Source organism: Saccostrea echinata, unplaced genomic scaffold (genome assembly GCF_033153115.1).
Source record: "Saccostrea echinata isolate AGI-Se365-2 ecotype Australia unplaced genomic scaffold, CSIRO_AGI_Sech_v1 ptg000054l, whole genome shotgun sequence".
Lineage (NCBI taxonomy): Eukaryota > Metazoa > Mollusca > Bivalvia > Ostreida > Ostreidae > Saccostrea > Saccostrea echinata.
In genome coordinates this window covers 5,739,032-5,811,120 of record NW_026889803.1, presented here as the reverse complement: position 1 = coordinate 5,811,120, position 72,089 = coordinate 5,739,032, and the positions used below count along the sequence as shown (strand labels likewise).

Genomic DNA, 72,089 nt, shown 5'->3' with positions numbered 1-72,089 from the left:
GAAATCAAAATCTGATAAAGAGAATTATGTATCTTAGTGTAGTCTACTTATGTGCCAAGTTATATTAAAATCAGACCAAAACTGTAGGAGGAGTAGCGTTTTGAAAAATTGTTGACAGACGGACGGACAGACAGACAATAGACGAACGTACCACAGACACCTTACTATTGCATAAGGTCTTCTGGTCTCTGACCAGTACAGCTAAAAATGATAAAGATGGGGTTTGATTCATCAGTATTTTTACATTTCAGATATTGGATTTTTTTTTTTGAATTTGTCTAAATAAATTAAATAAACAGAATAGCTCAAGACAGTAAAAATATTTCAATAAATATGGAAGATAATAACATGCAAAAATTGTCTGCTGTACATAATTACCGGTACATGTTCATATACATGTATTTTTGATTGAAAAACTTTTTTGCTGACCTAATTTCCTGGATCAAATTTTGGACAGTGGCACTGGAGAAGAGTCCAGAGATTTGAAAATGAGAGCAGTGACCTAGCCTGGTAGGACCAGAGTAGTCAGACAGAGGGTTGTATGCCTCATCAGATTCACTGGGCCTGGGAAAAAATCATTAAACATTGAAGAAACAAGATGTGTTTGTGAAACACTATGCCCCCGATGGTATTCAATTCTGGAGTGGGACGTAGACTACAGTGCAATAGTTATGGCCAATGTTAAAGTTTTTCAAATGTAGGTCAAAGGTCACAGTTGAGGTCACATGATCAAAAATTTCTGTACCAATGGAAAGGTCTTGTCATAATGAGCACTCAGGTCAAATATGAAAGCCTTAAGGCCGGTTTACACGGTAAAGCAAGCTGTATAAACCTTGTTGTATAAAGCAAAATGTTACCGTGTGTACGGCGCTATTACACGGAATTTAAACCTCCCCGGAGTCATATATTTCACGCATTCGAATAGAACGTGTCTCTATTCTGTACAGCAAGTCGTATGGGACTTTCTTTCTCTAGCCAATCAGTGGCCTGGGATTTGGGTGTTATATTTATGCTTCACTAACCACTTCATTTTTTTTAAAAGAATACCTCAACCTTTTTATACGTGTACATTTACATGAATTATGGCTTGTTCAAATTTAAAATGTAGAACAATATTTTTACTTTTTCGCTGAAAAAATTAAACAAAATCGTATAAAATAATTAAGAGCAAATATCAGTCTTTCAATGCTGAAACCCTACTTTATAGTGGATGTCTTAAAGATCCATCAAATAAATTTTTGGTTTAACATTCCTCCTTAAATGTATTTCAAATAGACGGTTTATTTTATATTACCGGTGGCCAAAAACGCACTGTAAGAGCAAATCGTTCTGCTTGTGAAATTGAATTTCTCATTAATATGTCCCTCTTCTCTATAAAAGAGGATACTTCGTCCAGAAGATCATCAAAATCTGCCATATCTATTCACAGAAACTTTCTAGAAAATTTAATTAAAAACAGTGCTTAGTTCTTTAATATGAACATGATATGCATGTAACAACGCACTTTGAAATTTTTTTTTTCAAAGTGGGTTAAAAACACACTTTGAAAAAAGTGCACGGCTTGGTCAATATATAAATAATTGGTTGGATAACTTTTCGGTGATGATGTCACTTTAGGATCTGATATATAGAAGTTTTAAAGATTTTTCCAAAGGTTCTCGTAAATGATATAAAAGGAAAATGAGTCTTTAAGAAATAATGGAGGAATGATTGTTTAATGGCAAAATTTCGTTTGTTCTTTTTTTTTTAATCTAGACTGTAATACGTTCGGTAGATGTAGGGGGTCGATAAGTGACTTAAAGCATTGCATTTTTCTTAGGGAAATAATTGCTCCATACCATGAAAACTCTCTCTCTCTCTCTCTCTCTCTCTCTCAATCTACCATATTCATCTATATATAGTGAACATAGATGAAACAATGGTTGACTCAATTATTTGATAGTAAGAAAAATAAACCTTAGCCAAAATAATTTTCCGGCACTATATGATGGTCTTTCATAATTATTTGATTAGTATTACTGTACATTCCTAAATATAAGCAAAGAATTAATTATCGGATAATTTCGCGAGAAGCTCCACTCGCGAAATAAATTTACTTGCTTTTATTTGTATGATACTGATATCCCTATGAAAATTCTTGATCAACCGTCCATTCTATTGTTCTCGCGATTTGAGGTCAAAGATCCATTTCGCGAGAAATAAGGAATCTACAGTAAGAGGCACGAAAAAAATATTTATGCATTTTATACCTTTTTTTTTTATTTGTATTGTAATTTATTTTGTAAAGCTACTTTGGCCAAAGTATAGTAAGTTAGCTATTGTTTCTTAGGTCAGCGATATGGCCCCTGGGCCTCTCTTCTTTAACATAATAGGATGCGTTATTTTATATTACTTTTTTTTTTTTAGGAAAGCTTATCTCAATATTTTTTTATCTATTTTATGTTATCTCAAATTATACCAATGTCATACCAGTTATATTAATACATATATTTGGGTAGGAAAGATAAACTGAGAAAGAACGCTGAGGGACTTTCTACCTGTCTTCTCCTCGTTTTCGATGAGAGTTGATCAATTCATCAGTTTTTCGAAAGAAATATAACAAAATAATGCTGTCTATTACTTGAATCTAAGTCCAGAATTTTTGTTTGATACATATTTTTCAAAGTGCGTTAAGTGTCTCCATGGTAAAAAAATGTTAATGTACACTCTTAACGCACTTTGAAAAAAAATTTCAAAGTGCATTGATTTTGTCCCAATTTTAACGCACTTTGAAGAAATTTATCAAAGTGCGTAATTTTTGTAGTGCGTTGCCACATATGCACCATAGTAGTCTCTCCTCCCGATCCACTGTCTAACCGTCCTCTAGATTTCCTTTGCTGGTACAAATAAATGCAGTGCAAATGAAATTATCAAAATGTACATTAAAATAACTGTCTTCCTCTTCCTGTGCTTCCATGTTGACAAAATAAAAAAAAAAAACGTACTTCTTTAAAGGGGCGTTTCGTTTGTTTAAATAACAATAGAGTGGAATGTAAATCTGTTTGACCATGTAGACAAGTGAGGAATATATTACAAAAGTTGTATACGACAAGTTGTATACGACATGTATTACCGTGTAAACCGGCCTTTAGCCTTGACAGCGCAATAGTTATGGGCTAGGTTAAAGTTGACAACAGACAAACAGACAGACAGGACAAAAACAATATATCCCCAGGATCTTTCGATCCGGGGCATAAAAATCTGCATCAATATTCACTGAAAAAACAAAATCTGCATAATGTTTTAAATGTCTGATGAAAACTTTTGAACATAACCAGAGGCCCATGGGCCACAGTGCTCACTTGAGTCACTATAGCCCTGCTGTTCTTCATCAGCTGATTTTTTTCCCCTATATATTCCTATGTTAAATTTTGATTGTCCACTGTGGCCCCGACCTTCCTCAGGGTTTATGATTTGAACAAACTTGAATCTACACTACCTGAGGATACTTCCATATCAGTATGTCTAATGTTCATGCATATACAGTAAAACATACTTATAACAAAGAGCCATAATTCATTATATCCATTAAGTTTATGGTATATTTTAAAGCCAAGGGGAATGAAAATCACAACTCTGTAAGCATCAATTCATTATAATTGTGTTTTACTGTATTTTTTTGTATATTAAGATTACATACATCAAAAACCAGAATTTGTGAAAATTTTGTCTCACTTATAAAAAACCTTATAACTTTCTTGCGATGACAAGGTGTTGCGAAAATTTGGTCATCTACATAAGTTTCAACTCTATTGGAAAAGTGGTTCTTGAGAATTAGATTTTGAAAGATTTTTTCCTGTATATTCCTATATAAAACTTAAAATTACTTTGATCACCTATTGTGGCCCCATCCTGACCTAGTGATTCTTGAAAAGAAGCTAAAAATGTGAAAAGTTTACAGAGGGATGGACAGATGAATGACAGAAAAAATGTGATCAGAAAAGCTCACTTGAGCTTTAAGCTCAGGTGAGCTAAAAATGTGACTTACAGTGAAATTTGATTGGCTACACCTCCAAGCCAATCATATAGCTCTTCTTGAGTATGATTATCTACATCCTGATGCTGCAGATCAGGTATATCAACATCTGTGTATTTGTGAGTTTTTGATGAAACAGGCAAATGGACACAATTAAAATCTTTTATCCTGAAATACTTGTGAATGGAACTGGCACACAAATTTTCATCTGAAATTTTGCAAATGATAGTTAAATGTACATAAGGAAAGTTTTCTTTAACTTTTCAAATCTACATACTAGTAATCCAGTTTGATATACTAAAGATCTATGAGAAAACTATATCTCATTTAACATGTTTAAAGTCAATGTTCCCAAAAATTATTTTGCTCTTTAATAATGCTGTAAATTCCTAAATATGTGAGAAATTCATTATGTCACAATTTTGCGAGAAGCACCACGCTCAAAACAAGAGGCCCATGGGCCTTAACGGTCACCTGAGTATAATACAACAATTTAGAAGTTAAATACACTGATAGTTGAAGCTTTGTTGCCCTAAAGCAAGAGAAGTAGGAAGATCAGGATCAACAAAATAATTAGTCTAGTATTCAGTGTCAACTCATAAATTAAGTTCTAATCTGTCCCCCACTTAACATTATCACCATGCAGACTATTAACAAACTATTAGTGCTTCTGTACTATTTTTAAACCCATATTAAGACCTCTAGCATTGACCTCTCTTACGGTCTTTGAAGAACTTTTAATAAGATAAGTTATTTTTGTCTCATTTTTATTTATCTATTACTTACAGGTCTACCTGATTATTAAAACTAAGAAAATACTTTTTGAATTATATGATAAACATTCTTGCATAACTATCTTATTCTATTAACCTTTCAAATACATTATTTACAGTGATTAATTATCAAAGGTGAACGGAAAAGGGGAATAACTTCTCTCAGTAGAATACAAATTAATAGAGCCCTGCCCAGGACTAGAATGCTTAGACAAATTGTCCAGATGTTCAAAAATCTGGTAGAAATACGCTTACTTATATCATTTAAACTTTTACTCTGTTTTCTTCCGATATGCCCAGAAGCAGAGAAGAATTTCACAGGTACAATGCATTTTCACTACAGATTCAACAAAGCCTTACCCTAACACCAGAACCCAAGACCAAGGGTCAAGAAATTTACAAATTTGGAAGAGTTACCCTCATCATCATAACTATGGACTTCGAAGTATTAACACTTTTCCACTATATTATCAAAAGCCCCCCCCCCCCCATTATGCCAGAACTCCTGACCCTAGGACCACAAGATTTAAAAATTCTGTTCGGAGCTCCCATTTTCATCATAGCTAAGCAATTTATTTATCAGCTCAATGCTAAGGAGCAGACAGGATTAATTACTGATTAATTAATAGTATTAATGCTTTTTCACTGTATAATCAATAGAGCCCCCTCTCCCCTTCCTCAAGAACCCCAAAAACTGAGGCCATATATTTAAAAATTTTGGAAGAGGCATCCTTGCCTATCATAATCATGCACTTAGTTTGTTTAAATAATCTCCAGTAGCAGAGAAGAAGATTTTCAAAGAATCAATGCATTTTCACTACATAATCAATAGAGCCCACCCTAACACCAGAACCCCTGACCCTGGGACCATGAAATTCACAATTTTTGAAAAGGCAACCTTATGCATCATAACCATGCTCTTTGTTTGTTTAAATAATACCCAGGAGCAGAGAAGAAGATTTTCAGAGAATTAATGCATTTTCACTATATAATCAATAGAGCCCCGCCCTAACATCAGAATCCCTGACCCAGGGGCGATGGCTTTCACAATTCTGGAAGAGGCCCACCTCCTCATCATAACTATGTACTTAGTTTATCACCTTAATGCCCAGGAGCAGAGGAGAAGATTTTCAGAGAATTAATGCATTTTCATTATATAATCAATAGAGCCCTGCCCTTACACCAGAACCCCTGACCCTGGGGCCATGAATTTTACATTTTTGGAAGAGGCACTCTTGCTCATCATAACTATGTACTTAGTTACTTTATTTAATACCCAGGAGCAGAGAAGAAGATTTTCAAAGAAATAATGCACTTTCACTATATGATGTATATAGCCCCACCTTGGGGCCAGAACCCCTGACCCTGGGGCCATGAATTTCACAATTTTGGTAGAGGGCTCAATGTTTGTTACAAAGATGCCAACAGTTTGACTGCTTGATGTCCTGGAGTAAAGAAGAAGATTTTTAAAGATTGCATTATTTTTGGTGGTTTTAGCCCCACCCCTCAGGCCCCAGGGGGGCAGGGACCATGAAATTCAAAATTTTTGTTCCCCTTCACCCATAGATGCTATTTGCCGAATTTGGTTGAAATTGGTTGAGCGGTTTCAGAGAAGAAGCTAAAAATGTTCAAATGTTAACACACGACGCACGCCGACGGACGAGAACGGATAGCAATAGGTCACCTGAGTGACTCAGGTGACCTAATAAAAACCCTTACTTTTATTTTTTTTTTTTTTTTTTTGCTAAAATACATGTAAAATGTCTTCATATACAATCCATTTGCCAATTCATTTTCTCTTGATTTGACAATTACAAGTCTTTTTAGTGTTATTCAGTATATAACTTAGACAGTTTCATCTTAACTGTTAGTTACTCATCTAGATTCTGTAAATCACATTTTATTCATGAAAACTTTAGTTTTGTTTTATTTTTCATAATAACAAAGCCCTTGTATAATATATGGGAAGTACATTGTATATGTACAGTGCAATTTATCTAATCCTGTATTATAAAATGGATACCTAAAAATTATATTGTAAGCTCCATACTATATTAGTAATTATATGTATTTGAGGATTATTTTGGTCCAGGAGGTTAAATGTGATGCCCAAAGTGATTTCAATTTTATGGGAAAGAGGGGTACTATTTTAATAAGTTCTTATTAGAATAAGCTAATAATACTAATTAATTAATTCTGGTTGTAATGCACTATTTGATTGGATAAAAAATTACAGTCAAACCTTGTTATCTCAAACTCGATGGGACAGAGAAAAAACTTCGAGATATCCGAGGATTTGAGATATCAGGGTAAAATACATAAAGAATAAGTGTTTGGGACTTCCAGATCAGTTCAACATATCCATGTTATTCAAGATATCAGTGTTTGAGATGCAGAAGTTTAACTGTAGTATATATCATAAAACTTGCATTGCTATATCACAATATGACATGCATCAAAAACATATAAATCCAGCTGATTATCTTTATCATTATCTTTAAATTCGCTTATAAATGCCATTTTTGAAGACAAACTGTCTTTTCACTTAATGTTAGAAAATTAATAAGGAATGAATCTAAAAGTTCCCCAAATTATACTCCAATAACCTGGGTTATGCTTTTTTATACACCAATTCCCAGTTTATAAAGTGTAATCTGCCCCAACCCAGGTTATACTTGTAAAACTGGATAATTTTTAAATTCATTCTTTACATATGTCAGTGTATTTGTAATGCAGGTATGGCACCCTACACTGCAGTGTAATATTTTAGCAGGATTCATATTTTTGCCCCTTTTCATGATTTTTTTGTATAAGAGTAATACTTATTTTACCTATTCATGCTTTCCCCAAACAATAGAGTAACATGACCTTCCTATGAATGTGTTCAATTTTAGTTATGCTAAAATCATCACATCTACATACATGTATATCATAAATGTATACCTTGTGGTGTCCATGTCACCAAGAAATCACACTGCATATTGACACGCAACAGACATTGCCGGACCTTTTCATAATTTTTCTTTCCTGGTGTAAAAACTGTTGATCCAACATCAATTTCTACCACTGAAAATATAAGAACACAATTGACCCACTGTATGAAGAAAAATATAGCAAAAGATTATTGTATATGTTTTGCAATGATTCAAAGAAATAACAGAGCTGTGTAGCCATAAAAACTTCTTTTTCAAAGCTTGAAATGTTTATTGTTTCAAAAACTAAACTTTCTCTTGTTAGACATGGAAAACTAATATCTCTGCATTTTACAAGTATTTATACTACATCCAGGAAAAAAATTGTTCAATTTTCTGGATACAATAATTACCATATTTTTCTCCTCCATATTTGTTATATTGAGATGGCTTTCCTTCTAGACCTAGTCTTGTGTATAAATCTTTTCTGAGGTGAAGAATTAAATGCCCTACAAAATTTGAGAAAAAAGGAATATAAGGAGATGGGTGAACATGACGAGCGATAAGCCTATAGTGTGACAAACATGAAGATGAAAAATTAAATTTCTATTATATCAAAATTTTCCTTGATATTTCGTCTAACATTAAAATATACTTTATGTAAAATCTCTACAATTTGCAAAAATCCCTCAAAGTTTGAAATTATTTGCCTGTGAAATATTAGACACACACCAAAGTGGGCAAAAAGAGTCATTTTCGCATACTATAACACTATTTTTCGATATGAGTGGGTCTTCGCTCCACCGTTTTGAAAGTTAATCCTCAAAGTTTGCATAAAAATATACATTTTTTGCTTACCAAAAATATGGAGCAATGACCCACTATACCTTAAAAATATACTTTTATGACATAACTTTCGCATCTTTTCGAGAAATACTTGAAGTCCATTAAGTCAAGGGTCATATCACAAACATGATTTAAATGACACTGTTTGTCAGGACTTGTGTAGTCTAGTGGTTAGCGTGCTAGTCTCGAAAGAAAATGATTCTCAGGATTTTTATTGCTAGGGTTCGAACCCCACGAATATCACATTAATTTTTTTAATAAAAGAATAAATTTTGCCGAGAAAATTTTCCTCAGAAAAGTTTTGTTTATCACAGTTACATAAATTTCAATAATGAGAACTTTACTCTAAATATTAAATTCACAAATTGAACATGATTTTTATATTTCTGAAGCTATAGGCTTTCTGCACGCTATGTTCGCCCATCTCCTTTAAGAATAATCATACATAATCATACATATACAAGTGAGAAAATTTCAATCTTACCATGAAACAAATAAAAGTATTAAAAGTAAACAGATACATGACATACTGTCATATATATAGCTATATGACATACCTATCTGTATAAATATATGACATAGCTGTCTGTATAAATATATGACATACATGTCTATATAGATACTAGTATATGACATACCTGTCTATGTAAATATATGACATACCTGTCTGTATAATGTCTGCATAATTATATGACATAGCTGTTTATATAAATATATCACATACCTGTTTATATAAATATATGACATACCTGTCTATATAAATATATGACATACCTGTCTATATAAATATATGACATACCTGTTCATATAAATATATGACATACCTGTCTATATAAATATATGACATACCTGTCTGTATAATGTCTGTATAATTATATGACATACCTGTCTATATAAATATATGACATACCTGTCTATATAAATTAAAGTATATGACATACCTGTAGGTAAAAATGCCACACAGTCATTAACCTCTAGTCTGGTGCCAAAAGACAGCATACACAGAGACCCTGTAATATTTAACAGATGTCAAAACTCGTTACATTATCTTGCATGATTTTCAAACACATGACCAGCTAGTTTTTATATTCAAAATCACATTGCAAGAGAGTAAACTATTCACAAAGTATGCTACACAAAGTATGTCTATGTATGCATGTTTATATTTAGTACAAAAAGTCTCATAAAAAATCATATTACCGGGTAACCAGGATAATATATACAAAAAAAAATTTAAAAAATAAAAAGACCCCACAAAGCATGCCTTTTTCATACACAGACAACCTAGATGTGTTATAAATATCTAGTTGGTATATTCAGATACCTTTCTGCTGGAAAGCTCCAAGAAGATCAGGATTGATAAGTTCATGCACTGGGAGATTGTAAACAATATAAGATAACTCATCCTCACAAATTTCTATGATGTTTGATGGAAATGTCTCCAGGTGTGTGATGGTAACACCAATCTGTAATGCCATTATGCCAAAAAAATAAAACAAAATAAATAAATAACACTTAATTGTAAGACAATATGCTTATATCAGTATAAGTAAACTTTGGTATCTGAATCCTCATGGGGGGGGGGGGGGGGGGGGGCTAAAATTCAAAATTTTTCTTCCCCTTCACTTACAGGTGCAATATGCCAGAACTGGTTGAAATTGGTTCAGCAGTTCCCTTCACTTACAGGTGCAATATGCCAGAACTGGTTGAAATTGGTTCAGCAGTTCCAGAGAAGAAGCTGAAAATGCTCAGATGTTAAGGCACAATGGACAACGATGGACAAAAACAGACGGCAATAGGTCACCTGATTGGCTCAGGTGACCTAATGAGACAAAAATACCTTATTTTTGGATTTTACTGAATACAGGGTTATTTTCCCCTGTTTTATTTTTGCCATTTCACTCTTGCCCCATTTTAAATTAGCCAAGTCATCACTTTTCAGTTTAAGAAATTATAAAGTCTTCTTTGAATTCTACCATCTTAAATTCACCCACTTGTGTCAAGGGCGAAAAAGGGGCGAAAATAAAACAGAAGCGAAATTTTCCCTGTATACAGTAATTGTTCTTGAAAGATGAACAAAAGAGAGGCTTATGTAATGTGCTCAAGCAATATTATTTTGTTTAAGTCTGTATATATGGTGATACTAACAAATGGGAGTGTATTAGCACTGGCAAGTACAGGCAATTAAATAGATCTACTTAAAGAACCCTCTCTTAACTGCACACTAAAGAGCTCTGATTCTGTGGTATTTTTATGCAGTTGGAGTAATCTGCCCCAAGAACTAAAATAAAGGAAATTGAAATCTGCATTGTTTTACTCAATTTGTAATCAATTCAAGCATTTTTAACATTTTAACCAGCCAAAATAAATTTTAAATTGAACACTTTATAAATATGTATTAAATTTACGTACCTCATCTGCTCATATAAGTGAACAGTCGTGATTTCTGTTCATCAGTACTTCATTATCTTAAAATACATTTCCTATTGTAAATGCAAGGTACCTTATGTTGAAAATGAGATGGATAGGCTCAATGATTACACCTTTGTACAATATCATTTTCTAAATGTTTAAAAAACTATTTTGTTGATCGATCCCTGTTCATCGTATTTCTATTGCTCTTGGGCAATATATCTTCATCTAACAGTTTGGGCGTTTACCATATTTACTGGAAGTTCTTTTCTCGTGCACAGTATATTGGGGATTCTGGTTTAGGTGCGCCACAGAGTTTAGTGCAAGGTGATCTGCATTAGTCCGAAATATCTGACGTTTTCCAGGCTTTTTTCACGATTTTGATATTTTATGTGCCAGGAAAACGTCAGAACCGGCGCCATTACGAAAACTGGAAATTCGCCGCCTCCAACTGGAGGCGGCATTCTCGGGTTGATTTTCGACTTGCGAACCGAATTAAATGCTGAATTCACAACTCATTAAGAGTACAATACCTTTAGTACTCACCACCATCGTTTTTATGGTTTGTTTATGAAATATACAGTCTGGTGAAAACATTTTATCAGACGGTCGAGTTTTCTTTTCATTTCTTGCATTTTAAAATCTTGCAAAACCTGTATCGAAATGTTGGGTGTATTTTCTTTTCATCGATATTGGTGAGTACTAGAAGCATTGTGCTACTAATAAATTGTAAGTTCGGCATTTAATTCAGTTCGCAAGTATCGAAAATCAGCTCCGGTTGGAGAGGGTGAAATTTCCAGCACAATGCTTCTAGTACTCACCAATATCGATGAAAAAAAAATACACCCAACATTTCGATACAGGTTCTGCAAGATTTTAAAAAGCAAGAAATGAAAAGAAAACTCGACCGTGTGATAAAATGTTTTCACCAGACTGTATATTTCATAAACAAACCATAAAAACGATGGTGGTGAGTACTAAAGGTATTGTACTCTTAATGAGTTGTGAATTCAGCATTTAATTCGGTTCGCAAGTATCGAAAATCAACCCGAGAATGCCGCCTCCAGTTGGAGGCGGCGAATTTCCAGTTTTCGTAATGGCGCCGGTTCTGACGTTTTCCTGGCACGTAAAATATCAAAATCGTGAAAAAAGCCTGGAAAACGTCAGATATTTCGGACTAGATCTGCATGTGCAAGCAAGCCTTCCATGGGATATTATAAATATGATTACCGTTATCTGGTAGAAGTTTTCAAGCTACTCACGGAATGTTTCATATAACTGAGACCTGATATCCATTTTATTTTTTCTTCATTGTCGATGTTAAAAGTGTTTATTTTCAGATTTTCTTTCAGTGTGGACTTTTTGATGGACGCAGCCATCTTGCATAGGGAGATGTCAATGTGTGTCGACAAAAATTGAAATAAAAAGTAATTATCATATTCATCATTGAGTATAAGCAGGAGAATAAATGTTCTTAATTAAATTTATAACTGCTTGAATTTTGCCTGTATGACTCTTTTGACTCCGTATGGCATCTCACTATGGGTTATTTTTTCTTAAAAATATAATAACTTCTCCAGTGTCTCTGGCTCGATCATTCGTGCGTTTTGAAATAGCAGTTGGTAAAGATGGCATAGGGAGTAAACACTAGAAACTGCAGTGGAGGACAAAGGTGATAAAGCTGCGTTTTGTATCTTGTTCTTAAGTTTGTTTACATGTTAACTTAAGCATGATAGTATTTTGTTGTGCTATTCATACTTCAATAGAGACAGATAAATCGGCAAAGCATTGAACAGTTTAATTTTCATATACTGCAGTGAATCCTGATTCCTTGCAAACTAAGTTATAGTTACACTATAGATATTAATTGGTTAGCTGTAAATACACTCACAGTTTTTCATTCACGAGGGGCGGAGCCCCGAGTGAATAAAAACTCTGAGTGTATTTACAGCTAACCAATTAATATCTATTGTGTAAGTTACTTGTAGCAGAGGACCAATGAGAGAAAAGCGAGTTGATAAATAGCACCGCCTACTATGAGGTGTCAAGACACGGTCCGGAGTCTGTGTAAATAGCTGTCTCCATCTGCAAGGATCATACTTTACTGCGGTACTGCTACTACAAGTTGTTGATAAAAAAATCGGAATTGGTACGTGTGAAGATATTGTACCTTTGAAATGTTGAAGATGCAGAAAACATGATTTTTGTCAGGTACAGGTATAGGGGTAGCGATTGTAGGCTTTTATGTTCAAGCCGTCAACTCTGAAAGAAAAGTTATCTTTCTAGATCCTTTTTTTTTTTAAAAAGGGGGTATGGATATGGGAAACATCGGCATAGAACTTTTTCTTGATGGCAATCGGCGTACAGAAAAAAATGAAATGATTTGTGACATTTTAATGAAAGTTTGAAATGGTATTGGAAGTAAAAAAAATGCGGGGACTTCTGATGTGAAATTGCTATATGTATTTGGAGACGGGAAAGAAAATGACGAGAATTCGAGATAGGACGTATCATTTACTGATTAAGGATACGCGGAGAAAACATACAGAACCATTTATGAAGCGGACACCGACAAGCTAAATAATGTTAGTTTTTGAAATTTAAAATGTTGACTTAATTCATTCATCAGCCATTGCCTTGGTCTTGAAATTGACATCATTCATTCATTCATTAGTCAAGGTCTTGACACAGTATGGCTTGATGCCAAAAGGTGGGCGTGACTTAAAAAAAACTGTGATTCTTCTGGCAAATACACCACAGCAACATGAAAGCAAAATCTAAATTTACCGCCAGTCCTATGGTATAATAGGATATATGCGTACATGTATGAAAATGAAGTCCTGTGGTTCGTCATTCAGTATCTTAGAAGAGAATATTTACAGATCCTACAAATATAAATCCTGTGTTTTTGTTTAGCTTGTAATAGTTAATTGTTCAAAAGACATTGCAAGTCTGTTGTGTGATCTCTTTATTTTATTAATTTGGGTCCATCCATCCATCTCTCTCTCTGTCTGTCTGTCATTCTGACTGTACATGTATGTTACACTTTCATTTTGTTACTGTAAACCCATTATTATTCGCGAATCTTTTATTTCGCAATTTTCTAGTTTGGATTCCATCTGCGAGTACTAATTATCGCAATCAGGACAACATTCTACATATTTTAAAATATTTAGCTGAATGATTGGTTTGCAACAAGAAATATTCGCAAGCCAAAGAAGGTCTCAAATATTTCTTGCTCGCAAATAAATGTTGGTTTACAGTATCTTGAAATTGGGATGCTTTTTTAATAGATCATAATTCAAATATGAGTAGTCAAATACTTTCTAATATTTCTCTATTTATGAAAAAACATATTTGTGAATATAGATACTTTTACCTACATACAGCGCTATGACAAAAGTGTTCAAGATTTTTACACAATGGTGATGTTTCTGCTATGGGCCTAGTTTTTAAAAGGGAAGTAACTGTTCAAGGTATCCTAGAAAACTTTGGCAGAGTTATCTTCTGGTAGAAAGTGACATATTGATTTATCAATTTCTGTCATCATTATTCTGATTGGATAGTAAACAAGCAAGTCATTCATAATGGGCCAAACATTCAAAGAAATAATGAACAATTTATAGAAATGTTGCATTGTACGTTTCTGGACAATATCTCAAGAAGCCTTTGAGCTTTTGTAATGAAATTTAATACCACAACTCCCTATGGTCTAAAGTAGACTTCTATTGATTTTGAGGTCAAAAGGTCAAAGTTCAAGGTAATAAATTCTTATATTCTGTTTGTGTGTAACACGGCCCAAGTATACTATACGTTTAAGTAGTTCCGGGGAACATGGCGCATTTATTTAAAAATGTGACGTTAATTTGTATTCATTTTTTAAATTATTTGAATAATAATTTGTATTAACTAAAACAATAAATTAAATCAATGTGAAAGAGATAAGCAGTAACTGTTATTGAAAGTTTAAAATACAGGTCGAGGGAATTGCAGGCAAGCTAATGAATTTGTGTACAGTAGACAGGTCAGTAGGTCGACAGGTCAGTAGGTCGACAGGTCAGCAGGTCGACAGGTCAGCAGGTTAGCAAATAAACATGTACAGGTTGACAGATTGATAGATAAGCAAGTTAGCAAATGAGCATGTGTACAGGTCGACAGGTAAGCAGGTCGACAGGTAAGCAGGTTAGTGAATAAATGTGCACAGGTCAACAAGTCAGCGGGTCGACAGGTCAGCAGGTCGACAGGTCAGCAAGTCGACAGGTAAGCAGGTTAGTGAATAAATGTGCACAGGTCAACAAGTCAGCGGGTCGACAGGTCAGCAGGTCGACAGGTCAGCAAGTCGACAGGTTAGCAGCTCGACAGGTCAGCAGGTCTACAGGTAAGCATATTAGCTAATAAACATGTGTACAGGTCGACAGGTAAGCAGGTGAACATGTAAGCAGGTCGACAAATCAGCAGGTCAATGTAATTTTATTAGGCAGACACGGGAATAGCCAGCAAGTATGCAAATGAAACAGTGGTATTTTGGTAAAAATATATTTAAACTTTCAGTTGTATATTAATATATCAACTTAAGGATACACCAAAGGTTTCCAAATGCCAGAATTTAATTTGCATGTAATTCTTTCATTATCAAAGATAACATAATAAAAGTATATATCATTTGAAAGCTTGTTAAATTCACTATTTAATTATCCTAATTAAAACTTTAATTAATAAATTATTTAAAAATTATTTAAATATTAATGTAAATTTTAGTGCATAAATATTTTATAAATCAACTTTTTTGTATTTAACCCCTCAAAGTGGTCATTTTGCCTCAAGATAGATTAAAGATTGAACTTAAAAACCGTATCTCAGATTTTTGATAGATCTTCTAATTCAAAAGTTACAGCCATTTGCACTTCAATGTTACCAATTTATTGGCCTAATTTAACATTTCCCTCAATAATTCCAAAACTAAGCTAGATATCAAAAATCTGAGATACGGTTTTGTGAACACACATTTGAGAAGCAACCCATCCAATTTTCAGAGAAATTGGTCAATAAATAAGGGAGCTGAATCCTTTGAAATAATACCACAAACTGTATGATCTTACTTTACAGTAGAGGGCAAAAACCCATTACACAACAAAATCTGCCAAAGCTAGGAATATATGACACCTTGGAGATTCAGCTTTGGATACCTGTCACTTAGCCATATTTCCTATGCATATTCACAAGAATGGGAGGTTCTTTTCTGTATTTTGATGCTTTCAATTAAGTAAAATAGGTTAAATTCTGAATCTGAAAGATTTCCCGGCAAAATGGCAAGAGCTAAGCTCCACCTCCTATTTTATGGTCATCAGTGATCTGTTAGATCTCTTTCTCTAAATCTAGAGTCCCTGTAGTTTAATTACTGATAACCTCTGTGTGGCTAGTGAAGAATTCCCCAAGTGGCCACAGTGATTTATTGCGTCTTTCATGAGCAGGCAGTCACAGATCAAATCAGAAGCTTCAATAACGGAATATTCCCATGTGGTAGTGTTTATGTTTCATTATTGTTAAATAATTAGAAAACCATTTCATAATTACCAAGAATTTTACATGCATTATAAAGCAGTGATTAACTTCTTTTTCTTAGCCAAAAATCTCAAAATTGTTGAAAATCTTGAAAAAAGCCTTTGGTGTATCCTTAAATTAATTTGATTTATGATATGCGATATCCTTAAATCTAAATAACTTTGATACCATAGTAAGAATTTAAATAACGAAATTTAACAAGTTTGAACGGGTCAAGTTTAATTGAATATTTGTGGTGAATATCTATACATGTCGACCTGCTGACCTGTTGACCTGCTTACCTGTCGACCTGTTTCCCCATATTTATTGTTAATTCAAAATTTAATGAATATGTATATTATGTAAATGTTATGAATAAATATGTAACTACAATAAATATTCATTACTTTAATAGGGTAGATATGAGGACTATTTACTCATTTTGTTAAAACTGAAAATCCGCAGGAACTACAATACCGTATACTGCACTTGACCCTGTAACACTTATGTTTCTAGACAATATCTCAAGATGCCTTTGAGCTTTTGCAATGAAATTTTATACAACAACTCCTTATGGCCTAAAAAAGATCCACTTGATTTTGAGGTTGAAAGGTCAAAGATCAAGGTAATAAATTAATACATTCTGCTTGTGTGTAACACTTTCATTTCCGGATAATATCTCAAGTAGCCTTTGAGCTTTTGCAATGAAGTTTTATACCAGAAACTCCCATTGGCTTAAAGAAGACCCCTATCGATTTTAAGGTCAAAAGGTCAAAGTCATAAATTCATACATTCTGTCTTTGTAACACTTTTTTCCAAACTATATCTTAAAAAGCCTTTGAGATTTTGAAATGAAATTTTATATCAGAACTCCCCATGGCCTTAAAAAAACCTATATTGATCTTGAGGTCAAAACTCAAGGTCAGAAATATATATTGCACATATAGTTTTCAGATTATAATTTTAGTTTTTCTGATAGCTTTTGCAATGACACTTTTGTTCATGAATTTCTTGAACTTAAAAAAGACTCCTATTGACTTAAAGGCCAAAAGCTGAAAGGTCAAGGTTGACTTTTTGTCTTTCTCCATCTGCAAAATTTTTTCCAGTTCTTCCACCCTCTTCTTTTTTCCTTAAACGGGGGACACAACTTCTCTGAATTAACTTGAATGTTTTTTTTTCTGGATCTTGAAAGCATGTAACAAACTTGGAAAAAAGAATCATAAAAAAAATCACCATACACAATTTGATTGACTAGCCTGTAAAAGTTGATTGAAGGTTGTAGAAACTAAAACAAAGAGTTTGCAATCTTACATTAATTGATCAAGTGTATGATATAAACTAGACAGATGAAAATTCTTATCAGACTCTGATTAAATAAGCTTATCCCTAAAATGTGTTTGTAATAACCTTGACCCATTAAAATGAGTTAAACAAGCATATGTACCAGGTATGTTTAAGCGTTGCATGGTATGAAACAGTATTTGTATATGAGGTCATATCAAAATTGGTCAGAATAGAGTTGGAAAAAATTACCATAAAGTTCCTTGCATTGCAAAAACACTTTAAATAAAGTGACTTCTAACTCCTTAAATTTGCAAAAAATTTATGCAAAATAGATGGAGCACAAAATATATGCATGCAAATTTACAAACAAAAAACAAAAAAAAATTATCAGCACATGTGCAACACTGTTGTAAAGGTATGGATGTATATTTATGAAGTTCAAATGTATTTGGCTGAATTAAAATGAATTTAAAGCTTGCTAGTAAATGACATTTAAATGACTATGTGCACAGTATTTAACCTGAGAGAGTACTTCAAATTCTTTTGTAGTTATGCAGAGTACCTAGATATTAACTGGTCCAGCTTGCTGATAGGATTCACCTTGTTTAACATTTTGCCCTACTTGTATACACTGTACATTAGTTCTTACTTTTAACCTGTGTCTATTTTGCAGAATATGTCTCCTATCTTTAACAGCAACGTCATAGAAATAGTCCCTAAAACAAACACATCCCAGAGATATCTAGAACATCAGTGTTGACATTTGAATGTCCAAAACAGAGACAGACAGATATGAGCTTTATCTTTCTTACCTGTGATAATAATTAATTAGACTTACCTGTGCAACAGGTGAGAAAAAAGCACAGGAAGCTCAAAGAGCCATTAGGGGATTAAAATTATGTCAGTGTTGCAATGTGTGAGGACCCTGTCTTTGGGCAGGAGGACTCTGCTTTCTCAGGGCATTTGCACCTATGGGGGACAGAACAGATTTCAGACAGTTTTAGGGGGAAAAGATAGGAGGTGTTACTCAGAGACAACCTTGGACCCACCCCCAGCTCTACCCTCTAGTGCCAGGGTTGTCATTTGTGGAGGGGGTGTGATTGGAACATCAGTTGCATATCACTTGGCCAAGGCAGGATGGACAGACGTGGTGCTGCTAGAACAGGGACAGTAAGCTCTTACTTCTTGTTTTATACTTTTGATCTTGGTGTGTCTTACGATGCCTGTACAATGTTGAGTATTCAAGGTTTTCATAAAAGTAACATAAAAATTTATTTAAAATTAATTCATTTAAGTGAAGTAGAAAGAAGTATTTTATTTATTTGCATTGATTCAGAAGATACTGGTTGAAGGAGAGATGAGTGAAAACAAAGAAATAAAAAAATATCAGGATAAATCATCTGGGTGAAATTGTGAGTGCAATTCAGAACTTACAAGTTTGATTTAGGTTGACTGGAGGAACCACATGGCATTCAGCTGGACTGATCTCACAGGCCAGACAGGATGTGTCCACCTCTAAACTCATGCGGTATGGCAGAAAACTGTACCAAGAACTGGAGGCAGAGGGACACAATCTCAGTATGCAAATCTACCAGTCCTGTTAATCTGTTCCCTCTCATAATGCATGATTATTTTGTACCAGATTGTAAGTAGACACAAAAAAATTGAGCAATGTGTGAACATGAAGACATTATTTTGGTGTAGGTTTTAAGCAGTGTGGTAGTTTAATGTTAGCCCAGTCTAAAGACCGACTGATTTATCTTCAGCGGAGGAGTCAGATTGCTATGTAAGTTTGTTTTCCTCAACAGTAGCCTTTTTGATTCATATTTATCATCTCAGTGAAATTTTGGAATTTGGGAACAGATGTAATTTTGACAATAAATTTGCTGTTAAGGGTATGATATTGTTTGATATTTTCATGTATATCTCATCAAGTGATATTAACTAATTACCTGAAATGGAACTGTCAAAGATTTAACCCTTTGCAGAGCTGCTGGGAATGAAAGTCACATTATTACACCCCAAGAGGCCAAGAAAATTTGTCCTTTAATCAGAATTGATGACTTAGAGGTAACAGTTATTTTGGCATACCGGTATTACTTTGAGAATTTAATTTATAAATTAAATTTGGACTCTTGTTGGATGTTTGTCATTTCAAGATTTCTTATTTATTTGAATTAGAATGAAAATTTAATTGATTGAAAGTAAAATTATATTTGCACATTTTGATACAGGGGGCTTTATGGATACCAGAGGATGGGGCTCTTACTGCCCCAGATTTAGCCCTAACCTATGCTTCTGTTGCAAAAGAAATGGGTGAGATTATCTTAAGTTCTCATTAGTGTTGTTCAATCAATCAATTTCATCATTATTTGCTGCTGAAGCTATATATCCTTAAGACACAAACCTATAAATCGATCAGCAGATTATTTACTATGCAGGGAATTAGCAATATACATGTCTCTTGCCAATGAAACCAAAAAAATCTATTTGAATCTCTTATTAAATGCTAGTTATTCAATGAAAAATCATAATGAACAAAAATACGTATTTGGTAACGGTTTGTTTAATGGAGTTAATGTTTGAATTTTAAGGTGTGAAGGTATTTGAGAGGGTAGCTGTAGATAAGGTTGTGGCAAATAAAAGAGTTGTCTCCCATGTGGAAACCTCTGCTGGAAAAATTGACTGTGAATACTTTGTCAACTGTGGGGGAATGGTGAGTATACATGGTACAGGTCTAAGATGGTGGTCATGAAGATGAAAATCAGGAGTCCTGGAATCTTTTGTCTGAGTGTTAAGATTATGTTAGGATGGTAATGATTATGTCCAAGTATGAATATTTTACTAGTGGGCCCATAGTCTTGGGAAAAAATCTAAACCCGAAGTCAAAGTCCCTCTTCATCCCTGTGAGCATTTCTACATCACAACAAAACCTATAGAAGGAATGGATCCCATGATGCCAGGTATAGAATTAATCAGCATATAGAAATCTCACTTCTGTTATCAATTCACTTATCTTGTCATGCACTATAACTACATGTACAGATAAATAGCAGAATTTACACAGATTACAAATTACCTTTCAGTGGTGAGGGATTATGATGGCCTGACCTACTTCAGGGAGTGGAGTGGAGGGATTCTGGCAGGGGGATTCGAACCTGTGGCAAAACCAGCATTCCTGAATGGAATTCCAAAGGATTTCCAGTTTGGGTTACTACCCGATGACTGGGATCATTTCCGTAAGTTGCCTAGATATAAATCATTTATCATATTAAATGGAAGTGCTCAGTACCAAGTACTTCAGAATTTGTCCTGCACACCTACATATTCATGAATATCAGTCTCTTTTTTTCTTTTTTTTACAGAGGTACTTTTGGATCCCATCCTTCACCGCATGCCAGTGATGGAAGAAGCAAATGTCCATAAGATGTTCAATGGTCCAGAGAGTTTTACACCTGATGGCCACTGGAATCTTGGGGCTGCTAGTGAGGTGTGAACAGGCACTATGACACCAGTTATGTCATGTCTATATATAGACATAGTGTAAAATGTCTACTGAGGATCTGTCTGGTGTAAAATGTAAATCCTGCTCAATATTACATAGATACATCTTGGCAGATATTTTTATATAAATGTAAAGATTCCTGAGCATACAATATATATATGACTGAAGTTATATAATTAGTTCATGAAAGATGTATAATTTTGTGAATATCTTTTGAAACCACATCAATGGGCATCTTTTGAAACCACATCAATGTGCAGGTTTTTTTTTTTTTTTGGTTTTTTTTTTGGAATGGTAATTAAAACCCAAGACATTGCTATACTTGTTACATGGACTTCTGAAAACCTCAAATAATACTCCAGCAAAAAAAACAAAAACAAAACATTATCTTCAAATTTTGATCTAGATTCAAGGTGCCTGCATATGCATGTATCTCTATAAATCCTCAATAACTTGTGAAGTTTGTAGAAATTTGTAGAATATCACTTCTTGGTGATGTTACAATGATTCTTCATGCTTGTTACTTCAATATGCATTTGTATATGTGTACCTCAGAAAAGCAGTTTCAGAAGTTATTGTATGACTTCCAGATCAGAAATTACTATGTAGCTGCTGGGATGAGTTCCATGGGAATAGCGGGATCAGGAGGGATCGGGAAGTACTTGACAGAATGGATCACGGAGGGAATGCCCAGTATAGACCTGTCCAGTCACGATATCCTGAGACACGTACCCCATCACAACAATCCTAAATTCCTAGCAGAGAGGGTCAAAGAAACACTGGGTAATTTTGTTTTTACAGGAAGTTTAAAGACCACATGTGTGATACATTTTGAAGTGATGCAATTTTTTTTAATCATGTTTAATGTACATGTACTGTATATACTCGCCTATAAGTCGGGTTTTTGGGAGTTAAATTTTGGTCCAAAATTCTATGTCCGACTTATAGGTGAGTCATAAAAAGATTAGTATTTTTCTTGACAATGAAATGTAGTATTCTATAAACATTTCCATGGATTATTGTTGAACAAAGTCTGGATATATATAATATCATTTACGTATTCTAAGATTATACATAAAGTTCAAGTATTTACATATTTTAATAATTTTATTTTTTCCTATGTGTGCATTAGTATTTTTCCTAATGATTTAAAATTAAATATCGGCATCATTTCTAAAAAAAAATTAATTGAAACCAGGTTAAAACATTAGAGCATTCATTTGAAATTGTCAACTGATTCTGACAAAAAGTTACATCGACTTATAAGCAAGTCAATGGCAAATTCCTCCAAAATAACCTCAAAAAATACAACCGATTTATAGGCGGACCGACTTATAGGCGAGTATATACGGTATATTTGAAATTAGTATACTAGTTTGATACTTGAAAAGAAAATGTGGTGTTTTAGACTGTTTGCTGCTCCTACATTTTCTAGTCTTTTGATCAAGAGGAAAAAGCATGAGAATTATTTTAACTTTTGCATCAAGATTACAAGATTGCATATTTTTTGTCACAAAACAGGAAATATTACTTTTGATAAATTGATTTATTTATTTTTTGACAGTAATTTGTACTTAATAATAGTAATTTATTCCTGAAAATTCCCTCTTCTGGGAGGATCACAGTATATGTGTGTGCAATAAGCATCTGGAAAAAAAACAGCTTAATATGCAGATAGCTTATATGGTTAAAAATTTGAAAAAAAAGGGTCTATGCTTCCTCAAATGTTTTTCTTTGACCAAGTGTCAAGCATTGCAATAATTATGATTTTAAACCAATACTTGTAACAGGTATGTACACTCTGAGATACCCGAATGAGCAGCGTTATAGAGGAAGAAAACTCCGAACCTCGCCATTACACACAAGACTTGAAGTACAAGGTGCTTGCTTTGGAGAAACCAATGCTTATGAGAGACCCATGTGGTTCACAAATTCAAATGGTAAAAAATTGAAGTGTTTAACTTATCAAACTTAGAAATCTTTATAAAGATATTGATAACTTAATAATTCAAGTAAGAATACAGTGCACACAATGCATGAAGTAATAAGACTTAGATTTAATTAGAACTTGAAATTTTGTGTAACTTTTAACTTTTAGATGACTACCTACATGATCAGTACAACATAGAGAAGGGAGGGAGAACTTTTGCGCAGCCATCTTTCTTTGACAATGTGAGAGATGAGTACTGGGCTTGTAAGGAAAATGTCTGTTTGATTGACATGTCATCTTTCACCAAAACAGAGGTCCGGGTAAGGTCAACAATGTCTTTTTAGCTCACCTGAGCTGAAAGCTCAAGTGAGCTTTTCTGATCACCCGTTGTCCGTCCGTCTGTAAACTTTTCACATTTTTGACTTCTTCTCAAGAACCACTGGGCCAATTTTAACCAAACTTGGTACAAAGCATCCTTGGATGAAGGGGAGTTTAAATTGTAAAAATGAAGGGCCAAGTCCCCATCAAAGGGGAGATAATCAAGATAATACAAAAATTCGGTGGGGTCATTAAAAAATCTTCCCAAGAACCACTGAGCCAGAAAGGCTGAAACTTATATGGAAGCATCCTGGGGTAGTGTAGATTCTAAATTATTCAAATCATGACCCCCGGGGGTAGGGCGGGGCCACAAAAGGGAATCCAAGTTTTACATTGAAATATATAGTAAAAATCTTTAAAAATCTTCTTCTCAAGAACCACTGGGCCAGAGAAGCTGAAACTTATGTGGAAGCATCCTGGGGTAGTGTAGATTCTAAATTGTTCAAATCATGACCCCCGGGGTTAGGGCGGGGCCACAATAGGGAATCCAAGTTTTACATTGAAATATATAGTAAAAATCTTTAAAAATCTTCTTCTCAAGAACCACTGGGCCAGAAAGGCTGAAACTTATGTGGAAGCATCCTGGGGTAGTGTAGATTCTAAATTATTCAAATCATGACCCCGGGGTAGGGCGGGGCCACAAAAGGGAATCCAAGTTTTACATTGAAATATATAGTAAAAATCTTTAAAAATCTTCTTCTCAAGAACCACTGGGCCAGAGAAGCTGAAACTTATGTGGAAGCATCCTGGGGTAGTGTAGATTCTAAATTGTTCAAATCAAGACCCCCGGGGGTAGGGCGGGGCCACAATAGGGAATCCAAGTTTTACATTGAAATATGCAGAAAAAATCTTTAAAAATCTTCTTCTCAAGAACCACTGGGCCAGAAAGGCTGAAACTTATGTGGAAGCATCCTGGGGTAGTGTAGATTCTAATTGTTCAAATCATGACCCCTTGGGGTAGGGCGGGGCCACAATAAGTACTACGGGAGGGGGGGGTGAGAAAAATCAGGTGAAAAACAGCAAGGCCAAAGTTACTCAGGTGAGCGCTGTGGCCCATGGGCCTCTTGTTATATTACATGTGTTATTAGTGTAGTAATTAGTCTTTTAACAGTTTTGTGAAATTAAGTATATGTAAATGATAATATACATGTAAAGAAAAGAATATTTCCTCTTAATGTATGTTGTTTTGATTCCATTATGTTAAACTTTCACAATTTGTTACAAGGGGAAAATTTGTGATAGATTTATTTTTACACAGTAGGTGTCTTTTGAAAGATAACTTTATTGTGTGATCTGATAATCTTATACACTTTGGATTAATTCTGCCAAAAAATGATAAATTTTAAATATAGTGAAATTGAAAATTGATGTTATTTTTCTAATCTACAGTATCTAAATTTTTTGAGAATTGAACAGTCATACATGTACATGTATTTAAAAGGCTATGAACTTTTGCTCATCTTTTGAACTCTTGACAGTTTAATTATTCTTCTTTATATATATTTATACTTATCACTTAATTTGCTTTTTAAATATCTCACAGTCCAAAGGACCAGAGGCACTACAATTTCTGCAGTACCTGAGTTCAAACAACATTGAACAGCCTATTGGCACCATTATCCACACTGGAATGCAGAATAAATTTGGAGGGTATGAAAATGACTGCACCATTGTTCCTATGGAGAATAATACGTAAGATATAACATGTTTACACATACTAGATCAAATACCTGGTATCTTAGAAGTATATGTGTGATTTTTTTCTGTCCCAAATGGTTCTAAATCCAATGGTTACTTCTTGGTATGGTAAAAAAATAAAAGATAATTAAGCATGAAAAAATTTCCAACAATTTGTGTTGTTTACTTGAATCAGGTTCTTCATGATCTCACCAACTTCTCAACAGACAAGGTCATTGAACTGGTTACTGAAACATCGGCCAGCAGATGGCTCTGTGGAGATCCGTGATGTCACTTCTGCCTATGCAGGGATCAATGTGATTGGTCCTCATGCTCCTCAGCTGTTGAATGATGTGTCAGGGGTCAAAACTTCCAGACAAGAATTCAAACAGATGACTTGTAAGGTGAGCTGTTCCTTGAAAACATTCATTGAATTCACTGATGCAGTTTCGCTAGGGTTTTGATGGAGAAATTTGAAAAATAATCATTGTGCTTTTCTTAAAGTAAGCATCAAATCTCCCTGTCTTTAAATTTACTATTAGATAAAGTTTCTGAAACTTTGTGTACATATTTTTTTTCAAGATTTTTTAGTGGAACAATTCTTTTCTCTGACTGAATAAGAATGTTAATCAAAAAAGCTAGTTTGAAAAATAAAAATATTAAATAATGTATTTATTTTTATTGCTGTAGGTGATAGATGTTGGCTTTGCCAGCAATATTATTGCTATGAGGCTAACTCACTCAGGGGAGGATGGCTTTGTGCTTTACGTTCCATCAGAGGTATTAATTATCTACAATTTCCGTAAAGCTTGATATACAAGTACATTTATACTGTGCAAAGGCTCGTAATTCAGGACCTTTTAAAATCTATTTTCAGTATGGCTTACATGTGTATGAAACCTTGGTGAAAGCAGGAAAAGACTATGGGATTCGTGATGCTGGGTATTATGCACTTCGTGAGCTACGAATAGAGAAATTCTACGCTTATTGGGGGTCTGACCTCACAACTCACACCACACCACTGGAGAGTGGCAGAGAATTCAGGGTAGCATTTGAGGTATGTATAAAAAAAAGAAGAGCTGTCCATACCTGCACCAAATTAAGTAAAACTGTAAACTTTGTTAGTACACAATATTTGAGATGAAACCTGCAATTGTGTATTCTGTTAAAAAGAATTTTTAAAAAATCAATTCATCAATTATTGTAAATTTTTTGCAGAAGGGGGATTTCATAGGAAAGGATGCCCTTCTGAAACAGAGAGAGAATGGGATCAGCCAAAGATTTGCTCAGTTCTTCTTAAATGACTTTGATTATGAGACTGATGTGTGGCCATGGGGTGGGGAACCAATCTATCGCAATGGCAAATATTGTGGTACTATTACATCCACTGGTTATGCCCACACATTGGAACGAATGACATGTCTGGGTTTTGTCACGGACTATGACAGTGAAGGAAAGAGGGTGTTACACAAGGCCATGCATGACTTTATTTTGGATAAGTCAGCAAAGTATGAGATAGCCATTGCTGGGAAGAAATTCCCTGCAGAGGTCAACTTGTACACCAAACAAGCAGTGTATCAGAATGGAGAACCAGTTTTTATTCCTGCACCAAAACGATGAATAAACTAACCAGTGTTCCTTCTTCGGTGAAACTATTCCTGTAATAAAAATGTTTATGTGATACCTCAGTTACTGCTGTTTTAGTGTAACATCACTGTTTTTTTTTTAACCAGAGACAATTCATTTGCTTAGTATGATTGTAAAGTTTGTATATACCAGGTGTGTATGCACGTAAGCTATAATTATTTACGGTATGTATAGAACATCCACCTATATATACTGGCAATAAAAGAAAGTTGAAGTAAATTTTGTCCTAAGAATGCTCTATTGAGTGAGCAACTGCGTAGAAGATTTGTTTGTTAAAAAATGTCTTATGAAATGATTTTTGATGATTAAATCATTCTTGTTAATTTGCCATTATATCGTTACTGGTACATGTACATGTATAGGTATATCCTGAAGAAATTTTTCTGGAGTTTGACTGTTTCTTTCTGCATAGGTAGCAGATAAAGAGGTTTACAAGCTAATGAGGCCAGAGGGTCAAAAGGTTAAAGGTAGAGGTCAAAGTTAGGGTATCTTGTTAACAATCTGAATGTACTTACCATTGAAGAGGAAGAAACATATTGATTCCAGGGTAAAAGGTCAACATCAAAGATGGTGTAGTTGTACTAAGTAGTGAACTCAATTTTAAAAGTATCACTTTACATTACGGTCAAGTAATTTCTATAGAAATGCTCATAATCTATACTGAAATACATGGTGTCCTGGGGGAAGACTATGGATTCCAGGGCCAAAATTTCAAAGGTTAAGGACATTGATCGAAATTATGTGAATACCACATATATTCACATTCTAAAAAACTTTTTTAAACTTTTAAGCAAGATAAAAACAATGTCACAATATCTTAAATTTGTAAACACTATGTACACATCTAATATAGGAAAGCACTTTCAAAGTGAACAAGTTGGAGTAGAAAACTTATTCATTGATACCCCATAGTTAGTGTTGTAGGTTGTAAAGCACTTATTATTTTATTTTATTAGGCTTAAACTCACCTCCTCCCAAATCCGAAAATGATGGTTAGTAAAAACAGAATGATTGCTGCTACATGTATCAGTAGTCAGTGCATGTATAGGAGAATCTTTGTTAAATCATCATCCATAGGTACATTGGAAAAATATAATTCTTTTGTGTTTTGTTGCAAATTCAAATGAATTCTATTAGGTTGTGAAGAGTTGTCTCTCTTCTATTATCATCTGATGGTAGGTTGTGAAGAGTTGTCTTTCTATGTATAGACCACATGAGCAGGGAATTTAAAAAGCATTTCTTGCTAAGACTAGATTGACAATAAAAAAGAAGAAATCAACACTCAATGCAAATTGTATTATTTGCTGCCAGGAATAGTTTGTTACAGATATGAAAGTTTCAAAAGAGTCAATTATTTGGCAAAGTAGAATTCTGAACTTAGCTCTTTAATTCATTTTTGCAAGGTCGCGTATTTTAGCTAATTTATAAACAGAACTGTGTAATTTTTTCATGAACTTTACATGACATTGTATAAAGTTTAAAAATGAGTAAAGACAATTATTCAATGATCACATGAAATATATTTTAAAATGCTATTTATATAAGAGAAAGAAAATTTAAAATTTAACTTGTAGATTTGGCTAGAAGGACCAGAAAGCAGATTAATTTTCTTGGAGGTATAATATACTACTTGACATTCATTCTTCAAAATGGTGATCACCTCTTCTGCTGTCAAAACTTCTCAGGGTTTTGAAAAAAAATAATATGAAGTAAATTTGCAAGCAATAACATGTCACCCCAATTAAACTTACCCTAACAGTTAAATAATAATGCATCAATTAAGTTTTGTGTATGATACAGCAATATACACACAAAAAGCATAGTATTTACTGTAAACCAACTACATTGTATTATTTGCGTCATCTTTTATTCACGATTTGTCATTTTGAAATCAATCCGCGGCAATTAATTTTTGTGACTTAGGAAATATTCCCCACAAAAACAAAGCAAAATACATGTAATAGGTTCGTGGTGATAAATATTCATGAATTAAAGTAGGTCGCGAAACTTGTGAATATTTCTCGAACGCGAATAAAAGTTAGTTTACAGTACCTGAACAAGGTCAATACACGATGCTCATGGAATAATGACTGCAAATTTTCTACTTCCTAAAAATTACAGTCTTAAGAAAACTAAATCATTCTATCCATGGAAATAGCAAAAAACTTCGTCCAGTTAATTCCAGCTTCTTTGTTTTCTTGGCAGAAACCACTTTGCAAGGACAGGATACAAGAAACAAACCTTCAAAATCTCTCAAAGATTGTCTGGACAGTTCCTTAATTAGAATAACAAAATTGAAAAATTGCTTATTTAGCTGTTTCCTCGGTAACTGTGGCCATTTGGAAAAGGAGATGGGTGATCAAGGTATGCAGAATGCCTATAGCTTCAGATATATAAAAAACATATTTAGTTTGTGAATTATTAAGAGTAAAATTCTCATTATTGAAATTTATGATATTATGATAAACGAAACTTTTCTGAGGATAATTTTCTCAGGAAAAAATGTTCTGCTTTAAAAAAAAAAAAAAATGTGGTATTCATGGGATTGGAACCCTAGCAATAAAAATCCAGAGTATCATTTCCCTTTGAGACCAACACTCTAACCACTATGCTTCACAACTCCTGATCAATAGTGGCATTTAAATCATGTTTGTGATATGACCCTTGACTAAATGGACTAAGTTTTTCTCAAAAATATGTGAATGTGGTGTCATAAAAGTGAATTTTTAGCTCTTCTGAGCCAAAGGCTCAAAGAGCTAATGCTATGGCCATTTGTGCGGTATGCGGTGTGCGGTGTGCGTAAACTTTTTAGAATATGGGCCATAACTCAAGAACCCCTTGGCCAATTATTGTCAAATTTGTCACAGGGTATCCTTGGCCCAAGGGCTCCCTTTATACTAAAACTGGGGTTGTGACCCTTTAACTAGGGGAGATAATTAGGAAAATAGAAATGAAAGTACTGGTTGCTAAAAAATCTTCTTCTCTAGAACCACTGGGCAGATTATCACCAAACTTACACAAAAGGATGAAGATATGTTGTAGATTAAAATTTGCTCGGGGATTTACCCTGGGGCAAAGGGCGTGGTCTCAAGGTCACTTTAAAGTTGACCAAAAATTACATTTTATTAAAATATTGATATTTTGCTTACTATAAGGACTAGGATCATCAAATCTTGTCAGTTGGTGCATCTAAGAACCTCATATCATGTTGACTCAAAAGTAGGTCACAGTGACCTACTTTTTAAATTTTGTGGCCATTCTTTTTCAAAATGATTTAGAGGCATATTTTGAACAATTTAAGGCCTATGATCATCAAACTTTGTCAGTTGATGCATCTTGGGTCCTCAAAGTATGTCAACTAAAAAGTAGGTCACCTCGACCTACTTTTTGAATTTTATGGCTAATCTTTTTTAAAACAATTAAGGTCATTAATTCGAATACGGGGAGGCTTAGAATCATTAAGTCTTGTAAGATGATGCATCTTGGGGCCATAAAACATATTTATTAAAAAGTAGGTCACAGTGACCTACTTTTTGAATTTTGCAGGCATTCGATTTCAAAGCGTTTTAGAGGCATAATTTGGACATTTTAAGTCCTATGATCATGAAACTTTGTTAGTTGATGCATCTTGGGTCCTCAAAAAAGGTCAACTGAAAAATAGGTCACCATGACCTACTTTTCAATTTATATGACTATAATTAAATATTTCAGGTACTAATTGGCTTAGAATCATCAAACTTTGTCAGTTGATGCATCTTGGGTCTTCGGAGTAGGTCGACTAAAAAGTAGGTCACAGTGACCTACTTTTGAAAATTTATGGCTTTAATTAAATATTTCGGGTACTAATTGGCTTAGAATCATCAAACTTTGTCAGTTGATGCATCTTGGGTCTTCAGAGTAGGTCAACTAAAAAGTAGGTCACCGTGACCTACTTTTGAAAATTTATGGCTTTAATTAAATATTTCGGGTACTAATTGGCTTAGAATCATCAAACTTTGTCAGTTGATGTATCTTTGGTCCTCGGAGTACAGCAACTGAAAAGTAGGTCACCATGACCTACTTTCGGAAAATTTATGGCTTTAATAAAATATTTCGGGTACTAATGGCTTAGAATCATTAAACTTTGTCAGTTGATGCGTCTTGGGTCCTTGGAGTACAACAACTGAAAAGTAGGTCAAGGTGACCTACTTTTGAAATTTTATGGTTGTATTTAACATTTTCAGGAATTATTTGGCTTAGAATCGTCAAAATTTGTCAGTTGATGCATCTTTGGTCTTCGGAGTAGGTTGACTGAAAAGTAGGTCACCGTGACCTACTTTTGAAAATTTATGGCTGTAATTAAATATTTTGGGTACTTATTGGCTAGAATCATCAAACTTTGTCAGTCGATGTATCTGTGGTCCTCGGAGTACAGCAACTGAAAAGTAGGTCACGGTGACCTACTTTTGAAAATTTATGGCTTTAATTAAATATTACAGGTACTAATTGGCTTAGAATTGTCAAACTTTGTCAGTTGATGCATCTTGGGTCCTTGGAGTAAAACAATTGAAAAGTAGGTCACTTTGACCTACTTATAAAATTTTATGGTTATAATTTTAAAAAATATTTTAGGTATTAATTGGCTTAGAATCATCAAACTTAGTTGATGGGTCCTCAGAGAATGACAAGTGATAAGTAGGTCACCATGACCAACTCTCAGGTACTAATTGGCTTAGAATCATCTTGGGTTCTCAGAGTGTGAATTGGAATTTCAAGGGTTTATCTAAATATACAGGATACTTCGAGGCTTCAAATAGAAGTGATAGGTTGTACAGTTTATCAGAAGATGAGCCCATGGGCCTCTTGTTAAGGTATAGTGGGTCTTTGCTCCATATTTTTTTTTACTAAAAATGTTTAATTTTTACGCAAACTTTGAGAATAATCTTTAAGAAAAAAATGGAGCCAAGACCCACTCATAATGAAAAATTGTGTTATAATATGAGAAAATGATCCTTTTTGACCTCTTTAGTGTGTGTATGCTATTTATAGGCAAATATTTTCAATCTTTGTGAGATTTGTGCAATTGTGGAGAATTTACATAAAGTAAATTGTTAGATGAAATATCAACGATTTTTTAATGTAGTTGAGATTTAATTTTTCACCTTCATGTTTGTCACACTACAGGCATTTTGCTTGCCTTGTTCACTCATCTCTTTAAAATGTGGAAAGCACTACATCTGGTGAATATGAATTCTGTGAAGTTTCAACAAGATTCTACTAGCCATGGTCATATGTGAGGGCATTCTTAGACAAAATTTAGGCCTAGCAATTATAATAATATGTCATCCCGACTTTTACCATTCAAGCAGTTTATAAAAAATTGCAAGTCCAAAATTATGAATGTATTCTGTACTGAAGTTAAAGTTAAATTTCGTAATTTTTAAAACTTGCATAATGTATGACAATAAAAAACATACAAACAAAACACTTTTAAAATAACTTTATTATTTTTGTGGATTTTTTCTCTCTGTCAGTTTGTACTTGTACATAATTGAAAGACACTTATTTTCCTCTACAAAGCAATGCTACATTATGTTTAAAATAACAAAACAATTTCATAACATCAATATCTCAACTCATTAAAATGAAACTAAAAATCCGTCCTGCATTTCATTCCAGCAAAATTGGAAAAAGACAATTTCATCTTCATTTTCAAAATTACCGGTAGTTACAAGTAAGATGGAAAAAATGAGAAAACAAAAATCATCTTCCTTGATGATGGATGTATTTCCAATAAAGCTGAAGTCTGATTATTTGTAATATTGCCTGATCACCAAAAGGTAAAACAGAAAAAAAATAATAAAACTTCAGGCAGCTTTGAATTCTATGGCAGTTAGCAGTGACTTTGGTTTTGTTCATCCTGATGATACATAAATTACATCTTTGACAATGAAAATATCTAGCAAAAGCCTCAACACCAACTGAATGCAAAATGATGTGAAATATAATGTACACATACACAACACAATTCAAATATTTGGCATTCACTATACCCCTACTAAATTAACATAAGCTCACTAAAATCAAAACCAGGGCTTGTACATACAAAGAATTATTCCTTTCTTAGATTTTTTTATCCAGAAAAAAGACCATAAAAATAGAATTTGAAGTTTTGATACTCTTTGTCCTCTCCTATCAAATTTTGATCTACATTATTTACATATTCTCTTGAAACATCCACTATATACAATATATATAATGCCATTCTGTCAGTCCTCCATACTCATTCAATATAACAACAACCATACACACAGAGAACCTCTTAAACAGAATCAACAAATAACAAAACTTTCATACAGTGCTCTCATTTACTGAACTAATATTGTTAATCACATTTCACATGACTTTATTTTTTTTTATTTTTGAGACAAGAGCATTCCATTTATTTTGGAGACCAGAGTTTCTTCCCCTTGTTTAGTTTCACATTCTGAACAAATACAGTCAAACCTCAGTATCTCGATCTCAATGGATTCAATATCTGAGAATTTGAGATATCGAGGGTAAAATACACAAAGAGTCATTGGGATTTCCAGCTCACTTCAACACATCCATAGTATTCAAGATATTAATGTTTGAGATACCGAAGTTCAACTGCAATCAAGTTTTCATGAATGAAATGTGATCTACAATACTCGTCTACACACTGTCATTTACAACCATACAGATTAAAAAAGCAGAATTTTATTTTATATGAAGTGAGAGGTGAAAAATGAGAAATCTGTGATTTTCTATTGCATAATCACGAGGAATTGAATATTTATTGCATAATAACAATATATCTAGTGCACAAGTTTTATATCTTAACTGCTGCATATTGGTGCAATTTCCAACTGGAAAAATTTAAATAATAAATATATTTTACATTTGAACATGTTGAATATGTTAACAGTGTGCATTTACATAGACCAGAATTTTTATTTATATAATATTTTTAATGCTGACTTTGATTTTTAATATCAAATTTCAATGCTCTTCCAATATCAGTACATGTGCTGCATTTAATATCACTCAAGATTATACAATGAACTGGCAGTATACCCTGTGAGTCAGAAAGTGAATACTTAAACTATACAAAGAAATACACAAGTTGGGACTAAAGTTCCTCTATAATATTTGTATGCTACAATTATGGCAACTATAATGTCACCTTTCTTAGGACTTTAGAATAACTTGTAAAGAGTTAAAAAAGAAAAAAAAATACAGGAAAAGAAAAATTAATAATAAGTTAATATACCAGGAAGTTCAAAAGAACAACCTGAATGGGACAAAATGAGATAATGACAAATAAAGATCCTTAATGTGAGAATAACATAGAGAATACATGGAAATTATCACTAGATATGTGTTATATTTTAGCCACCAACTTTCATTCAATCTGTTTTGAATCTCTCCGGACAATCTAAGTATTTAAGTTGAAAACAGAGGTAGTCTTTGATCCCACACCTTCCCTCAACTAATGATAAACTTATCAAAATAAAAGTAAGCTTATTATCCAATCAACCACTCACTTAACACATTTTACCAATTTAGAAATTTTGAAGTACCAAAAATACATTTTTTGAATCTCCTTTAACAAATAAAATTAAAATCTTTGTCAGTTATGTTCCCTCCCAACATATTCATATAAATATAAACGAAGTTCCTCAAATAATGTTTAGTGAAGCTCATAATGAAGAAATTTTGAGACAATCTGTATAAAATAAGGAATGCTCAAAATTTACAAATTATCATCTAAAAATAATCATCAATGAGGTTGTTGATTGTAATGTACATGTATGACTGTATGATTTGAGATAAACATTGGGTATGTACTTGTAAAGTAAATGAGGAAAAAGATGATTTCAATGAAATATGGCAAAAACTTGACTTCGAACATCATGAAAAAAAGAAATGAAAATGAACGTATTTATATGCACACATCCCGGGTAAAATTAAACATGATAAAATCACAAAGTATCTATTGCATTGATCTGGCAGTTTTTTGCTTTCGCACCAATCTTCCCCGTATCACAGCCACTCTCTGTGTTTCTGTTCCATCACTGCTACCTACTCGAGGATGCAATGGGAGTGGGAAAGAACACGTTTTGTATAGTGTTTATAGCAGTCCGACACACAGGGCATTCTTCTAGTCTTTCGGCACACTGGTTACAACAGATCATGTGACCACAGGGGCAAAGAGCTGTAGAAATATCTTTGTCCATGCACACTCGACATAAAAAAGATTCCTGGATCTTTTCCAACTGTGTCTTATATTCCTAAAAATAAAAATATCTCACTTAAAATTTTTTTGTTTCATTTTCAATTTCCCTTTTTTAGCAAAATGATATAAAGTACCAAAATATCTGGTTAAGAGTCAATTAAAAAGTGTCCTTGTTAAAAAAAGCTTTATTGAACATGCAATTTTTTTCCCCCACACTTCTCTTGTATAGACTACAACCAGACAATTTTACACACTAAAAATGATAAAAAATGGGACATTTTGCAGTAATAAAAAAGTGTGAAGTGTGTTTATAGGTCTTCTACAATAATCTCACTGTGTTCTTCAGACTTTGTACCTCCTCCTCCTTAAACATTGACCCACACTTCAATATGCCCCAATTTAGCAACTGATGTAACTCATACCAGCACTTCACTTAAACTGGACTTTGACCCTTGTTAACAGTAAATGTGAATCATACTTTTCTAAAGTGGAGATTTCTCACTTACAAAAAGAAATTTGGTCTTATATTGTACCCAAAACTCTAAGTGTAGCGGTACTCTTGTTTGCATAATTTAAAGTACTGCATAAAAATCATTAAGGGCTTTGAATCTATGTAAATTATCTACTTCAGTAAGACTATTTTTTTTGTTTTTCTTTGTCAACAGATATGATTCTTATCATTACATCTTTCATATAACTCAGTTTAAATCCATCCTAAATACATGACAAAAGATGCTATAATTAACTGTGCTTTATAACATGCCAGTTTTGCGTATCAAACATCCTATTATGACCTAGTTTACCCGGGATTTCTAAGGGAAATTCCAGCCAGTGATGTCATTTTACTTCAATCTTTTGTTCCAGTTTATCTACCTCAACATATGATTTTATATGACTTATTGTTCAAGTTTTTTTTTTTTTTTTTAAAGTACATCAAGGTAGGATCAGCCTATACAGTTCTTAGAAGAAATGGATGAATAAGCCACTCTCAGATTACAAATCCCAGGTAAAACTTCAGCTGATAAAAATAGCAACTTTCGTAATAACTTGTTTCCAGTATTGATTTTCAAACATAACTATGAAAATCTTAATTTATGAAAATTAAAAATGATCTCATTTGTGATGATGAGTTTTAGACATATAATCATCAAGAAATAAACTACTACTTAAATCTATACATGTAAGCAATAGATTGCACATGTTCAAAAGGATTCAGTTCCAAGAATTTTAATTTCTTCAATTGTAAGTACGGTATCAAGAAAATGCAAGAAAATTTCTTTTAAAAATTTACGTAACAGTTAATTTTTAATTTTGAATAAAACTTGTTCAAAAAACAAAGCTGGTGTCTTTGCAATTAACTTACTCCATTTTATTTAACTGTACATTTATCCTGAGCGCTCTATTGATTTTATTGAAAACTAGCACAGTTCTCCATGACATACTTGAAATAATTCATTTTCTAATGTCTGTTCAAGCACCATTAACTGGAGCTCTTTCTTCAGCTTTATTGAAATGCATACAATTGAAGATTTTTGAGGATCCTTTTTATAAACTTACCTCACAATTATCTGAGATTTCTTGTCTTTCACAGGTCGTTTCCATATCTGATTCTGAGTGACCTTGACCTTGGTCATCAAGGTTATGCTGCGACATAAACATCTTCCTCTTAGTGCTGTCATAGACTTCTCTGAACGTGTGCTGAACATCGAAAACATAATTCATACCTGTTGAAACAAGACAATAAAGGAAATATTAGTCATACTTGTGAAAAAAAAACAAAACAAAACAACAGACAAGAAAGGAAATATTAGTCACACTTGTGAAAAAAAAAACCCAACAAAATAACAAACACATACACACATAAAATATTTCATGAAAATGTGTTGCTTACAGAAGTTTGTATGTTTTTCTTTAATCTAGTTATATGAATATTGTGCACATGTAACACCTTTCTCTGAACACCTCAGAACTAAACAACTCACAATCACATAGACTTCCCCAAACAACAGATCTCTTCTTTTATTCTACTTATAATATTTTCATGTGAATTTAGTTGAATACATTCATTTGCTGGTGGAGCAGATTTACCTAGAACAGACGTATAGAAGATATTAAAACTTACCGACAGAGTTATTGTCTTTGAGGAATATGGAGGCCAGTACTCCCTTGAGGTCCTGACTGACTTGAGAAAACACCTCCGTATTGATAGTGTCACACCTAAAGAAAGTGTGCATCTCTGTGATACTCCTGTATAGGGAAATGGCTGCCTTACAGCTGACCATCTTAAATTCCTCATGCGTTACCTCTCCATCTTCTGTGAAAACATACAGCAAGCACCTTTTGCTGTTGTGAATGGCCTTCTGGACTATAGCATAGGGGAACCTACAAAAATTTTTTAAAACATTTATAAACACTTATGAAATGAGCAATTTTCATATTGTTAGTTTGAAATTATCAGCTGTCCTCTCTGACCTCTTCTATTTTAAACTTGAAAGAAATCATTTGGTGCACACATATAATCTCTTCTTCCTTATTGTATTTAATTCAAGAATACTTAACAAAATCAAAAACACTATAACTAAAGCTAGACAAAAATATAAGGTATACATTTAAACACAATGAAAATATGTACAATCATGGATAGATTTTCCAAGATAATAAGTTTTATGAATGGATTTTCCCAAATCATACTAAGTTTGAAGCTCTTGAACTAACCTGGAAATCTCAGTCATGTTAGTGTCATAAATGACCACGCCTTCTGGTCCAACACCAACACAGATATCCTCATTATTTACATTCTTGGCCTCATGATACTCCATGCCGTACCCTGGCAGTACGGATGCCTCTTGGACAACTCTATACTCCGCAGACTGTCTTGGCATACCTCTATAACTGCTATGCTTGTATGCTAAATCTGTGAGGATCTCTGATGAAGGGGAGGCAATCCCTTGGATCAGATTTTGGTAGTAAAGGACTTGCTGCTCGCTGTTAACTTGGTTGCCATGTTCCGCTTGTGCTATTAGGGCCAGGATTCCTACCAAATGTTCTTCATCAGATACCAACAGTCTTTTGGTCTTTAGCTCAAGGTACACTTGCAGATAAAATTGATGTCTAAAAAAAAACAATTAAAATCAATTTGTATATGCATTATTTCATTCAGTCCACGAAAGATGCATTGTCTTTGAGACAATTTTATCATAATCAAGTTTCAAAGTGGATCATGCAAAAGGGCTTTTTATAACAAATAATACTTAAAGGCAGATATTTAAATTATTAGAGTCTTAAAAGAAAAACAATTTGTTCAAACTGAACAATAACCAAAAAAAAAATAATTATTTCTCATTTATTTACAAACAACTTTTTCTATATTAAAGTACTAATTAATGGCTGGAATATGCTTTAAGTTGACTTTCAGATTGATATTAAAACTTTTTTCTTTTTAGCAAGTTGTGATTGGAATGGGAATATACAAGCTATTTATTCCTCACAATGATTATAGATGAAGGCCAAACTTAAAACACCAAAAATACAGTCAGTATCAGAGCATATTAATTATACATGTAATATTGAAAATTTATACATCACAGTACAATATGTATATGGCTTTTATTAAATCTCAATCACCATCAAAAGTGAACCATCTCAAAAAACATTTAATATGTTATTAATCAGGAAACTACTTGTTTTGTTAACAGTTGTTTTCTAAAAGCAAAAAGCATGTACTTATATTTTCAGTATATTAATTATACATCACGTTTAACAATTATATTGTATATCCAATATCAATACCATAAAAAAATTGTAAATACTTGTGTATATATTGATCACTAAATCAGCATCCATTTTTTTTTTAAGTTGAAGGACCTATCGGGTACTGTTGTTTAGTAGAATTACAAAGAATCAGGGGTCAACAGTCTGTAATTGGATCAGAGTGGGAAAGCAAGCATGATCATATGATGTAAGCACTTCTAACCAATGACCCATTGAGGAAGTATTACCTATATTCAGCATGTCCACAGTGTATACATTTAAACAGCAATTCATTAATTTAACTCATGCATATCCTACACAATAGCATTTATATCTATATTAGTCAGAGATTAGACAGAGGCTAAAAATAACTGTTCAAATTGAATTTGCCAATTAAATAATCAAGCAGCAGTAGAACTTATCAATTAATCTGGGCAGGGAGAATGAAGTGTGACCTTGGCCTCAATAAGAGCCACAGGCTGATACTGGAGTCTAAGAATAATGTATTTGGTATTAAACATTCATACTAACAAAATTCTTTATTAAAATGGCACAGGGATAAATTATTATTGTATATAAAGGAGATGTACTTTTGTAAACAGTACATCAAACTTATTACACATGTGATCAGACTGTAACTCAGAAGGAGACTTTTTAAAAGAGCTATACAGTAAATACGTACATCATGTATAAACCAAATTCTTTTCTTTTTTAAGGGACTGCATGCTTGGGCTTAAAAGTTAAAATCAGCCTTTACGTTCCCTCTCGATTCCTCTGGTATCAAAATACTTCCAAACAAAGGACTTGTCTTAATATGTTCTGAAGTAAAAAGTTCAATTGCCCTAGCTGTCATAGCAAACTCCCAGTTGCCTCCTTTGTACACACCAACCCAGGTTAAAGTCCAACCTTAACCTTCTAAAGACCATGACAGGAAAATTGTCCTTTGTTTAAAGTGGATTTAAATGTTCTCCAAACACATCTTATCTTTTTTTTTCAAGAATATTAAGTCCAAGGCTAAGGACTACATTACAACCTTGTAAATATGTCACTATACTGAACATGAAAATTGGATGATTTTTTCATAGCTGCAGAGAAAAGAATTTGTGTCTAATCTTAGCAATTATCTAATGACCATCCTAATTCTCCCAATTATTGCCCTGATGTTGTTTGGTATGATATACATTCTTGTTCACTCCATTTCCATTTAGTTTGTTTTCTCTTAGCCAAATGGCCGCTTGTGACCTTTATGTGCTAGCTTATTTACACTCTACAAGATATTTACAGCCTAAGGGTTGGAGTAGCCACTCAGAACAGACTAGATTATAGACAGTTGGGTCATCTTGAACAAGAGAACTACTCCATCAGAACTGTTCAACAACAGAGCTTTCTTGATCATCATCACATGTAAACAACCCTGTATAAATACTAGCTTGTGCACGAAGTAAACTTACCACACTGAAAGATACTGCTGTTTTTGTTTTCATTTTCCTTAGTCTAACTTACTTAGTTAACCCAAAGACATTATAACAGTAAATGTTTTCCCTTCCACTTAAAAAGTCCCAGGAGTGCTATGTTGTAAACAGTTATTTCAAGTTTTTTCCAGATCTTTTAAATCTACATTGTAATATGTCAACCTGTATTAGAATTTATTTTGTTATGTTTTATTAATGTTTTCCCACAATATGTTTGTTTTCAGAAGCCAATTGATTTGTGAAATATATCTACTCCTATACTATTTCAGTTTATATGAAACTTTCCTAAATAAATAATTACTGTATTGCAAATATTATTACATGTACATTTGAAAATCAATTAGGTTCCAGAGAACGCATTGGCATGACCTAACTTTACTTGGTTTAAATGGCAGCTTATGATTTTGTAAACAAGCATCATCTGACCCAATTTTACTATGCAAACTATAAGAAAATTGAGAAAGCAAGATTGCACCTAGTTGGCATGGAATATCCATTTTTAAATTCATACAGGAAAATTCCATTGAATTACAAGAAACTGATCTGTCCTGGGGCTTTAATTTGCAAAATAGCTTAATTTTAAAAAATCACTATTATGATTATCAACATTCCCCTTCCATTGAGAGTATCATCAGGGATGTGTATACATATAAATATATCCCTGGTATCATAGTGATTTGATATTGGCTAGGATTGGTTGAGATATTGGTCAGAATCGGTTGAGCAGTGTGGAGGCAAAAAACTAGCTCCAGTTATAAACAGAAAAAAATAATTAATTAGCTCTAAGTTTACTTATTTATAACATGGTTCTTGTGTAAAAAGAACCATAGAGAGTACCGGTAGCTAAGGTTATACAAGTTGTAAATAAAGCAAAATAATTGCATTCGGCACTCAACGGTCCTTGAATATTGAAGACAAACCAGTGACATGCATCTAATGTTTTCTTCTAGTTCTACAAATAAATGGACTTTACCTGGTTGTATCTTGCAATAACATGTGAGGCTGGACAAAGAACTTGACTCTCAGCTGGAATCTGAAGGGCTGTGGACCAGACAACTGTCGGTCAATTCGGTTTCTCATATTCAGCCACAAATTCTCTCCCCTGCTCCCTCTATATTGAAGGCCAAAATAATCCTTTTCTGAATAGCCTATTCCAAGCTTTTCACAGACCTGTAATTCAGTATAAAGATATTTAACAAATGGTAATAACAAAGGGCAATATATTATAAGTATTCCATCATTAGTCTATCAATTACATGTACTCTTTTTCAAAAAATAATTAAGTTCAATTGGGTTAAAGAAGTTGAAAAGGTTCAAATGGGTTATAAGTTCAAATGTCTACAATACTCTCATATCTGTATCATCTTCATGTGTATACTAAAGAGTCTCTCTTGAAGTTTAATATAGTGTCAGAAAATATTTAAAGTGGTGTTTTAGGTGTGACAATGATGGAAAGTTGTTACAATTTTTTTCCCTATATACTGCATAAAATGGAAATTGTTTTTTTAGTTCTGTGAGTGCATGTTATTGGAGTGTAAATCACACCGACTTGTCACTAGGTATATTTCATGAAAAAATATGCCTTTGTGCAAGTTGGTCACTCTGTGTGATTTACAAGCCAATAACACTCACAAAACTAAAAATCATTCCTTATATTTACATTTTAATGCTTTAAAACCAACAAAAATATACTCAATATTTGAATTTTGGGTTGCCCTACATTGAAATTTTTTTTTTCATACTAAGTGATGTCACATTAACACACGTTTCACTGTGTATATTTCTATGGGGCTATATTTACATTCCTCATGTATTTTATTAATAAAGTGTGAGGAAAGCTACAGCATTCAAAACACCATAACACGACAAGGGGTCAAAAGGTTAAAGTATGCGTTTTATCTTGACGTCACAAACATTGAACGCCTTGGAAGTGTAAGGTCATAAGAGAAAATCAAAATTCAGGCTCACATTGAACAGAAGCTGTTGCAATATGGCTCTTCCATTAAATCAAACTTACCCGAAGGGTAATACTGGGATTTTGAAATGTAAATCACATTTGCAGTCAAGGCATGGAGTTAAAAATCATTATTTTTTGAAAGATTATATATAGTCTCATAACTGCAATGGTGTTTGCAAACAAAATTTCAATACGCGTGTTACTCAATTTGTTTGCAAATACCGTTGCAGTTATGTCATATGAGACTATACCTTTCAAGAAATAATTATTCAATGCTTAAATATCCACAAAGAAAACATGTTACTTTTTTCAATGAATTCTAAATCAAGCTTTACAGTTCACTTGGGTTTCAGAGGACATTTTGTATTTGAGGCAGCAGTCCTGCTGCATTAAGGACAATAAATTCATGAAGAATAGATATCTCATATATATATTAAATACATTTCGCAGTTCTTCTCCTCAAAAATGGCCATGCTATGTAGCAAAAATTTCATTTTTGAGAAAGTCAGATGGTTCTAATTAGATCTAGACTATATTTGATACTTCACTCAGTAATAGAATATAAAGACAGCATTTTAATTATTGAAATTACACCAGACTGTCAACTCAGGTGAATATCAAATAACTTTGTTTCCTGTTTGTTTTTTCTCCAATATGCAGAGCTACAGTAACAAAGAGCTGCTCATGCTAAATATAGCACTTACACAATATTGATTTGTTTACACAAAACAGCTGACTGTACAAACTTTGCACTGTTTCTAATGTATGATTTCATGTAATGGTATTTTTTATAAATCAATATGTACCATATGAAATTGGTCTTGATATATATATGTGAAAAAAATGCCACAAATGAGTAATGTCATTCAAAGTCAGTGAAGTGAATTGCACCAGCATTGTCGAGTTGGACTTTGGACCCTGAGCTGAAAAAATGGCGACTTGAGATCCATGCGCTAAAACTTTCATGCTGTAGTTTTCTTACAAATGTCATGCAAACCAAGTTTAAATTTCATTTATTATTATAATAAAAATGTATATAGATAACTCGTAAAATATTTGGAATTAACGAATCCAAAGAAATGCTAATTAAATAATAACTTACCTTTTCTAAGCATTCCTGTCCATTGGCTCTTTGATCCACTTCTACATCAAGAACAACGGAATTCGGTTGCGAGATGAGACACCACATTTTAGCTGTTGCCATTTTGGTTATTTATAATAATCTTCTTTAAGAAAAAAACAAAGAAATGTCAAATCGAAATTGCATTGCAACGGACGTCTGTAATCGTTCTAAACCACTGTCACACTTGCAATACACTTAGAATCAGTGATAAATCACATGCTTTGAAGCGCTGACCAATCACTGCTTCCCTTGTAATAAACAACCAATGAAGCTGAAGCAGTGGGCGGGTGTCCAATGCAGGCATAAACAGATGCACGTGGTCTGATAAAAAATAAAAAAAAAAAATTAAAATTAAAATATATCTTGGGTACATGTAACAGAACAGAATATTTATTTGTAAATTTGAGCCCAAAATAGACAATTATAAAATGATTACAATAATAAGGAAAAGACATGCCAATGGATAGTATCTTATAGACAGTCTGGTCGATAGAGGACACTAGTATTGAAGCTTCTGAAGTGTTCTGGATGCTGATGGTACCTTTAATTAATATAATGAACGAGTCCTTGAAGAACAATGTCCAGTTTAGTTATTTGAATATATTTGCAAAATAAAATGTTTGAATAACAACGGAGACATAAATAATGTCTCCGATAACAGATATTCTACATGAATATAAACACTCAAGCTCAATAAAATGGTGCAAATGATGTCGCTGAAGGTTAAGCGTAAAAAAATAATGAAATGTCAAAGAAAATACTTTTTGAATGAATGCATGAATATGAAACCTTTAAGGCAAAAATACAAAAATGAAGTGAACAAATCATATTGAGATATTTTATTTGGCATAAAGTGAATTTTTGAAACGTACGTTACTGTCGCCAACATCGAATAATTACACTTAAATGACTATTTTTTGTACAAATAACAGTTGAATCTTAAATTAGGTAGCATATGCCTTCAAAACATTTATTTGTAAAATGCTTTTAATGAATTATTGACAATAATCTCAAAGATATTACCAAACTTTTATTTGATATCCCCATGTCGTCAGAAACAAAATAAAAACGGTCTGTGACATTAAATATAGTATGATTATTCGGTATTGTATGCCTGTCAGATTGGAATACGTTTTATTTTGAAGGAAACTTCTTGAAAATTAAAAATGGTACAAAGCCTTGTATATGTTACCAATACTTTGAAATTACATTCTATCTTCCTATTTTACATGCGTATGGATAGGCATGAAACATTCGTTGTATTAGTTTAATAGATGAAATAGATTGATATCATAGTTAAACATGTGATACTTTTTCTTCTATCCAACAACTGTATTCCATGCTCCAACAATGATTTAACAACGTCTTATTGTTAGCTTACTATTTAAGAGAAAATGATTAAATGAAACAACCGTTACCGAAACATTCGTTACCAAACCTCTTAAAAAAGAATGATTTATGAGTTCAAACATCTTCTGCACATATACGTAGTCAAATATTTTGCGCCAGTTTTCAAATTTTGACATCCGGAGTACGGTACTACCTTTATATGATTTTTTTTCTAAAGTCTAGACAGTGTTGGTGAGTTTGTTTTCTAGAATGCAATAACAATGAATCAAATGGAATGAATTAGTATGTAACTGTTAATATTTATATAACGACCGACAACAACTACGCAACCAGTATCAATCTACACCTGAATGTCCTCTATTACTCTTGAAAGGTGTTGAAACATTCGTTACCGAAGGTAACGAATGTTACAAAATTTTTAACAAATCATATATCAAAATTGCAACAATATTTACAGAATTTCTTTCATGACTAATTGTTCGAATGTAAACTTTATTGATTGATTTGTATCATTTTAAGCTTAAGTTGCATAAATTTTAATATAAACTGATTCTAGAGACGCATTATTGAACACACACATTAATTCTGAAGAAAAACATTAATTGAAATTATTTTGAAAGACATTTTTAGATTGAATCATATTATATTGATTAAACAAAGGCTTGAGTTTCTATTCTGAATCTACATCAGGGTTTTTTGTTTCTCTCTTATAATTTTGATACTGTTAAACTCGCATTTATGTTAAGTAACGTACGTTTCAGCATTTTATTTTAGTTGAACTATGGCATTGACCCAAACAGAAATACGAAGGAAGTTTCCATTGATGGTTAAATGATTTCAAGCTAAAAGTCATCAGAAAAATTGTTATTTACATTATTTTAGGTTCTGTTAAAACGTCTATACAGACAATTTTACATATATCTCTTATCCGTTTGTACATATAGTACAGTTCAAGGAAAATATGACACGATGATATATATGATGCAGTTCAAATTATGATTTCTTTTGACATTTTCAATACCATGGCACAAGTAGAGCAGAAATTACATCTCATGAATAGGTCCATTTTGTTGGAATTAATCTTAAAAACAGTAAATATTACTTCTCTTGAAACATTCGTTACATACGAACGTTGTTGCATTTGAAAGTGTAAATAAGAACGAGATCACAATTCATGAACAACATTTTATTTAACGTTTCTATAAATGGATCCTCTATTCATTTAGAAACCCCATTTGCGCTGGGCAGTTTTGATTTTTCTTGAGGCATATTTGAAATATAAAATTTAAGAGATATGTCAAATTCATTTGAAGAAAAAAATATAATACAATAATTTGTCTGCATCAATTCATAAAATACATTATGACAGTTGACCTTTTCTGTCTTATCACGAAAGTAAATAGACTGATTTGCTTTTGACATTGAGGATTTATTACAATCTATATTATTTTAAAATCTTAAAGGAAAACTATAATACGATACGTAACGCTTGTTTCTCAGTAAATAATGATCAACAGTACACCTTTATTTCAAATTGACGTAATTTCTTAACCAATGAACTTAACTTGAAAAATCTTTGGGAATACAAACTTGATATGTTGATCTATCCGAAAATGTTATTAGCAGATGGATAATCAAAAGTCGATTTTTGAAGAAAAAATATCTTGAATTGCACCAATTTATTGAGTTTGGGTGTAAAATATCCTTTCCTAAGAGATATTTTTGTTTGCTTATGATGATTTAGTATTGCCAAGCTCATTATACAATATAATGTTCACATGATAGCCCCGTACACCCCTAGTTCAAATTTTTTTTTTTAATGAAATGAAATAAAATATTGTTTTTTTAAATAAAGAAATTAAAGAATTTACACATACCAATAATATACCATAAAAGAAAAATACATGTATGTTTACTTAGATATCTTTAACAACAGAGACTAACAATATTTTTGCAAAGTACAAGAAAAAAAAGACTGACTTTCATATTCGGAAAAACAAGAAAAATAAGGGAAAAAAAGACATGTGTGGCTTGTTTGAGCTGTATGTTTTTCTATATGTTCATACCTGAGATACAGGAACGCATGTAATAAGACGACATACTGATCTAGTATCGTGTGGAGATATAATTTATTAACCTTCTTGCGAAAGTGAGTAAAAGTGGGTTGCTACAAAATATTAGTGTGCATTGTAGATAATGTCTTCCGAAGTGAATGCACGTAAGTTGATGAATCGAAAAAAAAATGCAAAAAGGAAAGAGGTTGCCGGAAAACACAAAATCTTATCAAAAGAATTTAAGGATCACTGACTGTCTGTTAAGAGAAATAATGATCGCATAAAGCAAAACTGAGTCGAGAGAAAAGAGGATGAAGAACCTGAAAAAACTTGATCTCAGATTTTGTCATTAAAAAAATAATAATTAAAAAACAAATGAAATCAAAAGAAGATGCGACATTCAATAACTTTCAATCATGGATTAAGAGAATCTATCTCACGGAATAAGCATATACATGTACATGACCGTAGGAACCGGGGGGGGGGGATGGGGCCCGGGATCCCCCCAATAATTTTCCCGATATATAGATTACTATAGAAAATCTAGCTATTATATGCTTGTGCCCCCTCAATAAAATGACCTGATGACCTTTTTTTTTAACTTGTCAAGGAATTTTTGGTAGTTGATAGTACCCCCCCCCCCAACTGAAAATGTATGGCTGCGCCCCTCCAAACTGAAATTGCTTCCTACGGGTCTGATATATTTATGTTTTATCGCAAGCAGTATAAAATGATATACAAGAGGGGCGAGGATTTTTGCTCACGGTTTAGATGTGGATTTATAAAATGATAACAATTAGCTATTTAATTTATTTGACTTGTTGATGTAGACATTTGTTTTGCCAACAAAATAACCACTGATATTTGAGTCGATCACTTAATTTACATGTATTTTCATAATGATAATTGAAATGATCATGTTGTTTTATACAGTTCCCATATTCTTCTTTTCTTATCATGATATCCATGACTTTCACCGAAAATAGATAACTATTCCACTTTTATTTTTATTAGTTGTATACTTATTTTACCATGGACTTGCCATGATTTCACTCCGAATAAGTATAAACAACGGAAAATAATGTGACAGATGATGTCATCAATCGAAGGAAAAAACCTACTACTGTAATATTTTTATTTTTATACTTATATATTATTTCCCGTTGTTTATACTTATATAGTGAATTATCTATATATCAAATGACCTAAGTCCTGAGTGCATGTGTGTATGTCGTACATGTAAGACACAGAGTTAAACAGATCTGTACTGTTCTTCACAGATTCTATAGAGTGTGTTTTATTGTTATGTATGACCCCATGAAACTTGACAACCGATTTGAATTCGGCCATTTATATTTCATTTTTAGCACTTAGTAAATAACCGCTGAGCCACATTTTTACACAAAAATACTAATACATGTATCTTCATCAACTTGCATTATATATAAGGCACATTTTACTTCCAAAGAAAATGCCAATACTTGTTTCATGGCCAATGGCCTATTTTTTTCCCCTAGTGACTTCATGTAAAACTTCACATTTTATTTAATTTGTTTTTAATTAATCCATTTCACACTTGTTATTTCTCTTACTTACTTCAGAGATATGGATCTAAAATATAATAAAATTAAATGACAAGAAAAGTCAAAATAAAACTGTTCTTTTGGTTTGTGCTTCACAAAAAACATTAGCAGGAATAATAAAATTTCTTTATTTTACAATAATTGTACACTTTCAGAGAGTTATCACAGTTTATTCTTGTATACGTACATCCCTCTCATTTCACACACTTCATTCATACAAGTAAAACTCAATCACAGGCATGATTCAGTATAAAACCAACAGAACTGTAAATAAATTAGAACTCATAACTTCTTTGAGACCTGTTTCATAATATCTTTAGAATTTTTTTTTTCAATGAAAAAGATGTCTTCAATTTGTTGTTTCTTTTTTTTTCTTTTCTCCCATAAAAAGTCCACTCCATATAGTTTTTAGAATGTGAACAAAATGGATAAAACATTTAGTGGACGGATTGGAAATGGACACAATGTCAGATCTAGGATGGGGCAGATACAAGTCCAGCAGGCCCCTGTCCCAGAGCCTGACCCCCAACTGTGCTCTCCAGGGGTTTGAAACCCAGTTCTTCTGTGGGGATTCCAAACTGTGTTACTTTGGCCTCGTATGTCCTCAGCAGATCATTATGTGCCTTTAAAAATAGATGTACATATATTGATACAGTCACAAAATACTAAAATAATTTTACAAATTACGCTTCAAAATTTCCTTTTTAAAAAAAAAAAAAAAATTAAGTGTTTCAATTAAATAAGCTCATTGTTATCTTACTTTGCAGACTCTAGCCAGTTCATATTGAAGATCCTTGATAGCACTATTCTTGGAATCAAGAACATCCTAGAAAAAAGAAGATCCACAATATAAATAGCAGTGATACTTTTTTTTATTTCAATCATATTTTAATAGTATTCATTTCAGGTCGTTAATTAAACAAAAATTCTATTTACTTCCTGGATGAAATAAATGCGTTTTTTTTTCTTTCCATAGATAGATAAAAAAACTCCCTTCCCCAAATAGTCTGCTAAATCTAGATTCCTTATGCCTTTCAAACATAAAGGATACATGTACTTAATGCATGCAGGAAGTTTTTTCCTAACATGCATATACTGACAGAATAAAACATTTGGCACATTACACCATTGCTTGTTTACACACCTCGAGTTTTCTTGTGACAACAGTGAGCGCTGTAGGATCGAGATTAGAGGCAGATAGGACTTCGTTGAGTTGGGCCTCTTTTTTCTCCAGGGTGTCAGCCAGTGCCCCCAATTTCTTCTCCAGGAGAAGGTTCTTAAAGTTACTCTTCTGCTGGACCTCATGGATGGCTTTCACAAACTTCCTGTACAGGTCATCTCGCTCATCCTGAGTCTGTAAAATAATCAAAGAATTCAAGTACAAAATAATACTGTACACTGGGTGATGTATCCATGTCATTTTTGACAAGTCACCTAGGAAATGATTCCACTCCTTTTCTTATTTGTGAAGACACAGTTGTGTTAAAAGAAAGATAACTCTGTCTTTGATGAATTTACCCTGTTTTGAATTTGCCAACTGAAGAAAAGGGGGGGGGGGGGGGGGGGGAAGGAAATTTTCCTGTATACAGCATATCAAATTATTGCTTCACAATTATATACATGTAGCAGCATATAAAAACTTGATGCTATAATATGGTGACTTTTATAAAGAGTTTATGGAAGGACTGCAAGAGAACAAACTTTATACAAGCAGAAGCCTTTCTTTTTTTTTCAGTGTACTGAACAGAAATCAAAATTCATATACACGTAGATAAAATAATTTATAATAAATTTGCATCCTACCTTTTCAAACCTCTGTTCCAGGACCTCATGCTCCCATTTGAGAGCCCTCTGTTCCTCTTCTGTGACCTTTAGCCTTGCTTTTGTCATCTACAAAGGTCATAGAATAATCATAAAATAAGTGACAGCACTTTCTAACAAGAAGGTCAAATGTAAATTTTGTCACATTTATATTCTATGAAAACACTGTTAGGTACTCAAATGTTTTGTGATTTTGATAAGAATTAGATTTAATAATTCACAATATATTCCATCATACTGGTCATGTCTTGCTTTATGTTAAATGAAATACTTACTCTGAGAGTTTCTTTGTCTTTCTCATAGTTTGCAAGTTTTTTCCTCAGCAAGTCAACTTGTTCTTTGGCCTCTCGGAGTGGCTCCAACAAACGCTTGTTCTCAGCCATCACCTCAGCACGATCTTTCTCCATGTGCTCATACTTCTTCTTGGATTCTTCAACTTGTTCCTGTTGAAAAGAAAACTTTTGTCAGCCTATGTTGGGAGAGTATTTAAAGCAAGGTAACAATATTAACTGTTAAAGGATAAATTGTGACAAGTATAACCAGTAACATGTATTTCAGGAATCTGTTGCACATATCCTACACTTTTTACTTTTGGCATTTTTGATTCCTAACTTTATTGAAATATTGAAGATGAAAGATGATTGATAATTTTACCTTCAGTGTGTTGATGAGAGACAGATTATTAAGAGTGATGTCATTGTAATAATTTTTGATGTCTGTAAAGGCCTTCTCATGTGTCTTCATTAACTCGTTGATCTGGCCATTCTTTCTCTCCTCAATTTCATGAATCTCTGTTTTACGACGTAAATCAAGTTCATCTCTCAATGTCCTCATTTTCTTTTCATATTTGGCCTCAATTTCTCTTGCTTGTCTCTCAAAATCGCTTCGTAATTGGGTGATCTGTTCATCGTGTTTCTAAAATACAAAACAAAACAGTTGTTAGTAATATTCTTTGTAAATCTTCTTTGTGAATATCATAATAATAAAATACCTTAAGATTGAAATTTTAAAAAAGGAATATCTCATCTGAAGTTATACTGTAAGGCTCGTCATTACACATTACTGGTGAAATCACAACTCATATATAAGGAAAATGTTCACTATAAACCTTTTTAAGATTCTTGATGATGTCCTCATGGGACAGCTCCTCCTCTTTCAGAGTGACTTTGAGGGCTCTCTTGTCTTTCCTCAGCTTCTTCTCCTCATCCCTGTGGTCCTCCTGAGCCAGTTTTAGAGCACACACATTGTCTGCCTTCAAGTCCGATATGTTGTTTTGGTGTTCAAACAGCAAATGCTTCACTTTTTGTTTGTAAACCTGAAAAAATTAAAATTGGATAATAAATTATTAATACCTTTAAAATCCAAGTTAACTTTGAAAGTTAATTGTGTATTTTAGCATATGATTTTAATAACATTGTATCTGTTTTAATATTACCTTAATTTCTACTTGATGCCTTTCCTCAGCATCTTCCATTTCCCTATCTTTGTTCCTGATTTCTGCCTTTCTTTCTTCTAGCTGTCTCTTTGTGATTTCCCAGAATGTGTTCACTTTGTCTCTCTCTAACTGGAAGTAGTTTCTCTCTTCCCTTTCACGATCCAGTTCTTCTCTTAAGCGTACAACATGTTCTTCCAGCTACGCAAAGAAGAATATAAATTTCATCCACCTATGTTATAATAACATCCAAAATACTAATTACCATCCATGACATTAATTCATACTAAAGATGGAAGTTCAACAATGAGCAAAGTTTCCCGAAAATTTTTAATCTGACACTGATAAAAAAAACCCCCAAAAATCTCACAGGCAATAGCAATAGGAAATACAAATGAGGAAGGGGATTTTTAATTTCTGTTCAATCCACGAGTGGAAAATTGCATGGATTTCTTGGATTGTCAATATATGTCCTTCATGAATTTTAAGTACCCTGTATTTCAAATAAACAATGGACAAATAATATATTTGATAGATGATATTGGTAGAGTACAGAGCTCCAGATAATTTTTCACCCCAAAGTGTATTTACTTCCTAATTTTCAAATCAATGCAGATTTTGATTATCGGCAAAATGATTTAAAAGTATTTTGTTAATATATGATGTGTTGACATCTATTTTGATTTTCAGCTTGTTATCGAAATATAAGTGTTTTAGAAGAGGAAAGGGAAAAAAAACTACATAGGACAGTTCCTGCATTCATTTAAATAAATTTTGAAAATACCAATTAGACTTTTTGCCAGAACAGAGAAATGTTCTTTTTTGACAAGGAAGATCATACAGTAGGTAAAGTTACCATAGGCACATAAAACTTTTCCTTCATTTAAGATGATATCGTAACAAGAGTAAACTGAGAGTAAACCGAAAGAAAAAAAATCTTCATTAAATATGGCAAGTTGAGAGAAATCAGATGAACCCATCATAAAAAATGTTATGTACAAACTGTGTGTAACCGTCCTACTAAACAGAGAACTCTAGAGAATCTAAGAGAACTCTTGATCGGTAAATTCAAATACATGTTATGGGTAATGCCTCTCTACAGCAATTTATTTATTTAATTGGTCTTGAAATTAAACAGAGCTCGTTTTTTCGATATGGTTTTAATATGGTCTTTAGTGTTTTTTTTTTCTTACACATCATGTCCTCTTTGATAACATTGCAGTATAAACTTTTTGCTCCAGCTAAGACTTTTTTCCTCCAACTATCGTTTGTTTTCTAGGTAACATTGTTTTCTTTACTTATGTATTACAATATCATCTTACATAGATGACACAAGCATTTGTGCTTAAAAATACATGTAACTATGCTTAGTACATAGTCTTTCTATTTAAAGAAATCAATTTTAATCTATTATAATATCTTTGATTCTTTCTCCATAAATGGAAATTGTCCTCGCCATTACTTTAATATTCCTGGTTAATAAAACGCTTTTAAATCAGTCTTACGTTTTGAGAAAAATCAAACACTGAGTTAACCTCAATTCAAACCGTTAGCTAAGTCGTACTTTTATTATACAACCCATCGTACGCAGTACTTTCGTGGTGTAATGCTTATCTATGATTGCTAATGCATAACTGTATGCCCATTTTGAATTTTCGATGCGTATTTTGTAAAATTCAATGCGTATTTCTGCAAATATGCACCTAATCTGGAGCTCTGGAGTATTTGTTAAGTGTGCAAAACTTCACCTGTTCTTTGGTCATCTCCTCTGTGGGGATGCCATCAATGACAGTGGGAGTTTTTGCCTTCCCAGACTTTTTCCCCTTTTTTCCCTTCTTCCCACTTTTCTTCTTTGGAGGCTGGAAAAGAAATTTACATTAAAGAAACAGCAATTTGGAATAAATCAAAGCGTTATTTTACAAGTACTTGTAGCATATATTGGGCGACAATTCATTTGTTTTAGTGAGTTGGTGATTGGAAATTTGTTCAGTAAATCAATACCTAGGTAGTACAAAAAATACATAGTTTCTAAAGCTTTTGTTTATTAGAATACAAGGAAGGTTACCAAATAAAGAAACTTAGCTGAAAAGCTACAAATGATGAAAAATGCAGTTAAAAACCGTTCATAGGTGTAATGTTCTTTCACTTAAATGATAATTGTCTTAACGCCCTGGTTTATGAAAGAATTTCATCTGTGTGTTGGCATTTGAAGCAAAATAAACATGGCCATGCAGGAAAATTTAATCTACTTGTATAATACTATTGCCAATTCAGAAAGTTCTGAATTTAAAATAGCTGACAAATTTGATGCAAGTGAAAAATGCTTAGAAAATGTGTTGTATTGTTCTTAAATATGATTTTTTTTGTGGAAGGTATTTACAAACACAAAAAGGTTGGTTATATTTGATTTCTTCAAAATTGTGAAGGAGCCAATCCATTTCCTTTTGCTACATCAGAGTTCTTGAAAAATTTCACTAACAAGCAGGACAAAAAGTCTGTTTTGGAGAAAAAAATTTCAGGACCCATACATTTCCTGCAGGACCCACAAAAATAGGCCTTGCAATACATAGTATCGCCATTACCTTGTGGTTATCTTACTGTCGCTCTTTTGCGATAGTCAGGAAAGCTTTAAATCTCACTTCATTTTATTTAAAATTTAAAAGAGTTATCTAACTTACTACCCCTTTTTTGCGATAATTCAAGAAAGCTCTAAAACTCCCATCATTTTTGGGGCATAATATATTATTCATGCTAGTGACAACTGAATGATTTCAACAATGAGTATGCCGAAAGCTCAATGTATTCACTACAGAGAGAAAGTAATCTTATTTGGAATCTTTAGACTTCCAGAGGTAATGTTTTTCAGATAGAGATGGTTGAATTTATTATTAGAAGAGTCGGTTTAGCAGAAAATATCTACAAAAATGTAATTCAAGACAACTAGCATATTCTAAATTTTATCAGTGAGATGCACCAAACATTTAGCAAGATATTTCACCAGGACCTCTTTCTTATATGTCCTTTAAAAATCTACAGTGATTGATCTCGTAGCATATTCAACAGCACATTACCCCCAGATAATTGACATTTCCTACCTCCACCACAAAAGAGTTCTGTTAAGTTAAGTAACCACCATATCAGGTATTGATGAACAACTTGAACAAATTGTTTAATGACAATTTAACTTTTTGTTTTATTATCATTATTCCCTTTGCCAATACTTTCTAAAGGAATGCTCGATCTCTTCCTTCCGAGTTCTGATCAGCACGTATCTTACCCACAATTAATGACGCTTTTATCACTTTTCCTTTTATCAGGTATGAACCATTTATGAGGCCAAATTTTTATTTTATGATGTGTGTGTTATTATAAACTAAAACAGAATACATCACGGCAGAATCATGATTCTTGGAATATATTGAAGACATCGATAATTCTTTATCAGTCTCTAGGACTGGCAACCATAACATTTTTGGCGGTCCTTACAAAAAAATCTCCAATAGGACCAAAGGTCTGACATTTTTCAAGAACTCTGCTACATTGCAACTATATTGGACATGTTTCAACTGTGATGAGGACTTGTCAAAAGACACAGATCACTCTAACTATGGAGTTCCTAACACTCTAAAATAAACTAATCCAAACTGATAGTAGGGCAATATTACAAAACTGTAGTGCAAAATTTAGAGTGAAATGTGATGGTGACATGTTTTTTTCATCAATTACTTAAGATGCATTGAACAGGTGGTCAAAGGGTCAAAAGGAAAAAAAAAAATGAATACAAAACTATTGTTTCAGCAAATATACAGTGTACAATGTATTGTATAGATCTAGTAAAAACTGAACTTCTTTGCACTTGATTTTATAAAATGTAACTTCAGAAATTGAATGAGTGGACATAATTTATTCATTTACAAATGATACAGCAAAAAATGACATACAAATGATACAAATTAACAAAACAATTCATGTAATATCCTTACCATGTTTGCTGAGACTGCACTAAACAACAAATATGGCTTCTTATGTTGTCCAGGCAACAGTGCCCGGATGACAATAAGGATCGCTTAAATCATAAACCCCAAAAAATCTTATGCAAGTAAAGAAATGCAAAACATCAGAAGGCAAATTATTTTATATCCAAAACTGAGGGAAAACAAATAATAACAAACAAAAAACATACATTTTCATTGAAAATGATAATATTCTCAATGATATAAGTAAAATCTAAATCTAAAACCATATCAATCATTGTATCCGGATTAATTTCAAATGAATTTTGATGCATTTAGAACGTTAATTTAATTTAATAGAATATTTTGTAATTTAATGAAAAGAAATAATGAGATTATAAATTATATTTTTGTAAAATTTTTATATTATCTACAGGATCGAGATTTTGAACATAACAGTAAATTCCGGGATTGTTAGATTTCGTTTCTGCGTTTAGATTGTGTTGTTAAAGTGAAAGTCAAAGGTTGGTGATCAGTTGCCTAAAAATAGGTCTGTAGATTGTTTAATTGTTTTTATCTATACTGTATATTAATTCAATAATTAAATAATGATGAAGACTTTGATATAGTGGTAAATTTCAGTTCGAGAATAAAACCCCATTTGATTTCAGATTTTTTTTTACCATATCTAACCACCATCACAGTTAAGGATGTTTTTAAGTTGCATTGGACTATATATAAACATGATAACACAGGTTTGGTCATGAAACTAATTATCACTGTGAAGGACACTATTTCAGGCTGGTTTTAAGTTGATTTTTTTTTTAGCAACTGTTGTTCACCTGGCATTAACTAATTTAGAAAGGTTTTTAGCTCACCTGAGCCGAAGGCTCAAGTGAGCTTTTCTGATCATATTTTGTCTGTAGTCCGTCTGTAAACTTTTCACATTTTCGACTTCTTCTCAAGAACTACTGGGCCAATTTCAACCAAACTTGCCACAAAGTATCCTTGGGTGAAGGGGATTCAAGTTTGTTCAAATGAAGGGCCACGCCCTCTTTCAAGGGGAGATAATAAAGAATTAGTGAAAAATTAATAGCATCTCTTAAAAATCTTCTTCTCAAGAATCACAAAGCCAGGGAAGATGAAACTCAGGTGGAAGCATCTTCATGTAGTGTAGATTCAAGTTTGTTCAAATCATGACCCCCGGGGGTAGGGCGGGGCCACAGTGGAGGATCAAAGTTTTACATAGAAATACATAGGAAAAATCTTTAAAAATCTTCTCAATAACAGCAAAGCCCTAATTGATCATATTTATATGAAAGCATCCTCAGGTAGTGTAGATTCAAGTTTGTTCAAATCCTGACCCCCCAGGGGTACGGCAGGGCCACAATGGAGGATCAGAGTTTTACATAGAAATATATAGGAAAAATCTTTAAAAATCTTCTTCTCAGGAACAGCAAAGCCCTGATTGATCATATTTATGTGGAAGTATCCTCAGGTAGTGCAATCTAATTAAAATTAGATGTTCGGAATCTGCTATTGCTTCTCAAACATCTAACAACATCTGTTAGATGTTTGAGAAGCGATAGCGGATTCGGAACATCTAATTTTAATTAGATTGCAGGTAGTGTAGATTCAAGTTTGTTCAAATCATGAACCCCTAGGGTAGGGTGGGGCCACAATGGAGGATCAAAGTCTGAAATAGAAATATATAGGAAGATATCTTCTCGGAAGCATCCTCAGGTAGTATAGATTCAAGTTTGTTAAAATGATGACCCCAGGGGATAGGGATGGGCCATAATGGGGGATCAAAAATTTTACATAGGAACATATAGGAAAATATCTTCTCAAGAACTGAAAATCATGTTTAGTCATTTTGATATGGAAGCATCCTCAGGTACATCTTTGCTAGCCAAGGGTTTCTGATATGCTACTCTCCTCATAAGCCCTTGGCATACGGTGTTAAAAAAAGTTGGGATTTTTTTCTCAAGTTGTGATTGGAGTTGATCAACATCGTTCGACCAATCAGAAATTGTTTTTTGTAAATGACGATATTTGCGTTCGGGATATATCTTGCCTCTTTAATATCGGGAATGAAAAACGCAAGTAAACAACGATCTGTAAGATAACATGCCATTCTATGAATAGCTATCTGGTGTCATCCAATATCTTAAGCTACGTGCAAAATTAAGAATCTATACTGAAGATGTAGATTTGCATTTTAACATGTTTAAATAACAAATTAACATAACTCAATACCTTCTTGTTAATTATTCTTTAAAAACATTATGTTTTAAATACGCTTTTTATTTCTGTCGATGACGCAATCTGTGCGAACCTGGTAAGAATCGTGATCAAGTGACGAAAACAATCCCGTCTTTTGTCAGCACCTAATGCCAAGGGTTTATGAAGAGAGTAGCGTATCAGAAACCTTTTACTAGCGAAGCATCCTCAGGTAGTGTAGATTCAAGTTTGTTCAAATGATGACCCCTGGGATAGGGAGGAGCCACAATGGGGGATCAAATTTTTACAAAGGAATATATGGGAAATTTTTTTAAAAAATCTTCTCAAGTACAACAAAGCCATTTGTTATATTGACATGGAAGCATCATCAGCTAGTTTAAAATTCAAGCCCCCCCCCCCCCCCCCCCCCCCCCCCCCCCCCCCCCCCGTAATCTTTTCAATACTGAACTGATTTGTGCTTTTGCCTTGCCAATGTGCTCAGGTGAGCGATGTGGCCCATGGGCCTCTTGTTACAACATCTGATAGGAAATTTCTGATGCACACATTCCTCTCAAGAAAGAATTGTGATAGTTGCTTTTTATCGACTAAATCAGAAATAATATATTTCAAAGTTTGGGTTATAAAAATACTGACAGTTTACTTTTTGATTTATTCTCTTGGTATTTTGACCAATATGCAATTTCTGTGCATTATAGAAAACTTCAAATATCAAGACAGCGCTTAATTATTGTGTTATTAAAAAAGCTGCACTTATATGCTACAGCTAAAGGATGGGTGTCTGTCCTATATGCTTTGATGGACTCAAATCCCCAGTTTGCTGTGTGCCTTGTGGACATGTGTTCTGTAATGTGTGTATCCACAGATGGAGGACCACAACTCCCCGTTCCATGGGAAATATTCTCTTAAATTATCATGAAAACAGAAGCTGTCCACAGTGCCGCTCCGAAATCCATGCCTTGCAAAGAGTCCGATTTGATGATCAGGATGTTCAAGGTACAATGTTAATACTTGAATTAATTACTCTTCCTTATAATTAAGATTCTATATTATCTGTATCAGGAATATAGTGAAAAGTTTCGATGGGATTTGTAAAAAGTTCCTTATAACAGAAATTTTATTATAATTAAGTTCTTTATAACCAAGTATAACCAATATACCATTGTTTTTGAACATTTGATGTCTGATTCCAGAGAGTGAAGAAGCAGAGGAAAATCCTTGGGAAGCCACAGATGATTACACAACAATTCTAAAATCTGCTTATAGTATCTGGTCAAGAAGTGAACTTCGCAAAGCTTGTGTTACTGCACAGAGTATGTAAACAACAAATATCTCAAATTTAGTCATTATATGCACATAATTTTATTAATTATTTCAATCAAAAAAAAAAATTACATAATACATGTATCTGGTATAACAATGTATAACGAGGTAGAATAGTCATAAGGTGCAAGAGGTTAAAGTTATCTGGTTTAGATGTGAGTAGAATTAAGAGACCATGCATTCTGGGCATAGAACAGGTTGACTTGATGTATTACTAGGTATTGTCAGATATATAAGAAAAAAGGTCTAATATAAAGCAGTATTATCTCTAAATAAATGTCTCATTGCAGGTAAAATATTTTCCATATCATGGGTCCAGAGAAGTTGGGATATTGGAAAAACATGTGTTACTAATTTAGGAAATATTGTGTCAGAGTTCAGGCATGTTGAAGGTAATACAGAGATAGCTTCTTTTAATCCTTTCCTTTTTAGAAAACTAGTATATATTATAATTTGATTATGGTAATGGATAACTGATGTACGTGTACATAAAAAAATGTCTTAATGTTCATAAAATTATGATTTTATTCCATAAATATTAATTTAATCTCTCCTTTAAGGTGGGCCAGAAGTACAGATAGAGTGGTTAAAGAATCGGGCCAAACAAGGTTATATTACACTTCAGAACAAAATAGTTAGCCATCCTAAAGTTGGTAAGTTTTACCATTTGGCTTTAGTACCATATACATGTATATTAGGATTCTTTTCAATGAATTTCTTTCATGCAGAGGAAACTTAGATATAATGAAGCAGAAAGAAATTATTATGCCAGTATACACTGGTTACTTTTATTTATTTTTGATTTTCGAAGAAATACTTTTGGTTATGTCAGAATCTCTAAATATCCAAGGAAAACTACCAGGTTTTAGAAATTCTTATTGAACAAGGATGCTTATTGAATATTGAGTGTATTGCTGTTATGTGTACTACCAGTAGTTTGTACAATTATTTGTCTTTTCTTTTTAGAAAGTTTAAGAACACAGTGGAGCAATTTTAGTGAAGAAAAAAAGAGAGCAGTAATGCTTCTAATTGCCGTGATCTGTGTATTGACCCTGGCAGATGCCCAGAGCCCCGAGGGCTTCCTACAGTCTGTTATACTCCCTGTCTTTGAGGCTGCCTTCGCTGTAATGTTTGAGATCATGTCCATGCTGTCATATTGTCTGACTAGACCTCTGGTCTGCTCTTTCCACTGTTTGATGTCTATAATTTTAATGATTCTAGACATCGTGGTTGCCATCTTACGGACCCCAATTGCTATTTTTGAAATCTTGTTGTGGCTACCCTATACAATGATAATGGGAGTGACATTATTTCTTTCAAATACAGTTGGTACTTTGATGAGAACTGTTTTCCCATTGGCCCTTGTGCTGTATGTATTTTTCCCAGGGGTTCAACAAAGAGTTAGGGAAATATTTGCTGATTTACAACAAAATTAAGATCGAGTGGTTTGCAGTTTTTATATAATTTTGTTTTCAGTGCCAAATAACTGTTGATCCAAACCTTTATTTGTTGAAACTTATGTAGTGATAAAGATGTGTGCAAGCACTGTGAATATACTTTATTTTTATTATGAATGCAGTAAAGATGTATCATTATGTATTTATTTTACACCTCTGACAATAAGGTATGAAAAAAAAACAGATTTTATGAAGATTTTAAGAGCTTCACGGTGCCATAAATCACACAGATATTGAATAAGATAGAAACCGAGAAACACAAAATACTGCAGCATCAAAATTTATATGCACACCTGTGTGATATTTGGCACATGAAGTGCTATAAAGATTTAACTGACATTTACATTCTTATGCTTTACATTTTTATAAAGTGAATATTTTAAATGTTAATATCAGATCATTTGATTATTGAATTGTTCCTAATTTAGATTTTATTCCCCATACAGCAAAAGAAAGTGATTTTTCTTGGTGAAATTTGCCATTTACTAGTATTTGCTTAACACTTTAATTTTATTTTAGTTGTAACAGAATTTAGAGTACATTTATCATGTGTTTATTTGTGATCATCATTTCCTTTTAATTAAACTGTTATTATTTTTTAAATGGAGATCTTCACAACAATTGTATGTCAAGGATGTTCTGAACAAAACTTGAATTTTTTATGTTTGTTTCATTCTTGTTATTATGTATGTTCAAGTCCACGAGGAAGTATTACTGTGTGTAATAATTATTTATACCAGTACTGCATATCGTATTTTGAACCCAGCAGGGTAGAAACTGCTACAACCACTTTCAGTATTACAATTTTCGTGTTTGAAGACAATGCTTGAAGAAATTTGATGTAAAATTATTTTTCCATCAGTCATATTCATGATGCTTCAAATATAATTTGAAACATTTCTGATAGATTCCTCTTGATTATTATGTTAAATTTTAATTCAGCTTAGTTGAATTGTTTATTGTCGTATTGTTTAAAGGACTTGTAAAGGTCCCCTTGATTCATTTAAGCATTAAATTGCAAATTTCGGATGTTTATGGTGTCATAATGCTGACGGCTGTGCTGACAAATTGACTGACACATGTTAAGAAAATTTGTCTGCACAGCCTTCTGTGTTATGGCAAGGTGAACGTCCAAGATTTACAATTCAGTGTAACGTCCAAGATTTACAATTCAGTGTAACGTCCGAGATTTACAATTCAGTGTAACGTCCGAGATTTACAATTCAGTGTAACATCCAAGATTTACAATTCAGTGTAACGTCCGAGATTTACAATTCAGTGTAACATCCAAGATTTACAATTCAGTGTAACATCCAAGATTTACAATTCAGTGTAACATCCAAGATTTACAATTCAGTGCTTATTTTTACATGTATTGATATCATGATGGCGTGATAAAATATCGCTTCTTTGAATATGCTATGCCTAACATGTATAGCTAAATTGAGGGAACAGCCATTACAGTTCAACCATCCTCGCAAGCCAAGAGTCCTGAGTCAACACGTTGCCGTTGGACCCCTGGCATATTTCATTCAATATTTGTGGGCTGACTGTAACGACGTCTTTCGAAAAAATTACAAATCTTGATTGTTTTTCTTATCTCTCAACCAATCACATTAATCCATTCTCTGATAAACAACTTGTAACACGTGCATTTGAGATGTCAACTGAATCTTACCTAACTATTAATGAAAGCTTTAATTTGATTGGTGCTTCTCAATGAGAGAAGCAAGCCCACGAATATTGAATGAAATATGCCAGGGGTCCAACGACAACGTGTTGACTCCGGACCTCTGGCTTGCAAGGGTGCAGTTCAACGTGAGCGTGAATTTTGATTTTCTTCATTTTATGACATTACACGTATGATTTTATAAAAATTAAAAACCATGACTTTTACCTTTCACCCCCCTCCCCCGTTCGTTTTATGAATGCCGAAGCTTTCAAACCATTCTATAAGAAAATACATGTATGTTTGGATTGTAAATATATCTTGTTGAAATAAGACAGCTGAAACAACGTTTTAAAAAAATTAATTTATTTCCGAAGCACCCATCTCTTTACAAAGAATTAAAGATTCAATAGAGTGCTATTGAAAGAAAAACAAACGTATTGAAATGATTTTTTTTCATACTTTGTATGAACATTTAAACAAACTTGAAACTAAGGCAAGACATATTAAAAACGTCAAGGAGAGGTTTATAAGTCGCAATGGTCAACTATCTATCTTGATACTGCTAATAAATATACAATAATTTTTTTTATTGTGACAAAGAAGACCAAATAGACCACTGTTTAAAGAAACCGAAGTATATTTAAATTCTAAAATATTGCATGATATTTAATCAAGTTACAGCATTTGATAAATTGATAATAATATAAAAAAAAAATCAAAAGGGAATTTAACCTGTTATGGTCCTTAGAAATAACACATTTTTTAATGTACAAAATGCCATGAAATAAGTTTGGTGAGTTGTTTAGGGGGAACTTGCAAAATGGACTGAAAAAAGGCTATCTTAATTCTTTAAGAGATCAGGTACCTTAATCAGTTAATTACTTTATGAGTTGTCCGTGTTGACAACTTAACTGGAAATTCTTTGAGAATTAAAAATAAAAAAAAAATGTTCAAAGCTGAAAAACCTATTTTGTGGAATGGGTGGGGGTTGGTTCCAATTTTTTCCACATACAAATTATACTACCAAAAAATGATGATATTCCTGCAACGAAATGTGGGGGAGGGGGGGGCAGGCTTTTTTGATGAACATTTTCAATAGTGAAAGGTTATGTTTGATGAAAAGACCACTCCCTTAATTGATACTTTGTGCCTGATTATCAATCATATATCCTCCCCCCTTTTATCGGAGATACTATAGGTTTACTTATTTATTAGCACGTTGTGGTACTAAGGAAAAAGTTTAGTAACATCTTCTGATCAGATAATTAAGACATGTATTATCACTGGAGTACGAAACATTTGATGAAAATCGATGCATGTAAATGAAAATCCAGGTAAGAAAGTAGAAAATTACAAGAGGCCCATGGGCCTTGAATTGCTCTTCTGATAAACTGTACAACCTATCACTTCTATTTGAAGCCTCGAAGTATCCTGTATATTTACATAAACCCTTGAAATTCCAATTCACACTCTGAGAACCCAAGATGATTCTTAGCCAATTAGTACTTGAGAGTTGGTCATGGTGACCTACTTATCACTTGTCATTCTCTGAGGACCCATCAACTAAGTTTGATGATTCTAAGCCAATTAATACCTAAAATATTTTTTAAAATTATAATCATAAAATTTTATAAGTAGGTCAAAGTGACCTACTTTTCAATTGTTTTACTCCAAGGACCCAAGATGCATCAACTGACAAAGTTTGATGATTCTAAGCCAATTAGTACCTGTAATATTTAATTAAAGCCATAAATTTTCAAAAGTAGGTCACCGTGACCTACTTTTCAGTTGCTGTACTCCAAGGACCAAAGATACATCGACTGACAAAGTTTGATGATTCTAGCCAATAAGTACCCAAAATATTTAATTACAGCCATAAATTTTCAAAAGTAGGTCACAGTGACCTACTTTTCAGTCAACCTACTCCGAGGACCAAAGATGCATCAACTGACAAATTTTGACGATTCTAAGCCAAATAATTCCTGAAAATATTAAATACAGCCATAAAATTTCAAAAGTAGGTCACCGTGACCTACTTTTCAGTTGTTGTACTCCGAGGACCCAAGACGCATCAACTGACAAAGTTTAATGATTCTAAGCCAATTAGTACCCGAAATATTTGATTAAAGCCATAAATTTTCAAAAGTAGGTCACCGTGACCTACTTTTCAGTTGTTGTACTCCGAGGACCCATGACGCATAAACTGACAAAGTTTTATGATTCTAAGCCAATTAGTACCCGAAATATTTTATTAAAGCCATAAATTTTCAGAAAGTAGGTCACGGTGACCTACTTTTTAGTCGACCTACTCCGAAGACCCATGACGCATCAACTGACAAAGTTCGATGATTCTAAGCCAATTAGTACCCGAAATATTTAATTAAAGCCATAAATTTTCAAAAGTAGGTCACGGTGACCTACTTTTTAGTCGATCTACTCTGAAGACCCAAGATGCATCAACTGACAAAGTTTGATGATTCTAAGCCAATTAGTACCCGAAATATTTAATTAACGCCATAAATTTTCAAAAGTAGGTCACTGTGACCTACTTTTTAGTCGACCTACTGCGAAGACCCAAGATGCATCAACTGACAAAGTTTGATGATTCTAAGCCAATTAGTACCTGAAATATTTAATTATAGTCATATAAATTGAAAAGTAGGTCACGGTGACCTACTTTTCAGTTGACCTTTTTTGAGGACCCAAGATGCATCAACTTACAAAGTTTTATGATCATAGGACTTAAAATGTCCAAATTATGCCTCTAAAACGCTTTGAAATCGAATGCCTGCAAAGTTCAAAAAGTAGGTCACTGTGACCTACTTTTTAATAAATATGTTTTATGGCCCCAAGAGGCATCATCTTACAAGATTTAATGATTCTAAGCCTCCCCGTATTCGAATTAATGACCTTAATTGTTTTAAAAAAGATTAGCCATAAAATTCGAAAAGTAGGTCAAGGTGACCTATTTTTTAAGTGACGTACTTTGACGACCCAAGATGCATCAACTGACAAAGTTTGATGATCATAGGCCTTAAATTGTTCAAAATATGCCTCTAAATCATTATGAAAAAGAATGGCCGCAAAATTTGAAAAGTAGGTCACCGTGACCTACTTTTGAGTCAACATGATATGAGGTCCTTAGATGCACCAACTGACAAGATTTGATGATCCTAGTCCTTATAGTAAGCAAAATATCAACATTTTAATAAAATGTAATTTTTGGTCAACTTTGAAGTGACCTTGAGACCACGCCCTTTGCCCCAGGGTAAATCCCCGTGCAAATTTTAATCTACAACATATCCTCATCCTTTTGTGTAAGTTTGGTGATAATCTGCCCACTGGTTCTTGAGAAGAAGATTTTTTAGCAACCAGTACTTTTGTTTCTATTTTCCTAATTATCTCCCCTTGTTAAAGGGTCACAACCCCAGTTTTAGTATAAAAGGGAGCCCTTGGGCCAAGGATACCCTGTGACAAATTTGACAATAATTGGCCTAGGGGTTCTTGAGTTATGGCCCATATTCTAAAAAGTTTACGCACACCGCACACCGCACAAATGGCCATAGCATTAGCTCTTTGAGCCTTTGGCTCAGAAGAGCTAAAAAAGGAAAGTCTACCTCTATATTTATAGGACTGATTTTAATTCTGTTAGTTTGATGCCATCTGATGGCGATTGATTGCTCTAACTTTGAATGGCTTTGGATGTAGCACAAGTCCGAGAACATAAGATCGAGGATCAGCTTCTGGTAGCTGCTCGGAAATATCTGGCTCAAAAGTAAAATGCTGAAGGAGCATTATCACAAACAAATACAGCCGGTTCCTTGCGAAAGCCTCCCCTAAACAAACTCTTCTGCCAGCACCAAACACGAACAACCTCAAAGTAAGAAACATTTAAATATAATTTAAACAATATTTATTTTGCTGATGGAAAGGATTACATTGACAGATGAAAATAAAACAAAAAGGTAAACAAAAGATTGAACAAAAACAACAGTTTAATCTTCCAGTGGCGGTATATATCTTTGTAGTTCAACATTAATAAAACATCTTTCATCTGCATAGAATAAACACTCTTTTATCTAATTATATTATGTACAATTGCATTTGGTACAAAAGGTATGTCCACTTATCAAAGATGGATTCGTAAAAATGTACTGATTTACTTATTTTTAGTCCCCATCCTCATTTTTATCAATTTTTACAGTCTTGTACAATGACTAGGCCTATTTCGCAATATATACACATATGAATATAGTACACTAAATATGAAATCCATTAATGTCCAAGTTATTGTATGGCAGTCATAAAATTCTCAAATTATGACCTTTGACTAAGAGACAAAATCTAGTCTTCCTCCAATAATTTTTCACCTATGTACTTAGTAAGAAATCTGTGAAAAAGTATACAATTCACTTATCGCCTCGTATAAATCATTGTAAATGTTCAGGCCCCATAGTACGCCGGGGGGGAGGGGGGGGCAACTTTTCTGAGAATAGTTTTGTTGATGTAGTGTTACTATGTAACTTTTCATTTGGAAGCTGTTTGCCCCCACCCCCCCTTCCCATTATTTGTTGCTGTACAGTCGAACACTGGCAAATTCCAGCATTTGAAAAAAAATGTACCAAAAAGTTAGAGAAAGCCCTCCCTTCTGCGGAAATAAGGTTTTCGAGTTTTGGCTCGTAGGATTTTTTTTGGAGGTTGCCACTCCCCTAATTTTCAAAAACGTTGCTACGGGACTGAATTTTTAATGATAAGCTTAACTAGTTCGAAATTACGTTTTTGACAAAGTGACGCCACCCCCCTCCCAATATATATATCATAGGTGTTTTCTTTTAACTATCTCAGTGAAGTCTGTTGGTGGAAAGGTATACATAAACTTTTATATTTTTACAGAGCATTAATTTTTTTTAAATATTCTGTCAAACAAAAAATTAACAAGAGAGTAAACAATAAATATTTTCTTTGAAAGGGGGCCCATGGGGGACAGTCACCGGGGTATCATGATTTGTCTCAGCCAGGTCAATTCTGCCCCACTTACTGGTAAAGGACTCCTACTATTGGTCTCTTGTACACGTTTTGCTAACGTAACCCAGAATTAACAATTGTCAGATCGTGCGATCATGTAAATTGGACTCAACGTTTATTTGTAAGATCCACCTTCCTCCACTGGTAACCGATTCATTTTCTTGAAAAAAAATTTAATGTGCACTTTCATTCCAGAGATTTAATAAAACGGTAATCAGCCTATATCTCATCATATTATTATACAACCACACCATCATCAGTTGTGCTCTCTATACGAAAATGTAAAAAATACTAACCTTTTGCGATTGGGATGCTGTGGACTTTGGATTCTACCATTGTCGTCTAGGAAACGAGGAGGGTCAAACTTCCATGGATTTGGCCAGATGTTTTCGTCATGGTGTAGTGCCCATAAATTTATATACACCTAAATTTAATTTAAATGTGATTTCTCCTTACTTTTAAACAAAATAATTCATATAAAATTTTATTTCTCCTTAGCTTATAAACAAAATGGACATCAAGAATTTCAGCACCCCCCTTTCCGATCCAGCACGCCTCGGTCGATTCGTACCTCATCTAATTTGATGAAGGCGACGCAGTCATTCGAGGTTTGCCGAATACCCTTTTACATGAATAGAAGAAAGGTAAAAATTGATGAACCAATAAATAAATCACCGTGGAATTTGCGTCTATATCATATCCGCATAATTTAGTATTTTCTGTCGTGGAATGAGGGACAGCAAGTGGAACATGTGAGATGAAGCGTAGGAGTTCTAAGATGACGGCCTCGGTTAAAGGCAGTTGTTGTCGACCGGAAAGCGATGGAAAAGCGCCGTCAGGAAAAACTAGATCGATTTCTTCCTGCATCTTCTTCTGGACGTCTTGATTGTGTAATAAAACCAGAACTAAACAGGTCAGGGCGGTGGCTGTAGTGTCCACCCCTAAAAATGAAATTTAATGCGGGTTTTTAACATAACCAAGACATTAATATACAGGGTTCGACAGAAATCAAACAAGAAGTACATACACTGAATTTATTTATCACAAACGTATTTGGAAAACAACTATATAAAATATAAACACATAATTACAAGTATATAAAATAAACAAGATGTGTTTGTGAAACACTGATGCCCGTGTATGGAAGTTTCTCAAATTCAAGTCAAACTCCATGCAGGTCAAGAGATCAAAAATGTTGGTACCCAAAGAAAGGTCTTGTCTTGAGGAATATACCTGTGAAATATGAAAGCCCTAGCACCTACCGTTGAAAAGTTAGGTTAAACTCCAAGGTCAAGGCCAAATACAAAATTGTTGGTATCCAAAGGAAGGTATTGTCACAAGGAATATACGTGTGAAGTATGAAAGCCCTAGCACCAACTGTTCAAAAGTTATGGCCAAGGTTAAAGTTTTTCAAACGTAGGTCAAACTCCAAGGTCAAGGTCAAAAGGTCAAATTTGTTGGTATCCAAAAGAAAGTGTTGTCACAAGAAATGCATATGTGAAGTATGAATGCCCTAGCACCAACTTTTTAAAAGTTATGGCCAAGGTTAAAGATTTTCAAAAGTAGGTCAAACTCCACGGTCAAGGTCAAAGGTATTGGTATTCAAGGAAGGTCTTGTCACAAGGAATACACATGTGAAGTATGAAAACTCTAGCGATAATTGTTCAAAAGTTATGGCCAAGGTTAAAGTTTTTCAAAATTAAAGTAGATCAAAGTCCAAGGTCAAGGTCAAAAGGTCAAAATTGTTTGTATTCAAAGCAAGGTCTTGTCAAAAGGAATACACATATGAAGTATGAAAGCCCTAGCACCCACTGTTCAAAAGTTATGGCCAAGGTTATAGTTTTTTCAACAGTAGGTCAAAATCAAGGTCAAAGGGTCAAAGTTGTTGGTATCCAAAGAAAGGTCTTGTCACAAGAAATACACATGTGAAGGTTGAAAGCCCAAGCACCAACTGTTTAAAAATTATGGCTAAGGTTAAAATCTCATAAAATTTTACAAAAGTGGGTCAAACTCCAAGGTCAAGGTCAAAAGGTCAAATATGATGGTACCTAAGGAAAGATCTTGTCTCAAGGAATATACATGTAAAATATGAAAGCCATAACCCCAACCAATCAAAAGTTATGGGCAAGGTTAAAGTTTTTGCGGACAAACAGACAGACAGACGGACGGACAGGGCAAAAACTACATGCCCCCGAATCTTCGACTACGGGGGCATAAAAATAAAACAATGGATCCCTTGGATATAATTCAGATACTCCTTTCTAATCGATACTTCCGCCGAAATATGGCTGAAGTATTGCCGACTCGGCGTTAAACAATATCAAGCAATCAATAAATCTAATCGATACTATGTACAATTTTAAAGAAAATATACTTCATACCCGCTAATACTAGATTGGTAAAACACTCTTTAATGGTATCATTATCGATGTCGGAATGGTCTTTCTTCAGACGCTGCAAGTGGCCCACAACACTCTCTTCTACAAACTGTTTTAAAATTGCAGAAATTGAATAAATAAAGAAAGCGGAACTTATATATTTTACAAGATTCAAATTACATAATTTGACATCAGGCAATGAAATTGGCAGTACGAATCAGCACAGACGGCTACAGTGGGCTAGATAGACTGAAAACTTGCTAACTTCAATATCTGATTTGATTAAAACGGAAGGAAAATTACGTTAACTGCATATTGTTTTGCGGTCAAACAATATTCTTCGGAATAGATGCGCATGCAACAAATACATACCGTTCCATTTTGTTCTATGAGAGACTTCCATAACCGATCTCTAATGTTCAGAGCTTGTTCCAAACGCCTTGTCTCTTTATTCTGTCCGAACCTTAACCAGGGAATTATGTCCAAACGCTTCCCATCTCCTGATCCATATGTTTCGTTAAATAATTTGCTCATTTCTCGGATCGTTTCAATTTCTGGTCCCTTATACTCAAAGCGTTGTCTTATAAGCTACAATAGAATTAATACAAAGAAAAGGAAAAACAGGAAAAAAAGAGACTTAAACATTGAATTTTTACTTAAGAGGGCTGGGTGGTTGTGGCCATTTTCAGACTATATTGATCTCCTTTAGAAGAAGAGCTCCATATAAAGATATACAAAAATGATCAAATTTTAAAGCTAAAATGTATGAAATTTTTGTTTGCCAAATGATAGTTGACAGCTTAAGATATCATATCTAAAAAATTAAGTTATATCTGATGGTTAATTTGTTGACCCCCCAGCCTCCTTAATAAGGATATTTCGTAATAACGTGTCTTATTTTTTTGTTGGGAAGTTTCTAAGAAGAAGATATTCATCCCCAAAACTTAGTTTCTACATATCAAAAAGCCTTCCCTTTATATTTCTATGTAAAGATTTGGACCCATTTTGTGGACCCATTCATGTTTCGGTGGCCATAAATTACACCATTTCGAATAAATTTTATACAGTAATGCTTGCAAATAAATTCTTTGGTCAATACAATGACCTTGTTAACAAATCCAATCTTGCCGGGCCATTATTTTTACACTGAATTGTCTACAGATTTACCCGTTCACCAGATCATGACAAAGAGCACACGGCGGGTGTGACCGGCCGGCATGGAATGCTTACTTCTCCATGACACCTGATCCCACCTCTGATGTTTTAAGAGATCCGTGCTTGCTCTTTTCACAATTTGTATTGTTTCAATGGACTTTCATTGAAAGGAATATTTTAATATTTCCTTTAATTTCCATCTAATCTTTAGACTCCTGTTATGGCCTCAAATCTGTTCAAGGGACCACGATTTGACAAAACGTTAATTCTACACTTCACTTCTTGAGGGTGCTTGCATCAAAGTTTACCAATTTATAGCACTAAATAGTTTTTAAGAACATTTGAAACAAAAATTCCTATGTATTTTTATACAATACTTTGGACTCTCCCTGTGCCAAATGTATCTCTTTAAAAAAGAATACATTCCCCAATTTGAATGTATTTGAAAACTCATCACTTCAAGAATGTTTTAAGTGGCCTTTGGTTTAAAAAAGATGTTTGTTCTGGAAAATTATGATTAGAAATGAAAAAATGCCCTAAAACGACGACCGACGAAAACAGATAGATGGAGCGATATGGTTGATATTTTAAAAATCAGATTATTTTGAAGAAAAAAGAGGTGTGATGAGGTACTTGCAAGTTTGAAAAGTTTTTGTTTTATAATATCTTTTCATACTTACGAAGAACAACATTATATTGCATATAGAATCGAAGAAAACACGGCTTGGGTCAAATAGTTTCCCATCCATTTCTTGAATTCGATCCACCAAAGCTATAAGGTCTGGTTCACAAATATCCTGTAAAGAAAGGAGTCCTGGTCCGTACATCTTTAAGGACTTATGTACTTCTTTTCGTAAAAAGATCAATTTGGAATTGTATGTTTGCCAAACGATAGACTTTTTGCATCTTCCCTTATGGTCCGTTCGGTGCATCTTGGGTCGACCAGCAAACTCTGTTCCAGATTGTACTAATGCTTGATGGATACTATTGTAGTCGTTTAAAACAACTATTTTCTCGTTAAACAATTTCACCTCGAACACGGTCCCGTAGCGCTTTGCCCACTCGGCAAACACGAGATGGCATCGGTCCATGGTTAACTGGAGGGCATTGCCAATGATGGGCCATCTACCTGGGATGCAGGGTACCTGGTGTTTCTTTCTGGTTAGTAATGGCCAAAATACCAA

General features: G+C 33.4%; 6 protein-coding genes across 8 annotated transcripts in view; 2 read left to right on the top strand and 4 right to left on the bottom strand.

Annotated features, from left to right (window-relative positions):
* The window catches only part of LOC133205253 (ribonuclease P protein subunit p40-like), a 13,944-nt gene extending 1,600 nt beyond the window's left edge, over positions 1-12,344 (bottom strand). The window contains exons 1-7 of the mRNA XM_061341022.1: positions 12,221-12,344; positions 9,871-10,012; positions 9,488-9,556; positions 8,114-8,209; positions 7,732-7,854; positions 4,028-4,223; positions 430-564 (exon numbers count right to left, since the gene is read on the bottom strand). Of these exons, the coding sequence (XP_061197006.1) occupies positions 430-564; positions 4,028-4,223; positions 7,732-7,854; positions 8,114-8,209; positions 9,488-9,556; positions 9,871-10,012; positions 12,221-12,337 (878 nt within the window). The 5' untranslated portion in view covers positions 12,338-12,344. The remainder of the gene's footprint in view (positions 1-429; positions 565-4,027; positions 4,224-7,731; positions 7,855-8,113; positions 8,210-9,487; positions 9,557-9,870; positions 10,013-12,220) is intronic.
* Positions 12,345-12,611: 267 nt separating this feature from the next.
* On the top strand, positions 12,612-27,243 carry LOC133172579 (pyruvate dehydrogenase phosphatase regulatory subunit, mitochondrial-like). 2 transcript variants are annotated; one of them, XM_061307501.1, is made up of 18 exons: positions 12,612-12,630; positions 18,457-18,953; positions 19,231-19,361; positions 19,488-19,569; positions 19,772-19,853; positions 20,018-20,099; positions 20,378-20,499; positions 20,632-20,746; positions 20,870-21,022; positions 21,149-21,273; positions 21,879-22,071; positions 23,079-23,228; positions 23,387-23,538; positions 25,140-25,288; positions 25,470-25,677; positions 25,964-26,053; positions 26,151-26,330; positions 26,492-27,243. In XM_061307501.1, exons 2-18 carry the CDS (start codon positions 18,682-18,684, stop codon positions 26,891-26,893), a joined length of 2,688 nt encoding a protein of 895 aa, XP_061163485.1. In that variant the 5' UTR covers positions 12,612-12,630; positions 18,457-18,681; the 3' UTR covers positions 26,894-27,243. The 2 variants fall into 2 exon arrangements, with proteins under 2 accessions (XP_061163485.1, XP_061163484.1); XM_061307500.1 differs by lacking the exon at positions 12,612-12,630 and adding an exon at positions 16,998-17,124.
* Positions 27,244-32,384: 5,141 nt separating this feature from the next.
* LOC133204544 (E3 ubiquitin-protein ligase MYLIP-like) lies at positions 32,385-43,667 on the bottom strand. Its single transcript, XM_061340295.1, has 6 exons — positions 43,441-43,667; positions 41,355-41,551; positions 37,875-38,270; positions 37,282-37,541; positions 36,717-36,883; positions 32,385-35,214 (listed from the first exon to the last, which is right to left on the bottom strand). The coding sequence occupies exons 1-6, from the start codon at positions 43,540-43,542 to the stop codon at positions 35,002-35,004; spliced, it is 1,335 nt and encodes a 444-aa protein (XP_061196279.1). The 5' UTR covers positions 43,543-43,667; the 3' UTR covers positions 32,385-35,001.
* Positions 43,668-48,509: 4,842 nt separating this feature from the next.
* Positions 48,510-55,763, bottom strand: LOC133205938 (dynein regulatory complex subunit 4-like). The gene is made up of 10 exons (XM_061341832.1): positions 55,685-55,763; positions 53,450-53,560; positions 51,705-51,902; positions 51,378-51,584; positions 50,924-51,184; positions 50,545-50,712; positions 50,252-50,338; positions 49,593-49,802; positions 49,209-49,274; positions 48,510-49,071 (listed from the first exon to the last, which is right to left on the bottom strand). Exons 1-10 carry the CDS (start codon positions 55,685-55,687, stop codon positions 48,922-48,924), a joined length of 1,461 nt encoding a protein of 486 aa, XP_061197816.1. The 5' UTR covers positions 55,688-55,763; the 3' UTR covers positions 48,510-48,921.
* Positions 55,764-56,157: 394 nt separating this feature from the next.
* On the top strand, positions 56,158-61,576 carry LOC133204564 (uncharacterized). Of its 2 annotated transcripts, none has more exons than XM_061340313.1 (6): positions 56,158-56,178; positions 58,662-58,891; positions 59,089-59,208; positions 59,509-59,610; positions 59,779-59,871; positions 60,185-61,576. In XM_061340313.1, the coding sequence occupies exons 2-6, from the start codon at positions 58,669-58,671 to the stop codon at positions 60,652-60,654; spliced, it is 1,008 nt and encodes a 335-aa protein (XP_061196297.1). In that variant the 5' UTR covers positions 56,158-56,178; positions 58,662-58,668; the 3' UTR covers positions 60,655-61,576. The 2 variants fall into 2 exon arrangements, with proteins under 2 accessions (XP_061196297.1, XP_061196296.1); XM_061340312.1 differs by having other exon boundaries at positions 56,168-56,204.
* A 4,377-nt stretch (positions 61,577-65,953) lies between these two features.
* The window catches only part of LOC133206287 (steroid 17-alpha-hydroxylase/17,20 lyase-like), a 6,488-nt gene continuing 352 nt past the window's right edge, over positions 65,954-72,089 (bottom strand). The window contains exons 1-6 of the mRNA XM_061342237.1: positions 71,586-72,089; positions 70,123-70,338; positions 69,754-69,859; positions 68,048-68,313; positions 67,669-67,796; positions 65,954-66,221 (exon numbers count right to left, since the gene is read on the bottom strand). The exon at positions 71,586-72,089 is cut by the window's right edge and continues 352 nt beyond it. Of these exons, the coding sequence (XP_061198221.1) occupies positions 65,996-66,221; positions 67,669-67,796; positions 68,048-68,313; positions 69,754-69,859; positions 70,123-70,338; positions 71,586-72,089 (1,446 nt within the window). The 3' untranslated portion in view covers positions 65,954-65,995. The remainder of the gene's footprint in view (positions 66,222-67,668; positions 67,797-68,047; positions 68,314-69,753; positions 69,860-70,122; positions 70,339-71,585) is intronic.

Coding starts and splice junctions, on each gene's coding strand:
- LOC133172579 (XM_061307501.1), top strand. CDS start 18,682: ATGTCAGTGTTGCAATGTGTGAGGACCCTGTCTTTGGGCAGGAGGACT. Junction 26,054..26,150: donor TGCTTTACGTTCCATCAGAG/GTATTAATTATC, acceptor ATCTATTTTCAG/TATGGCTTACATGTGTATGA. Junction 26,331..26,491: donor AATTCAGGGTAGCATTTGAG/GTATGTATAAAA, acceptor AATTTTTTGCAG/AAGGGGGATTTCATAGGAAA.
- LOC133204544 (XM_061340295.1), bottom strand. CDS start 43,542: ATGGCAACAGCTAAAATGTGGTGTCTCATCTCGCAACCGAATTCCGTT. Junction 41,552..43,440: donor GACAGGAATGCTTAGAAAAG/GTAAGTTATTAT, acceptor ACTGAATTACAG/GTCTGTGAAAAGCTTGGAAT. Junction 38,271..41,354: donor TTATTGCAAGATACAACCAG/GTAAAGTCCATT, acceptor GTTTTTTTTTAG/ACATCAATTTTATCTGCAAG.
- LOC133205938 (XM_061341832.1), bottom strand. Junction 50,713..50,923: donor CTCTCATCAACACACTGAAG/GTAAAATTATCA, acceptor TCTTTTCAACAG/GAACAAGTTGAAGAATCCAA. Junction 49,803..50,251: donor TGGAACAGAGGTTTGAAAAG/GTAGGATGCAAA, acceptor ATTATTTTACAG/ACTCAGGATGAGCGAGATGA.
- LOC133204564 (XM_061340313.1), top strand. CDS start 58,669: ATGGGTGTCTGTCCTATATGCTTTGATGGACTCAAATCCCCAGTTTGC. Junction 58,892..59,088: donor TGATGATCAGGATGTTCAAG/GTACAATGTTAA, acceptor GTCTGATTCCAG/AGAGTGAAGAAGCAGAGGAA. Junction 59,611..59,778: donor AGAGTTCAGGCATGTTGAAG/GTAATACAGAGA, acceptor CTCTCCTTTAAG/GTGGGCCAGAAGTACAGATA.